Source organism: Sus scrofa, chromosome 1 (genome assembly GCF_054392235.1).
Source record: "Sus scrofa isolate SSC_HxYL_T2T_F1_AM1 chromosome 1, Sscrofa_HxYL_maternal_Yorkshire_Landrace_v2.0, whole genome shotgun sequence".
NCBI classification, from domain to species: domain Eukaryota; kingdom Metazoa; phylum Chordata; class Mammalia; order Artiodactyla; family Suidae; genus Sus; species Sus scrofa.
The window spans coordinates 212,085,511-212,157,599 of NC_139383.1; the positions used below are offsets into that span (position 1 = coordinate 212,085,511).

General features: G+C 40.1%; 5 protein-coding genes and 1 pseudogene across 5 annotated transcripts; all 6 read right to left on the bottom strand.

Annotated features, from left to right (window-relative positions):
* Positions 1-22,547: 22,547 nt before the first annotated feature.
* Positions 22,548-23,120, bottom strand: IFN-OMEGA-7 (interferon omega 7). Its single transcript, NM_001130232.1, is given in 1 exon segment — positions 22,548-23,120. A coding segment is annotated over 1 exon segment (573 nt).
* Positions 23,121-27,463: 4,343 nt separating this feature from the next.
* On the bottom strand, positions 27,464-28,009 carry IFN-ALPHA-17 (interferon-alpha-17). Its single transcript, NM_001195375.1, has one exon. It carries the CDS (start codon positions 28,007-28,009, stop codon positions 27,464-27,466), a length of 546 nt encoding a protein of 181 aa, NP_001182304.1.
* A 3,905-nt stretch (positions 28,010-31,914) lies between these two features.
* Positions 31,915-32,417, bottom strand: LOC110255444 (interferon omega-2-like; annotated as a pseudogene).
* A 7,508-nt stretch (positions 32,418-39,925) lies between these two features.
* IFN-OMEGA-4 (interferon omega 4) lies at positions 39,926-40,498 on the bottom strand. Its single transcript, NM_001164852.1, has one exon. It carries the CDS (start codon positions 40,496-40,498, stop codon positions 39,926-39,928), a length of 573 nt encoding a protein of 190 aa, NP_001158324.1.
* A 7,850-nt stretch (positions 40,499-48,348) lies between these two features.
* Positions 48,349-48,903, bottom strand: IFN-DELTA-6 (interferon-delta-6). The gene is given in 1 exon segment (NM_001166312.1): positions 48,349-48,903. A coding segment is annotated over 1 exon segment (555 nt).
* A 10,535-nt stretch (positions 48,904-59,438) lies between these two features.
* Positions 59,439-59,984, bottom strand: IFN-ALPHA-10 (interferon-alpha-10). The gene is given in 1 exon segment (NM_001166310.1): positions 59,439-59,984. A coding segment is annotated over 1 exon segment (546 nt).
* Between the last annotated feature and the right edge of the window lie 12,105 nt (positions 59,985-72,089).

Genomic DNA, 72,089 nt, shown 5'->3' on the forward strand with positions numbered 1-72,089 from the left:
GGGCTGAGTGTGAACTCTGCCATGTGTTATATTAATATAAAAGCTGCTGTCATTCACTGCGTTGAGATTCTCAGCCTGTACTTTGCAACTCTAATTTTACTTCAGCTTTACAAATCCCTGAGTGACCACTAGTTCAGTTGTTTCAGTTTTTTAGAAAGGAAATGAAAATCTGATGTCAATTGAGGTCAGAGGCCACAGATTTGGTGAGAGTGGAGCTTTCTGCTTCTCCCAGTCCCTCCTCTTCATCAGTGCTGAGTACTGGCCCTCATCTGTACTGAGCATGTGCTGCTTCCTTCCTCCTAATCCTGCCTCTGATGTCTGTCTTCCCTGCTCCCTGAAGGGCAGTCCCCATCCCTGCCTTACTTCCCTGGAATCCACACTGCCAAACACATTGTCATGTAGGTGTGCAATCAACACATTTTGGTGAGAAAAAGAAGAGAATGGTTTGAATTAACCCTCCCCGCTTTGGGGGTGGGGGGTGGGAAAGAACAGCTGCCCTAAAAGTGGAAAGTTCCTAGGCCAGGAGTCAAATCAGAGCTGCATCTGCCAGCCTACAAGACAGGCAGAGCAACTGAGGATCTGAGCAGCATCTGCAGCCTACACCACAGCTCGCAGCAATGCTGGATCCTTAACCCTCTGAGTGAGGCCAGGGATCCAACCCACATCCTCAGGAATAGTAGTCTGGTTTGTTTCCACTGAGCCATAACGGGAATTCCTGAATTAACCCTTGATGTTAACGGTTGTGCCACAATTGTCCATAGGCTATATCCGGATATATGATCTATGTTGCCTGAAAGTCATGTGGAAGAATTTAAATGTAATGTCTTAGCCACTTAAAAAGCACATGGAGACAGACCAGGCTTGTTGTATTTTGATGTATTACGAAGTGTGGCAATGGAGTAAAATCTCAGATATGTAAGTATTTTATTAGAATTAAAGAAGACATTGATTGAGACTCAGATTTTTATTTCAAGCTTGGGTCTCATTTATATGAACACATCCTACTGGATTGATCCTCTGTCAAGTTCCATGAGTGTGTTTAATTTCCAGTGTAGTAAACAAATGAAGCATTGGAGTTATCAGGTTATTTGGAAGAGCTTGAGAAAAACATGGAAACAACATTGAGATAAGTAGAGAAATGACAATCCTGGCCTATTTAAGACTCTCCTTTGCAGGCAGGTGTTCAGAGCAGCTGAAGAACGTCTCCTGTGGTCAGACATCTGCATCACCAAGCTCACTGGGGACCTGCCAGGCTCTTCACTGGTGACATGGAGGATGATGGTCTCTAGCCCCATCTGCAGACTTAGCTGTGACCTGGCCCAGATCCATGGCCTGCCAAAGCAGGAGACCCCCACAATTCTGCACCTAATGGGGAGAGTCTTCCTTGTTTTCCTGCCTGAAGGACAGGAATGCTTTTGGGTTCCCAAGAAGCTGAACCCAAAAACCTCATGCCACCTCTTTCTCCATGAGATGATCCAGCCGAGCTTTAGCTTCTTCAGCACAGACAGTTGAAATTCCTCACTGGGCTTGATCAACAGGAGGAGGATCTGGAGACCAGTTTGGTGCAGGAGCCTGGGGAAGAAAAGACCTTCCTGGAAAGGAAGACTCCAACCTGACTTTGAAGAAGTCCTTTTGAAGGACCAGGCTACACCTGAAAAGAAAGTACATTGCTGCTGTGTGTGGGACTTCATCAGACTGGAAGTTAAGATGTGAAAGTAGGCTGTGCTTTCCCTGTAGCATCAACCTCAGAGAAAACCCAGAAGTGGGCAAGGAGACTTGAAGCCAGTCATCCACAATTGAGTTTTGCCTATTTATAGGTGCCACAAGTTCAATGTTTCCTCAGTTCAAAGCCATTTTTGCTTCAGTTGTAAATGCACTGAGTCATCTCAGCACATTGATTTTAGTCGTAATTGGAAATAATACTTTTGAATCCAGAGAAACTATATTTTTAAATTTGTAATAATTAGAATTTATCTATTATGATTGCTGCATTTACAAAATTTGTACTTATGATTTGGTCAGTTTTTCTTTGGGGGTATACAAGGTATATTTTAACTGTTAGCTTTTACTTATAAACTGTAAAGAATCAAAAGTGTTGGGGCATTCCCACTGTGACACAGTAAAGAATCAAAGTGTCCTTAAACCTTAAATCTGACTTAAAATCAAAAAGGAATATAATTAGTTTTATTTATTTCATTGATTCTTAACATATTTTTATGCTACAGTAGTTTACTTGTGTTTGTGAATATATTGGTAAATAAAACAAAGATACTGCTTCCTCCGAAGATTTTCTGTTGGAGAGGATGGGGCTTAAAATGTCATAAGGAGAGAACTCTTGTTGGACCGGGAAGGAGAAACATAAGGCACTGGGACAGGTTATCGCAGCAGGAGCTCTTCCCTTTTTTAATTTTTAAATTTATTTTTTTTAATTACATTAGAGTGTGGTTGACTTACAATGGAGTACAGTTTCAGGTGTACAACAAAGTGAATCAGTTATACATGTACATATATCCATTCTTCCTCAGATTCTTTTCCCAGGTGGGTAATTACAGAACATCGAGTAGATTTCCCTGTGCTATACAGTAGTCCTTGTTAGTTATTGGAGATGTTCCTTTAATTTGTACATTCTTGAGAAAGCATGTCTGGTGGTTGTTGATTCTATTTCAGCAGTTGCATGATCAAGAAGCTGTGTGAAATACATTTTAGAATCATGGAATTTAAACTTCAGCAAATAGGTAGTGAGTATGCCTTCTATTTGTTGCCACTGTGCTGGGTGCCAGATACAATGACCAGAGCAGACACCTTGGTATTGTCACAGAGCTCCAGTCTGGTGGGGATATGGTTTGCCAAGCATTCAACTAAAGGCATGTTGATACTGTGACAGGGAAAGTGCAGGACACTGGGAGCATGTGGGATCCCACGGATCAGAGAAAGCTTCTGGAAGAAGCAGCTGGTAAGCTGGCATCTCAAGGGTCTGCAGGGTTAGCCAGGTAATTGCATGATGGCCAGTGGTGGACATGTTGTGTGGAGATCGTGTAGGGTAGCAGGGAGATAAAGGGTTTGGAGAGGAACAAGTGTTTTGAGATGTGGCTCTGGGTAAAGTCATGCATATGGAAGTTGTAATCTCAGAGATGACATTTGGAACCATTTGGGAGATTGAGACTCTGTGCAGAGAGGATGAAGTGTGATGCTAGTGTGGAATTTTGAGGAAAACCGAAGGTCCCTAAGATGAGAGGGAGGAGTCAGCAAAAGCAGATGAGGAGGAGCAGAAAATCAGGGTATGATGGTGACATAGAAACCAGCTGAAGGTCCAACTTTAAAATGGTCAATGTGGGAACAAGTGTTTGATGCTTCTAAAATGTCAGCTGGGGCTGCCTGGCAGTGAACTGTGGCCTCAGTAAGATGTAGTTTGTTATACACCTTGCCTGAGCAGTTTCAAGAAAACAGAGAGATGGGCACCAGATTATAGCAATTGGAGAAATGAGCTTTATATCAAGAAATAAGGACTCATATTGCAGAGACATTCTAGAAGTTTGGATCTGAACAGAGTAAGAGAATACATACGGGTAGTTGTAAGAAATGGTCATATTCCAGATGTAGAAGATGGAAATTATGTGCATTTAATGTTGATCAAAACTAGCCAGTCCAAAGGAAGATGTGGATACAGCGGAGAGAGGAGCTGACTGATAAAGCATAAGCATCTCTCTGAAGCCTTTTCTACTTTGTAGCAAGGGAATCTCTCCCCAAAGCTACATCTTCTGAAACTGACACTCCATGAGGATTTGCACCCTGGAACAGCCATGGTGAGTCTTGGGATTTGCAAGGGAGAATTTCTTTTATAAAATGATATAAAGGTCTGAATGAGAGAATGGAGGTGGGAATGGGGAATGGCCAAATGTCCATCTCTCTTTTTAGGCATATCAGTTCTATGCAAGCATATGTATCAGTGTTGACCATGTTTAAAAAACTGCTTAATGAAATATTTAAGTAATTTGAACTTTTAAAAAATATTACAAATGGATTATCTTCTGAATTATTTATTTATTTATTATTCTACTGTACAGCATGGTGTCCCAGTTACACTTACATGTATACATTCTTTTTTCTCACATTATCAGGCTCCATCATAAGTGACTAGAAGAGTTCCCAGTGCTAAACAGCAGGATCCTATTGCTAATCCATCCCAAAGGCCACCTTCTGCATCTGTTTACCCCAAGCTCCCAGTCCCTCCCAATCCCTCCCCTTTCCCCTTGGCAACCACAAATCTATTCTGCAAGTCCATGATTTTCTTTTCTGTGGAAAGGTTCCTTTGTGCCACATATTAGATTCCAGATATAAGTGATATCATATGGTATTTGTCTTTCTCACTTACCTCACTCAGGATGAGAGTCTCTGGTTCCATCCATGTTGCTGCAAATGGCATAATTTTGTTCTTTTTTATGCCTGTGTAGTATCCCATCGTGTATATATATATACCACATCTTCCTAATCCAATCATTTGTCGATGGACATTTGGGTTGTTTCCATGTCTTGGCTATTGTGAATAGTGCTGCAATGAACATGCGGGTGCATGTGTCTTTTTAAGGAGAGTTTTGTCTGGATATATGCCCAAGAGTAGGATTGCTGGGTTGTATAATAGTTCTATGTGTAGATTTCTAAGGTACCTCCATACTGTTCTCCATAGTGGTTGTACCAGCTTACATTCCTGCCAACAGTGCAGGATAGTTCCCTTTTCTCCATCACCCCCTCCAGCATTTGTTATTTGTGGACTTATTAATAATGGCCATTCTGACTGGTGTGAGGTGGTGTCTCATGGTAGTTTTGATTTGCATTTCTCTAATAATCAGGGATGTTGAGCATTGTTTCAAGTGCTTGTTGGCCATCTGTACATCTTCCTTGGAAAAATGTCTATTCAGGTCTTTTGCCCATTTTTCAATTGGGTTGTTGGCTTTTTTGTTGAGTTGTATTAAGTTGTTTGCATATTTTAGAGATTAGGCCCTTGTCAGTTGCATCATTTGAAAGTATTTTCTCCCATTCTGTAAGTTGTCTTTTTGTTTTCTTTTTGGTTTCCTCTACTGCGCAAAGGTTGTCAGTTTGAGTAGGTCCCATTGGTTTATTTTTGCTTTTATTTCTGTTGCGTTGGGAGACTGACCTAAGAAAACATTTGTAAGGTTGATGTCAGTGAATGTTTTGCCTATGTTCTTTTCCAGGAGTTTGATGGTGTCTTGTCTTATATTTAAGCCTTTCAGGCATTTTGAGTTTATTTTTGTACATGATGTGAGGGTGTGTTCCAGTTTCACTGATTTGCATGTAGCTGTCCAGGTTTCCCAGCAATACTTGCTGAAAAGACTTTCTTTTTCCCATTTTATATTCTTGTCTCCTTTGTCAAAGATTAATTGACCATAGGTGGCTGGGTTTATTTCTGGGTTCTCTGTTCCGTTCCATTGGTCTGTATGTTTGTTTTGGTACCAGTACCACACTGTCTTGATTACTGTGGCTCTGTAATATTATCTGAAGTCTGGGAGAGTTCTGCCTCCTGCTTGGTTTTTGTTCTTCAGAATTGCTGAATAATTAAAATACAATTTTTGACTTAGGAAAAATGGAGTTTTCCTAGTCATGTCAGCAAGAAATTTTGCCTGAAGTTTCCATCATGGTGCAGTGGTTAACGAATCCAGCTAGGAACCATGAGGCTGCAGGTTTGATCCCTGGCCTTGCTCAGTGGGTTAAGGATCTGGCGTTGCCGTGAGCTGTGGTATAGGTTGCAGATGCGGCTTGGATCCCATGTTGTTGTGGCTCTGGCGTTGGTGTGACTACAGCTTTGATTAGACCCCTAACCTGGGAACCTCCATATGCCATGGGAAGCAGCCCTAGAAAAGGCAAAAAGATTAAAAAAAAAAAAAAAAAAAAAAGAAAAGAAAAAGAAAAAAAAACAAAATTTTGCCTAATTTTTTACTAGAATTTAATATTAGCACAATGAAATAATAAACTCAGACAACAAGTTGAAAGATACTTTTTCTTTGATACCTTTCACAAGCACATATTGATTAAATCTTCATATGGCTAAATATTTCTAGTAATTTTAAACAGATACGGAAATATAATGTGCTAATAAACTGGTCTTTAGATCAAAATATTGCAAAGTATAAAATAAATATTGTTGAATGTTTAATAAGTCTGGATTTATTAACAAATCCTTTTTTATGAGCCCCATCACAGAAATATTACTCACACCTACCTTTATATAAAGTATATGTAGATTTACTTAGAAACCAGGCAAAATGACCTCCTGCCTTAAGGAATTTGTCTCTGAGCAGATTAAAATGAATAAAAACATACCTTCATTCTAGCCTCTTTGAGGATAGTAAGAACATAAAATGAAAATAATTTAGAACTTAGAATTGTTGAAGATCTTTATTAAGTTCAAAACTCAGGAATTTAAAAAAATATTTTGACTATCAAAATACTGAACTTCACTGCCTCTCACTGGTACATGCTTATAAATGGCAGAAATGTATTTGTCACAGTTCTGAGGGCTGGAAGCTTGAGATCTGTGGCAGCATGGTTGAGTTCTGGTGAGAGCCAGCTTTCTTTTTGTATCCTTACATGCTGGAGAGCAGAGAGAGGAAGCAAGCTGTCTTGTGAGCCTCATGAAGGCACTAATCCCATCCCTGAGAGCTCCACCCTCATAAACTCACCAAATCCCAGTGACCTCCCAAACACTCCACCTCCTAATCCATCACATTGGGGGTAGGGTTTCCATATATGGATTTGGGGCACACACATTACATCCATAATATGGTGATAGGATCCCAAGGTCTTGTGTTTATGGCAAGAGGTCATTAGAATATATTTCATTCTTGACATTTATTTGAGGCAAAAAAACACATTGATTGATGCTGGCTTCATTTTCTTAATGGCACATTAAACCTGAATTGATTACTAATGAAATGTTACAGTTCTACTGGGAACAAGATCACCAAGCATCTACCAGATAAATTCTAGTCTTAATCAAAAATGAGGGTGATAGGAAGTATAAATTCCTTTGACTTTTCTAAGGGACTCATTTAATACACCTCAACCAATCTAATAAGTAAGTGGCAAATCTAGGTTTCAAAATCTAGTAAGTCTGATTCCACAGTCTGCCTCCCTGTCCACCACATCAGATGCCTGTGCCAAATACATGTGTTGAACAATCAAATATTTCTGGAAAACCCTATACTTCTAACAGATGGTTATTGTTTGTGTTTACATATCTCACTGTTACAAATTTTCTGTATTTTCATTATCATCTATTTCCTGGTTTGTTAACCAAATATCAATGTATTCTTATTATTGTATATCATAAGAAATATAAAATTATCAACTGGCAGTTATTTCTGAGAGCCTTAAATATGAGCAACAAAATTAATACTCCCGATAATTATAAAATAACCATATTTAATTATCCCAGATGGTTCATATAGATTGCTCAATTAATTTTCCCTACAAAGTTATGAGAGTCATAATAAAGAAGACCCTTGAGAGTTATAGCCCCTGTATCAAAGAGTGATTGAATCACAAACATTTTAGCGAGTCCTCTGTAGAAAAGAGCAAGTTGATGGCTTTTGTGGATTCAAGGTAACAAATACTTATGCTACCAAATTACATGAATATGGGAAATGATTGGAAAAATATAAAATGACATATACTAAGGGGTAAAATGTGTGGGACACCCACTGCCATCAGCAGACAGACCAGTTCACCTGGCAATCTGAGAAACTTGGCTCCCCTTCCCTTCAGCAATGCACGCGAAGCTCTTGTCACTGCACCCAGCAGCCGAAAGGGGGCGCACGAACTCGCCGCTACGGGCTGGCGGGCCGCTCACCCAGCAGGGCAGGCCTCATGGTACCCCTCCAGGCAACTCTGGCTCAGCGTCCACGGGGAGCACCTGGGCGTCGCTGTCAGCAGGAGCCCTGGCCCGGGCAAGGCGCTGCCGTGGCCCAGGGAGTGTGTGGGACCGCGTGAGCAGTGAGTAAACTTTCTCCAGCCTGACTCCCCTGGGGAGCTCAGTTGCAGCTTTCACAGAGCCTTTCAATTTTCTGCCCCTGCCCCTGAGTTCATCCTTCCATTTCTGGTGGGAGATTTTAGCCAGGCCAGTTTACACCAGTGCCCATTTATGCAGGGATTGACAGCTCACAATCAGAGCATGTTGTAATATGTTTTCAGGTTAAGGATTGTTTCTGGGAGAAAGTCAAATTCAGGGAAAAGGGAAAGGCATTTAAAATCTGGACACCAATCTACTAGATATTGGGACTCTCCGGGGGAAAGCTTAGGAACATCTCTGGAACTTAAAGAAGCCCAGGTGGAAAGGAAAAATACATTCATATATATACCTTTTCCGTTTTTGGGGAGAACGCCTTGGGGGTGAGTTGGAGCGTGGCTACCACTAGGGCCAAGGACAGGGAAGCTGTGCCCCTAGCTGCTCTGACTTTATGGTGTCCTTCAAGGCTACAACATTAAAGTGGAGCAGAAAGAACTGAAGAACTGAAAAGTAGGAATGTTTAAAAACTCGTAGCATTTTACTTTTAATATTTTTAATTATTTTTATATATTAAAATTAATTTTAATCTAATTTTTATATATTTTACATTAAATATTTTAAACTTTTTTATAATGTAAAACAAAATTTTTTTTAAATAAATTAAAGCTCTCCAGTGGCCCCAGGAGGGCGTAGAATGTCTTTTTATCGAGTTAACGCTGACTTCTGAGTTTGCAGTTTCATCGCCTCTGGCAGAGTGAGAGAACATCATATAGCAATTTTGTGGTGATTGAATAGTGCGCGGAGCAGGGGAAGGCTTCTTTTTCACGGTGCTGAATGCTGAGGAGGGAGCCTTTCGGCGGCCTCCTCAGCGACATATTTTCCTGGTAGGGAGAATGGAACCTTGCGTTTTCTGAGCTTTCCTTTGTGTTTTGTGCGTTATTTTCACCCAGAAACTGGACCTTTTTAGTAAAGATTTCGTTTTCTGAAGGGTGTGAGGCTTGGAATCAGAGCTAGTTGTAGCCAGTTTCACAGATCCACACTTGTTCCTGGCGAGTTGCCAGAACAGCTCAGAGAAAGGGGGAAGCGGGGGCGACAGGACGACTGGGCCCTGATGGGGAACCCCTGGGGGTGAGTAGGGGAGCAGCCATGGTTGAGGCCAGAGGATGGGGAAGCTGTGCCCCTAGATGTTGCTCTGTGACTTCCCTGACGTCATCAAAGGCTACGACACGAAAGTGGAGGAGAAAATACTGAAGAACTAAAAAGTAAGAATGTTTAAAAACTCAACAGCATTTTATTTTTTATATATTAAAATGTAATTTCTTTTAAAATTAATTCTTATTTATTTTAAATTAAGGATTTAAAAATTTTTTTGTATTTGAAAAATAGTTTTATGGCAAGTTCCCTGGTGGCCTAGTGGTTAAGGATCCAGCATTGTCACTGCTGAGGTTCAGGGTTCCCTTCTGTGGTACTAGTTCAATCCCTGGCCTGGGAACATGCTGGGGCAGGGCCAAAAATAATAATAAAATCGTTTTCTGAAAATAATTTAAATATTAACGAAGTGACAGTATTTTATCAGACGTTATTTAAACTTTACTTTCTGTGTACTAAAAACATTATGTAATGTAATTTAATGTAATGTAATTCCTGGCTTTTTTTAATTTTTTTTTTTTTTTTTTTTTTTTTGGTCTTTTTAGAGCCACACCTTCAGCATATGGAGGTTCCCAGACTAGGGGTCTAATCGGAGCTGTTGCTGCTGGCCTGCACCACAGTCACAGCAATGCCAGATCTGAGCCTCATCTGCGACCTACATCACAGCTCATGGCAAGGCCAGAAACTTAACCCACTGAGTGAGGCCAGTAATCGAACCCGTAAACTCATGGTTCCTAGTTGGATTCGTTTCCACTGCACCACGACAGACCAGAACTCCTAATTCCTGGCTTTAATGGAATCAAACTCATTACTATTTTCCAAATTATTTCTTTATTTGTTTTTAATTGAGAGAATTATGTTTAATAATTTCTCCTGACTCTGTGATGGTATTAAATAACTTACTCAACTCAGGTTACTGAAATACCTTTCACAGGACCCACCTTGACTAGATTGTTAGAAAGAAGAGTTTGTGTTTTGTATAAGCGGTTGAGGACATTTACCAAGTCTGATCTTTTCATTTTATTTGGTAAGAAATGTCATAGAATAAATGGAGTCTGCCCAAATTTCATAGCAACTTGAAGTGCCCCTTTGTAAGATTCTCAGAGACTTGCAAGGGCACAGTCAGTTATTTAGAATTTTGATATTTTGTTCATCATGTATGTTTTTGAATTTTCATTTTTAAATACTGCATTAAAATATTATTTGTCAGCATTACATAGATATGGTGCCTCTCATTTGTTTTAAGCAGAGGTCTTCTATGAAGCATTCAGCTGTGTTTACACTCAGGTTTTTCATGGGAGAATTTTATTAACTTATTCAGAATGTCATCTCATCTGGATAAGATGCACAAAGATTCAAAATTTGTTTGCATTGGATGCTTTCACTTTCTGCATATTGTAGGTTTAAACTTAATATATCATTTTCTACTTAGTAAATAACCTAGGTGCCAGTGCACTGATTGCGTTTTATTTTGATGCCCTCCAGATATCCAGAGGTATTTTTAATGTAGTGTTTGATATAGCCATGAAAATATTTCATCTGCTAGAAGAATTTAAAAATTTTGTATTTATACTTTGTACAATAATAAAAGATATTATTCTATTTTAATTCTCAGAGGTAGAATTTTTCCATTGAAAAATCACAAGCTGATCAAGGCACACATGTGGCATGGTCTTTTGGGTAGATATGAAACGATGGCTTTTACACCTTTGTGTATACCTGTCACAGTAAAAGCTGTCATAGCTAGGCTTGATATGTCCATTATGCTTTATATAATCTATTCAAGAATGATCTCATACAGAGAATGTCACAGGAGATGGTGTATTGAATGGAATATAGAATTCTCGTTTTCCCTGTTTTAAAGCTGACCAAACCACCCTTTAGGAAAAAGAAAACAATCGCCCTAAATCATGCAGGCAGTTGAGAAAAGACTAAGGAGGTGCCCAGTTTAATTTACTGGTCACCTGAGAAGACAAGAATAACTCACAAGAGAAAATGCAGCCAGACTGTAGTTTGCAAACAGTTTTCCTGGCACAACTATTTTAAACTTACTACATTTATCATTTTTATTAACAATCCTGAAGATCAGTAATACCCCTAACATTGTGCAGGATACTGGGAGGGAGTAAGAAGTATAGAAATCTCCCTGCTCTGGGAAGTCAATTAATCACAGACCTTTAAGTTGTAAGGACCTCAGTTATAAGGCCCTGGGTGAGTACATGTGGGGAAGGATGGAATGAGAGGTCAAAAGTAAAGGGCAAGACCTTGTCCTTGAAAAGTGTAGGACCATAGGAAATTATTAGAATAATAAAAGTTAAAATGTCTTAAATGAGATGTATAAGCCTTGGTAGGACTGGCTGGCGGGGGGCTTCAATTTTAATTAATTAAGCCTCTCTGATTACTGTAAGGTTATTAACCCCATGTTCACATCTCAGAGAAACCTCAGTCCATGGTGATGAATAAATGATGTTCTGGGATTAGATGAGATGCTTTCACATATTTCAAAAGGTAAATATCAGGGTTTTGGCTTATATCCACATTTTGACATTTCATTTGTTATGTTTGATTTGTAAAGTTTTGGGGGGTCATCCATATGAGTATCCTGATAGGCAAAGGCAACAGAGGAACGCAGGCTGGATTTAAGGGTAAAATTTATGTAGATAACCTGAAAATGCATGTAGAAGAAAGAGTTTTCACAGGGCCTCCCACTCTTTCTTAAGGTGATTTTCACCATGTTGCTTTTAGAATAAACAGGCAAATTTTTCAGGGAAGGATCTTTTGTTTTCAGGTTTTCTGGAAGTATAGCTGATTTACAGTGTGTGATAATTTCTGCTGTACAGCAAAGTGATTTAGTTATACATGTACACATTTCCATTCTTTTTTCAGATTCTTTTCTTATATAGGACATCAGGAAATATTGGGTAGAGTGCCCTGTGCTATAGACCAGGTTACCACTGACTATCCATTCCATATACAGTAGTGGGCACATGCCGATCCCAAACCCCAATCCCTTCCTCCCTGCCCCCATCTGTCCCCTTTGGTAACTATAAGTTTGTTTTTGAAGTCTGTGAGTCTCTATTTTGTAAATAAGTTCATTTGTATCCTTTTTTAAAGATTCCACATGTAAATGATTTCATATGATGTTTGTCTTTGACTTACTTCACTTAGTATGATAATCTTTAGGTCTATCCATGTTACTGCAGATGGCATGATTTCATTCTTTTTTATTGCTGAGTAATAGTCCATCAAATATGTGCACTACATCTTCTTTATTCAGTCCTCTGTCACTGGACATTTAGGTTGTTTCCATTTCTTGGCTGTTGTAAATAGTGCTGCAATAAACATTGTGGTACATGTATCTTTTTGAATGATGCTTTTGTCATGTATATCCAGGAGTGGTATTGCTGGATCATATTATGGCAGTTCTATATTCAGTTTTTAAGGAACTTCCATAGTGTTTTCCATCATGGTTGCACCAATTTAAATTCTCATCAACAATGTAGGAGAGTTCCTTTTTTTCCACACCCTCTCTAGCATTTTTTGTTGGTAAACTTATTAATGATGGGCATTCTGACTTGTATGAGGTTATACCTCATAGTAGTTTTGATTTGCATTTCTCTAATAATTAGCAATGTGAGCATCTTTTCTTTTTTATTTGATGAATTTTATTATATTTATAGTTTTGAAACTATCATCACACCAAAATTTTACAAAATTTCTCTCCCAAACCACCAGCCCACCCCCCACTCTGTCTCCTTTGGTAACCACAAGTATTTCAAAGTCTGGGAGTCAGTTTCTATTCTGCAAATAAGTTCATTGTATCATTTTTTTTAGATTCCAGATATAAGTGCTAGTATATGATGTTTGTGTCTGTCTAACCTTACTTAGCATGATAGTTTTTAGGCCTATCCATGTTGCTGCAGAAACCATTATTTCATTCCTTTTTATGGCTGAGTAATATTTCATTATGTATATGTGTCACATCTTCTTTCTCCATGCCTCTGTTGATGGACATTTAGGTTGCTTCTATATCTTGGCTATTGTATAGAGTGCTGCAATGAATATTGGGGTACATGGTATCTTTTCGATTCATGGTTCTCTCTGGGTAGAAGCCCAGGCTTGGGATTGCTGGATCATGTGGTTACGCTATTTTTAGTTTTTTTGAGCAATCTCCATACTGTTTTCCATAGTGGTTGCACCAATTTAAATTCCGACCAATAGTCTAAGAAGGTTCCCTTTTCTCCACACCCTCTCCAGCATTTACTGTTTGTAGACTTTTGATGATGGCCATTCTGGCTGGAGTAAGGTGGTACCTTGTAATAATTTTGATTTGCATTTCTCAATAATTAGTGATGTTGAACATCTTTTCATGTGTTTTCTGGCCATCTGCATGTCTTCTTTGGAGAATTGCCTGTTTAGATCTTCTGCACATTTTTTGATGGGATTTCTTTTCTTTTTGTTTTTTTGGTATTGAGTGGCAAGAGGTTTTTATATATTTTGAAGATGAATCCCTTTTCGTTCAATTCATTTGCAAATATTTTGTCCCATTCTGTGTGTTGTCTTTTTGTTTTATTGAGGGTTTCCTTTGCTGTGCAAAAACTTTTAAGTTTAATTAGGTCCCATTTGTTTATTTTTGTTTTTATTGTCATTACTCTAGGGGTCTTCTCTAGGTGTATCTGAGAAGATATTATTGTGGTTTATGTCAGAGAATGTTTGGCCTATGTTTCCTATAAGAGTTTCATGGTATTCTGTCTTATGTTTAGGTGTTTAACCCATTTTGTGTTTACTTTGTTTATGGTATAAGGGAACGATGTATTTTCATTCTTTTACATGTAAGCTGTCCAGTTTTCCTAGCATCACTTATTTTTTTTTTTTTAGGAAAAATTTTCTTTTATTTAATTTAGTATGTGAGAATTACATACATTCTAACTCACATCTCCAGGTACATTTTAATATAAAGACCTCCACATTTTTCATGTAAATATCATTCCAGTCCTAATAAATTAGTCTTTGTAGATGACAATTCCTTCTAAAAACATACCTGACTTTTAATGTCTAAATTTGCACACGGAAGAAGAGCAGCAATGATTCATCATTATTATTTTTTTAAAACTGCAAGTATCTAGTTTAGCCCTCAATCTGAGAGCATTCTTTTTTCTTTTATTTTTATTACTCAAATGAATTTATCACATCTGTAGTTGTATAATGATCATCACAATCCAATTTCACAGGATTTCCATCCCATAACCCAAGCATATCCCCCCTTCCCCAAACTTTTCACTGACATGTGGAATCTGAAAAAAGGACAGACTGAAATCCTAGCATCACTTATTGAAGGGACTGTGTTTTCTCCATTATATTTTCTTGCCTCATTTGTCATAGATTAGTTGACTGTAGGTGCAGGGATTTAATCCTGGGCTTTCTAGCCTGTTCCACTGATATGTATTTCTGTTTTTATGCCAGCACCATACTGTTTGATGACTGTTGCTTTGTAGTATAGTCTGAAGTCAGGGATCCTGATTCCTCCAGCTCCATTTTTCTTTCTCAGGATGGCTTTGGCTATTCTGGATCTGTTGTGCTTCCAAACAAACTTTAAAATATTTTGTTCTAGTTCTGTGAAAAATGCCATTGGTACTTTGATAGGGATTGCATTGAATCTGTAGATTGCCTGGGGTAGTATAGTCATTTTGACAATATTGATTAATCCAAGAGCATGGTGTATCTCTCCATCTGTTTGTGTCATCTTTGATTTCGTTCATTGGCATGTTATAGTTTTCAGAGTATGGGATTATATCTCTTTAGGTAAATTTATTCCTAGTTATTTTTTTATTTTTTGCTTTTTGATGTGATGGTAAATGGAATTGTTTCCCTAATTTCTCCTTCTGACCTTTCATTATTAGTATATAGAAATGCAATCAATTTCTGTGTATTAATTTTGTATCCTGCAAATTTACCAAATTCATTGATGAGCTCTAACTGTTTTCTGGTAACATCTTTAGGATTTTCCAGGTGTAGTATCATGTCATCTGCAAACAGTGATAAATTTACTTCTTCCTTTCCAATTTGGATTCCTTTTACTTCTTTTTCTTCTCTGATTGCTGTGGCTAGGACTCCCAACACTGTGTTGAATAGTAGTGGCAAGAGTGGACATCCTTGACTTATTCCTGATTTTAGTGGAAATTTTTTCAGCTTCTCACCATTGAGAATGATGACTAGCTATGGGTTTGTCATATATGGCTTTTATTATGTTGAGGTAGGTTTCCTCTATGCCCACTTTCTGAAGGGTTTTTCTCAGAATTGGGTGTTGGATTTTGTCAAAGGCTTTTTCCGCATCTATTGAGAGGATCATATGCTTTTTATTCTTTGATTTGTTAATGTGGTATATCACACAGATTGATTTGAGGATATTAAAAAATCCTGAGGAGAGAGGACAAGATGGTGGAGGAGTAGGGGGACACGCTCGCCCTCTCCCACAAACACAACAAAAAAAGCACATCTACAGAAGAAATGACTCGCACAGAACAGCAACCAATTGCTGGCAGAAGAACCTAAACTCCAATAACGGCAAGAAGTTCGTGACATTACTGGGCAGAACGGGAGAAAAGGGGAGAGTGAGAGAAGGTGAATCCGAGCGGGACGGGTGCCCCCAAAAGGGAACTGCGGAGGAGAAAGGGATCCCGCACCTTGGAAAGTCACCTACACGGGGGAAAGATCAAACGAAGTGGAGCAATCTCCAGATGCAGAGAAGAGTGTAGTAGTAAGTTGGAGTACGGAAAAGCCGATCAAGAACCCAACGGACCGTCTGAACTACGGGCACAGTCACCAAAAATTGAGACGCCTGGGTGGGGGCTGGGCACTGAGACCTCGGCTCCAGAGGTTAGTCCCCGGGCTGGGGGTGCGGGGCAGAGCGGAAACTGCTTGGGAGGTCTAGAAACCATTTGACGGGCGGAGACTGCCTGGGAGACTAGAAAACAAAGCTGTTCCAGAGGAAGGGAGCAATACTCTAGGGGCTGGGAAGTGGAAAGCCGCATCAGAGGGAACCTGGGAGAAGAGCCTGGTCTGCGCCCGTGCTGGGGTGGGGAGAGAAGAAGGGGTGGGTCCCCATAGAATACCCCCCACACCACAGCAAGCTTACAGGCCCGCTAGCTAGCTGAAAGCAGTGCTTCCCAATGCATCCCCTCCCCCCACTCCCACCACCCCCTACGCTCTCGCTGAACCTGGGGCTGCCTGCCATCCAGGAGGGCTGGCCTCAACAATTGCCTGAAGCCTACCACCACAGGGGCTGTCCCTGCACAGGCCTGCTTGCCCTTTGGATGGGCTACACTTCTGCAGAGCAGCACCAAACACCACCAGCCCCCGAGAAAAGGCCTGCAGCCCAGAAAAGCTAGAACAAGCCTAGCCAGGCAGTGAATAGATCTGCCTAATTCTTGGACGGTTTTTCTGAGTCGGGCTGCCCCGGGGAGGAGCCTCTTGGGTTTCCAACGACCCTGCTACCCGCCCAAGCCCCCAGGGGGTGCCCTAGTGGATCAGCTGCATAGGACTGCCAGCTCCAGGCAGGACCCCCTGCAGCCCAGAAAAGCTGCAACAAGCCTGGCCGAGTCAGGAAAATATCTCAGCCGGTTCTTCTGAGTTGGGCTGCCCTGGAGAGGAGCCTCTTGGGTTTCCAGTGGCCCTGCTACCCTCCAAAGCCCCTAGGGGGTGCCCCACTCCCGTGAAATAACTGCTCAGCACCACCAGCCCCCTAGAAGAGCCCCTGCAGCCCAGAAAAGCTGCAACAAGCTTGGCCAGACTGTGAAAAGATCCGCCTACATTCGCAGGCCATCCTTCTGAGTTGGGCTGCCCTAGGAAAGAGCCTCTTAGGTTCTCAGTGACCCAGATAGCTTCTCCAGCCCCCAAGGGGTGCTACACTCCTGAGGAACAGTTGCCCAACACCGCCAAACCCCTGCAAGAACCCCACAGCCTAAAAACACCAGAGCAAGCTCTGCATGACCAAGTGAAATCTGCTACCATCGTGGTGTGGACCTCCCAGTCCTGTCTGCCCTCAGGAAGTCCTCCTTTGCTTCAAAGAAACACTGTTAGCCCCATCAACACTCCAAAAAAGCCACACTGCCTCAAAAAAGATTGACCAACAACGCCAGCCCTCAGGAAATATTCCATGGCAGTGACAAGGCAAACACTGCCTGATAACGGAGAGTACAACTCCCTCAGGAAAAAGGAAACAACAAGCAAGATGAAGAAGCTAAAAAATCCTTGCATCCCTGGGGTAAGTCCCACTTCATCATCTGTATGATCCTTTAATGTATTGCTGGATTCACTTTTAAAGTATTTTGTTGAGGATTTTTGCAACTATTTTCATCATTGATATAGGCTTGTAATTTTCTTTGTGTGTGTGTATGTGTGTGGTATATTTGGTTTTGGTATCAGGGTCATGGTGGCTTTGTAGAATGAGGTTGGGAATGTTCCTTCCTCTGAAATGTTTTGGAATAGTTTCAGAAGGATAGGTGTTAACTCTTCTCTAAATTTTTTATAGAATTCAACTGTGAAACTGTCTGTTCTCGGACTTTTCTTTGTTGGAATTTTTTAAATCAGTTTCAATTTCAGTACTTATGATTGGTCTGTTCATCCTTTCTATTTCATTTTGTCTTAGTCTTGGAAGATTGTACTTTTCTAAGAATTTGTCCATTTCTTCTAAGTTTTCCATTTTATCAACATATAATTGCTTGTAGTAGTCTATTATGATCCTTTGTATTTCTGAAGTGTCTGTTGTAACTTCTCCTTTTTCATTTCTAATTGTATTGATTTGAATTCTCTCTCTTTTTTTCTTGATGAGTCTGGCTAAGGGTTTATCAATTTTTTTGATGTCTTCAAAGAACCAGTTTTAGTTTCCTTGATCTTTTTATGGTTTTCTTCTATTCTGTTTTGTTGATATCTGTTCCAATCTTTATGATTTCTTTCCTTCTGCTAACTTTGGGTTTTGTCTGTTCTTCTCTCTCTAGTTGCTTTAGGTGTAAAGTTAGGTTGTTTATTTGAGATTTTCTTGTTTCCTGAGATAAACTTGTATTGGTATAGCCTTCCCTCTTAGAACCTCTTTTGCTGCAGTCCATGGGTTTTGGATTTTAGTGTCTTTGTTGTCATTTGCTTGTAAATGTTCAGTTTCCTCTTTAATTTCTCCTGTGGTCCATTGGTTGTTTAGTCTCTATGTGTTTGGGATTTTTGCATTTGTTTTCTTGTTGTTGCTTTGTAGTCTTATAGCATTGTGGTCAGAAAAGAGGCTTGATATGATTTCAATTTTCTTAAATTTACTGAGGCCTGATTTGTGGCCCCAAATGTGACCTATCCTCGAGAATGTGCCATGTGCACTTGAGAAGAATGTGTATTCTGCTGCTTTGGGGTGGAATATTATGTAAATATCTATTAACTCCATCTGGTCTAAAGAGTCATTTAAGGCCTGTATTTACTTGTTGATTTTCTGTCTGGATGATCTGCCCATTGCTGTAAGTTCCCTGCTGTCATTGTATTATTGTCCATTTCTCCTTTTAAGGTTGTTAGCCATTGCCTTATACATTGAGGTGATCCTATGTTGGGTTCATATATTTACAATTGTTATATCTTTTTCTTGGCTTTATCTTTGATCATTATGTAATATCCTTCTTTTTCTCTTAGAATATTCTTTATTTTAAGGTCTATTTTGTCTGATATGAGTATTGCTACTCCAGGTTTCTTTTGATTTCCATTTGCATGGAATATTTTTTTTTTATTTTCTCACTTTCAATTTATATGTCCCCCTAGAACTGAGGTGGGTCTCTTAAATCGTTTAAGAAGAGAAGTTCAGGTTTTTTAAAAAAAACTATGCATGCATAGAATGTAAAATATCAAGAGGCATGTTAATCATTAATAAATCATATGAATAGAATTTACTCAGTAATTCAAGGATACGTACAGCATGACTATTCTTAATATAACTCAGTAGATTATAGAAGTGTTGTGTGCAAATTGCAAGGCTTTACCAAGTTCTTGCAAGAGAACCCTCAGTGGTGTAAAACTTCGATTATTTTCGGGCTGGATGCAGGCTGTGACAGAGAGGAGTGGAGAATGATGTCATGTACTTTAACCTGAGAATCTGGAAATACAGAGTTGCCATTAACTGAATAGGGAACAGAGAGAAAGGACAGCTTCTTTTTGGTTGTTTTTATTTGGTTTTGTGGGGTTTTTTTAAAAAAGGATTTCATCTTGAATAACCTAAACTTGAGATGCCTAGTAGATACCAGCTGTCAGAGGCAGTTGAGGACCGATTTCCACAATTTAACTTTGAAATAATAATATTCTGAGATTTCCCATCAGATCTCTGTTCAGAAGCTTCTATTGAGTTATCAAAGAATTTATATTGAAATGAGTAATAAGCATCATTAGATTATTTAGAATATATTAGTCAGTTTTCATATACTTAGCTGAGAACTCAGCTCTCTTCCAGTAGCTGGATGGTGAGCTGAGTGCTACTAATGCTGATGGAGATTTATTTCCCAAGCCTCCTAAGGCTGTGCTCTTCTCCTCTCAGCTTTTCTATGACCTTATACCTGCTCTGCTGCACTTGGGCCTCCTCCTGTCCCTGCCTGTCAGCCATACGCATGGCCAGGAGTGCTGCATTCCTGCTGCTGCAAAGCCTGACCCCAGAGGAAAATAATGGGGGTAAGTGGTCAATGCACACTCTAATTAAGGCTAAAGGAAGACTTGGGGAACTGAGCTGCTCCATCCAGTGTGGATCAGCATGAAAGAGGGCCTCTGAATCAGATGAAAGGTCTTATCTAGCCACATATTTGAGGTCATGTGCATTGTTCCTTTCTTTTCTGAACTTGGGACCTCAAGACTGCCAAAGTTCAGTGCTCTTTGGGGCATATGTGAAGTTTCTTGTCTCTTTCTGCTTCTAGAGCCTGACTGAGATGTTTGGGGTTCTCTATACCCGTGTCACCTGAGCATCCAACCCATGGTTAAGATCTGTGTGATGATGGATCAGGGGAAGGATTGGGATGTGCTATCCTGAGCCTGTTCTCTGATGGATTTTCTCAATTTTTAAAACCTCTCAACATTTGTCAAGTTGTTAGACCTTTGTATTAGCTTTTGGAAGGGCTGTATTCAGCATGACAATAATTAAGGAGGTTGAGAGGGTAGTGGGTATGCAATACTACTGTCAGACTCCCTCCCTAACCTGCCTCCTGCTCCAACATCACAGTCAGCTCTCAGTCAGAGCTGGGTGAGCACCTTCTCTTCTCTAAGCCCACTCCTTGGGATACTCCATTCTTTACCTAAATGCAGCAGAGACAAAAGAAAACCCTCTTTTTTGAGAAGAAATAAATTTATGAAGAATGAATTTTGCTGTTTTTGAGAAACAGAGACCATCCTTTTCAGAAGATGCCTCAACCCAAGTCTTCCCTTCATATTCTGTTCCCCCTGGGACTCCCTCACTTCAGTCTCATGCTGGGCTGGGAGCCTAGGGTTCCACAGGGCAAGCTAGCAAGAGGGATGCCTGAGGTAAGGAAGAGATGAATCACCTTTCTGAAAAGAGGCTGGGGCTGGGGTCATATTAGCACCTTTCAGGTAAGCTCTGCAAACTGAAATAGGAGCCTGGGTGTGTCCAGAGAAAATGGGAGCCAAGAGGGAATGGAGGAGGTTGAGTAGAATGTTCCACTGGGAAGGGATTCTTTGAAAATTCATGCCCAGGAGCTAGGATTTGAGGTCAGAGTGTCAAGGACAATAACTATAATGTAAGGCCCAGTTATGAGTAGAGCTGTGTCTTTGTAAAGCACTTTCACACACATTCTCCTGGGCAGTCATCTCAACAACACCCTGAGGATCGTAGGCAGCTCCTGTTAGTTTCCTTCTGCCTCTGCACTGATGCTGAAGTACCAAAAAACAAGGAGATCATAAGCTCTTTCTTGCCCTTCCCATACTAAAGAAGCCACAAACATCATTACTGAATTATTTGTGTGACTTTCTGCATTGATTTGAGATTTCTCTTCTTTCCATATTATTTCTGTTTAAAGTGGATCAAGGAATTTTCTACTGTACCTTCTCTGTCGAGGAATTTTTGCTGATACCCAAGAATTATTTTGGAAGGGTAATACACAGTAATTGCAAGTATTTTCAGCATACAGCACAAAGAATTCAGACACCGAATTCACTGTCAAACCAGCACCCAAGTTAAAAAACAAAGTTTGCCCAGGAACTGCCGCCTTTCTTGTGTTGCCCTCCACTCCCTCCCTCAGACCAGTTCTCCTGTGTCCTCCCTGAGGGTACCCACTGCCTCTAACAATCCTGATTATTTCTGCCAGGCACACTTTTATGCCTCTTGTGTATGTTTAGTCACTGAATCCTGACAAGAATCATATGAGAAAATATATTATTATCCCCATATTAATGATGAGGAACAACTAGAGAGCATGGTGACTGTGTTATTTGTCAAGGTCACACTGCTGTTAAATAGCATGGCTGGGATCCCAAGGTTTTGATAATCCTAGAATTTCCTATTTTACTTGTGCTCTTTTCCTGTGGCTTCTACTCAAAAACCAACCTTGAGGTCAGAGGTTAGAAACTGGCACAGAAGCAGACACTTGTGTGGAAGGGGAGTCAGTTGGAGGGAGTGAGCTGCTGTATGAGGAGTGAGTGGTTCAAGAAAGCAGGACTGGGAAGAAGGTGTAAGGAAGGGTAGCAGGTGCCGGGTCAGTCCATCACCATTGTGTGTCACCAGTTTCCCTGGAGGAGATGACTCCTTCCCTCAGATATTTACACAGACATGCCTTTGCTGGCTAGATATAAATCAGATCCACTTATGACAGAAAGTCAAAGAGTTTCCCATAATTACTAGGACTCCTCTCTGTTCCACAGAGTTCCACATTTTGAAAAGCAGTTCCTGGAAAGTGGTAGGGCTGTTCCATAGGACAAAATAGACCAATATCATTCTGACATAGATTTATATAGAAAAAATAAGGGTTTAGGTTTGCAGAATTAAAAATACTCAAAAGCTTTTCTCTCATTAGAATTTAATAATAAAACATTATGCAACTTTAATGAAATACATGAACATATTTCTAAATTTTAATACAATGTAGGCATGAATTCCTTTTATATGAAATTTTAAATAAAATACAAGATTAATAAATATAAATATGTAAATTAATAAATAAATAACATCAGAGCAATCAGCTCTTAGGACCTGATTGTCTCGGGAGCTGAAATATTTTAACACATAATTGCTTACTACTACTGAAAAAGTATTAATGGAATTAATTCAGTAAGTTTTGTGATTAAAGCAAAAAGGAGTCTTTTCAAGTGACCAGCGTTGAATGTACAAAGTGAGTTGGCATCTTAGTGAATGAGAATCATGTCAGGATGACCCCAGGTCTACATTAGCAATTTGCAGCCTTTCTTGTAAGTAGGTGGATAAAGACAAGGGTCTTGTGATTTCCACTCTGACAGTCTCCCAGGCACAGTCGCTGTATATCTTCTCTTTCAGGTAAAGATGGATTCCCTCAAAGTACCTCTTCACAGCCATTCCCAGGGCAGATGTCTGCTCTTCCATCTCCTGCACCAAGCAGGGGTCCAGGTCTTCCAGCTGCTGATGGAGTCCAGAGCAGAGCTTGTCCAGGAGGGTGGAGTCCCAGGCAGCAGAGGAGCGCTCCGTGTGGAGGAGGAGGAAGGTCTGCTGGAGCATCTCATGGAGGACAGAGATGGCCTGGGTCTTCTGCAGCTGGCTGCCTTCCACCATCTCCTGGGGGAACCCGAAGTCTTTTCTGTCCTTCAGACAGAAGGAAGGGGAGAGTCTCCTCATCTGATGTAGAAGCACTAGGTTCTTCCTGCCGACATGCACGTGGTTCTGAGACAGGTCACAGCCCAGAGATGCCCCAGGGCCATAGCTGAACACCACCAGGGCCGTCAGTAGAGAGAACACAAAGGCCATGGGGAAATGAGGGCGCTGCTGGCCTGGCTGAGATGGGTGTCTGGGGGGACCTTGGGGGTAGGTTCTCTGATGCCATTCTCTCTAAGCAAGGCCATTAAACAGGGAACACAGTAATTTTCATTTTCTAAACATTTCTCTACTCTTTCACTTCTTTTTTAGTTTTCATTTATGTATTTTGCCTATGGTCCAAGACAACATCATCACTGTGAACCATTAATTTTGTCATAGAAGTTTAATTTCCCCCATAAACTTCAGATATGTCCATGCAAATGGATATTTATCAATCAAATAAGAAATGTCTTTGTCTGAAAGTCCCAAGTGATGTTGGTGTATAAACACATCCTCTCTGTGTGTGTGTCTCCATTTCATGCATTAATACTGCTCTTCTCTCTTCCAGGTACACATTTCTAGTGCTGATCTTAGGCTTGATTTTTCTGCCTTCTTTACACAGAAGGCTGGCTCCCTAGCTCTGTATGTTCTATATTTTTTATTAATTTTTCAGACCTCTGGCACTTAAACACTCTGAAATGTACAAGGTTTTTATTTAGTGTTTGTTTTACAGAAGTGGCTGATGATTATGAGTAAATGAGCTTCTCCAATGTTTCTCTTCTGTCGAGAACATGTTTGAGCAGGTCCAAGTGGTTCTGCTTCAAGGGACCAGGAAGTCAGTACTATTACAGACATCACCCTTTATTTTCACCATTTTCTTACTGCGGACCTATAGTCCTCCAAGCCTGGGCCAATATCCCTACCAGGTATCCTGGTTCTTTTCAGGAGAATATGGGTGTGGCGATTCTAACTCCAGGATAATTGTGTTTTCCCAGCAGCACCTCACTCACAAGGGAGATGTCACATCTAGTAACACCATATCCTCTAGAGGAACAGAGTCCCCATCCTAACCTCCTGGACCCACTCCCTGAGGCAGGCTCACCACATCCTGAGGACTTTAAAATCTCCTTGCTATGGAGGGGCTTGTTTATTTCTTGGCAAAATAATTCATCCTCCAGGACTCCCACCCTTGTCCCCAGAGTATTTGTGTGAAGGACCCTGGTCCTCAGTGGTGACCTCCTTCCCTCCTGACCTGTGTCCTCAGGTATCAAAGATGTCAGCAGCCCTCTGATGCTGAGAGAGCAAAGGTTTGTTCTGTCTTCAGAGGTAGAGGAATTACCCAATTGAAAACCTTTCACCTTCAGTAGACAAATAGTTTGTATTTTTCCCATTGCAAATTTTATTATTCATCTCTTTTATGAAAACAGTTGAACGCTTGTTCTTCTCAAAGTTTTGAAGCTGGGGACAGGAAATTCAGTGATGAAGTTGTCACAAAAGGAAGGCAAATATGCTACAATCTTTATCATTTTCAAGATGATAGATTTTTTTGTTTCTCATTGCAGCTTTCCTAGAAAGTAAAATTTGACAGTTGTTTTGTGGGCCAAAGGAAAACAAATGTAAATCTGAATGTCATGAATGTGAAAGAAGGGAAGTGGTTTTCCCCTGACATGATGACATGTTCTAAGTCAGGGAAGTTCAGAAGATCCACTCCTGGATCAGCTGACTATCTTCCGATTTTCAAGTCGAGCCACTTTTTTTTTTTTTTTTAATTTAGTCCTCATGTGATCAGTTTTGAAGAGAGAAGGGAGAAATGAGTTCACAAGAGACTGAACCCCGAACCCCAGTTGCTAGAAGGTTAAGTAACCCTCTCTGGCAGGATTATGGAGATTATCCTTGCTGAGCATCTGTCTAGTTGACAAATCCTTGATAAATCCACTTGGACAATAAAAAAGAGTTTATTGAGAAAAGTAAAGAGGAAGAAAATTAGATGGATAATAGTAACGAGGACAATAAAAAGTATTCTCATTCCCTGTTAAGAACACTCGTCTCTCTCTCTGAGGATGCGGGTTTGAGTCCTGACCTCTCTCAGTGATGAAGCATGCAGTGTTGATGCAAGCTGCAGCATAAGTCTCAGATGCGGCTCAGAGCAGTGTTACCCTGGCTGTGGTGTAAGCCTGCAGCTGCAGTGCCAATTCAACCCCTAGACCTGGAACTTACATACAATGCAGGTGTGGCCATAAAAAAAGGAAATAAAGATAGAAGTAATAACTTAATTTTATTATTTGCTTATCATGGACTAATCACTTTGTAAATTCTTTAAAATATTGAACTCAGTCCTCTCCTTAACCTTATTTGGATCACATTCACTTTCATGGCCAGAGAGGGATATAAATCTGGATATAAATCTTTCAAGTGTACCAAATACAGAAGGGCAAACCAGAGTGAGGGGCTTTATAATAATTTGTCTGGAAGAGTCCATTAAAGGAAGTGCAGAGTGAAAAATAACATGATCTTTGCAAACCGACAAAATAATTAGAGGGAAGAGTGTGAGATGACAAAAGATGCTTACTTCCACTTCAGATGCCAAAGTGTTGCTGTCTCTTGTTTTGTAGGGCAACAGGGAGTCGGTTTGATTTACATGAACTGCTGATAACTCTAAAAAAACTAGACAAAATCTCTACTAAATAGTAAGAAAACAGATTTTTTGCTAATTCATAAAGATAGAAGTCTAAGATTTTATGATTTCTTCAATGAAACATAGTAAAACAAATTTATTAACCCTATATCAGCATACTCCTGAAATTTATTTATTGTTAACACTTGATTTTTCTTGTGACTTTAAGAACAAAGAAAAAGCACCTAACAATTTCTAGCCATATGAGTGCTGGCATTTCTCCTTTAGGATGACAACTGAAATGTCCCTCTCCATCTGGTTCCACAGGAATGAAGTCACTGAACTTTAATACACCCTGAAAGGAGGTCAGGGTGGGGATCAGGAAGGAAACACTCTGTGCCCTGGGAAATGGACAGATCAGGCCTTCGGATAGTAGATCATTTCAGGAGAAAATTTTATGAACCCAATTTCATACCTCTTCTCACATCTACAAAAGCAGTAAAGTCACTAACAGAGACATCTGCTCCTCATGACTGGCAGCAACCTTCTACCCATATGTGTCCTTGATGGCAAGGAACTCCATTTCCAAAATCATATATATCTGACCTCCCCCTTAACTGCCTGGAGCAGATCCTTAGAGCTGTCTGAGAGGCTGTCCTCCAGGCTATAGTCCTCAGGAAATCCTCCCAAATACCTGAACTCCCAGCTCTCGTGTTGTCCATTGTTTGTTCAGTCTATAAGGACTGAGGGCATTGAGCCTTCTATGTAGATTCGTCTTTCAGACATGGTCTTCTCAGCCTTCGCTCTTGTCCTGTTAACATATGGCTCTTCACCTCTGTTTCCTTTGTGGCATCACATCCCTTTTAAGGTTAAGGTCACAGGACTCAACTCTAAGTCCTTTTCTTGTTCTGTACTCTTTCCCCAGTTGATCCCTTCTTTGCCACACCCTTTACAGTTTTGGAATTACTTGGAAATTTGCCAGTGCACATTTGTACTTAAATGTCTACCAGTTAACTCTAGAGTATATCAAATAGTTTTACTACTATATCCTCACCTATCTTGACCCATCTTCTGCTGATGGAATTCCATTTTTCTCCCTTCTTCTCATCATAGCATTAAACCTGATAGCAATTTGTATTACTAGTGTTATTTTTAAAATAATTAATATTTAGTTATGAATTAAGTGATTATTTTTTTTAGGTTACTGTCCTTAAAAAAGAATCAAAGATACCAATAAGGTTTAAATATCTATGTTCACTTCTGTGTCCTGAGGATAACACACAACCTGACTTAGAGGAGTGTTTTTTTGGTTTTTTTGGGGTTTTTTTTGCCACACCCACAGAAATTCCACAGCCTGCAGAAGTTCTGTAGCCAGGAATCAAACCTGCACCACAGCAGTGACAATGCTGGATACTCAACCCACTGAGCTACCAGGGAACCCCTGGAGGAAGTCTGTTTTTACTTCTGAGGTGAATGTAATTATATTGGCTAAATGAATTACAATAATAATTCTTGACTTTTACATTCAGACTTAGAGCTTCTTTTTTAAAGAGAAAATAAACACAAGATGTTTCCTGTAGTAAGTATTTAATAAATAAAAACTAATAAACTAAGTATAAAAATAATTTAAATTATAGGTTATTAAATAAATAAATATTTAAATATATAAATACATAGATCATCAGGGGCATCTGTAAGGACCCACTGCCTAAAGAGTAGAACAGGATTTTGCTTAATATTTCTGAAAACCTTTGACAGATTGATTAAGTTCATGGCAGGACAACAGCACGAATGAGGGGCTGTGACCTGGCAGCACAGGAGGAAGTGTGGGCTTGTTAGTCAGTGAGAAGCATTTCCATGATGAACCAGGTGTCTGTCACTCCTTCTTCCTGAATCTGTCTCACAGGTTTCTGGAGGAAGAGAAGGCTCTCATGACTTCTGCCCTGACGATCTCCCAGGCACAGGGGCTGTAGCTCTTCTCTTGCAGATAGAGGGTGAGTCTGTGGAAGTATTTCCTCACAGCCAGGATGGAGTCCTCCTCCAGCAGGGGGGTCCCTTCCAGCCCCACCTCCTGCATGACACAGGCTTCCAGGTCCCTGAGCTGCTGATCCAGTCCAGTGCAGAACTGGTGCAGGAGGCTCTCATCCCAGGCAGCAGCCGAGCCCTCTGTGCTGAAGAGCTGGAAGGTCTGCTGGAGCATCTCATGCACCAGAGCCATGGCTTGAGCCTTCTGGACCTGGTTGCCCCCCAAGGCCTCTTGGGGGAATCCAAAGTCCCTTCTGTGGTCCAGGCAGGAGAAGGGGGAGATTCTCCTCATTTGTGCCAGGAGCCTCAGGGCCCTGGTGTGCGCCAGGCTATGGGTCTGAGGCAGGTCACAGCCCAGAGAGCAGATGGCATTGCAGCTGAGTAGCACCAGGGCTGTGAAGAAGGCTGAGGTTGGGGCCATTGGGGACCTTGCAGATGCTGCTGTCCTGGCTGAGGTGGGTGACTCTGTGACCCTGCTCTCTAGGATGTCTGAAGACCTTCCCTCAGGCCTGTGTCTTAAATAGGAACACATTCATTTCCATTTTCTGAATGTTCCCTCTTACTTTCTAGTTCTGTTTCTGCTTTTCACTTTGTCCTCTACAAGTGAATTAGGGCAGCATTTTTCAACTTTTTATTTCATTACTGCCTCGCTTCCCTCTGCCCACAGACTGTTTTTAAATATTTTTTTCCTAATTACCCCCCGTGAAATTTAGATGACACTAATATACCGTGTATCTATGTGTTCCATAAATATCCTCTACTATATACATAGAGAAAGAAAGTGCAAAGCTTATGTTTTGTATTCAATGCAGAGTTAAGAAAAAGTATTAAGCTATGAATTAAATGTAAAACATACTGAATTGTAATTTAACTTTTTAACTTAGGAGGCAAAATGACTATGGATGTAATATATTTACTTTGATAGATAGGAATGTATCAAGTTACATATCCAAATACATATTTATATAAATACTTTACATAATACTACCAACTTAAACCTCATTCAAAACTGCTCAAAATCATTGCAAAACAAATTTTTCTTAAGGTCTATTTTGAGGCACCTAAGTTTTCATTTTATTTTATATCAGAAAATGATTTTTAATTTCTCCAGCTGCTAGATACTGTCCACATTTTCCTGTTTAGCACTCCCATAATTATTGTTGTGCTGATCAACTTTAGTAGATTTAAATAATGAAATATAACCTTTTATTTAATTTACAAATGTAATTTTCTATTTCTATATAATTACTCTAGCCTGAATCACACTGAGGCTCAAATCACACTGTCATCTGCAAGACAACCAGTAGCAGCTCATAAGTAAGTAGAGACCAATTCTCAGAATGTGACACTGAAATCAAGCCAATGATGCAGATAAAGTCCTCCAATATAGCACTGATTGTGCATACAGTTTATTTATGTTCCATAAAGTCTGTGTCAGTGCTTTTAAAATATACACAAGAAAACCCAAAGAGATAGATGAATACTAGTGAATAATAGGAAATAAGATTTTGTTGGATAGGACTGAGTTTGGAGTGGGACAAACCATGTTAATAACTGAGATTTGTTCATACCCCTAAAAACTACTGTTTGCACCCATATGAACAATATCATTCCCAATGAGAATGTGTCATTTAAGAATCATCATCACTTTACATCTTTCTCTGTATTTCTGCATTAAATTTCAAATTTCCCAATGGACTTTACTTTCTGGTATTTAAATAATAGGTATGTGATCATCTTGGCAAATCAGCTCAGTAATAACTGGACACTGTCCTATCTCTGTAGTGTCATTTGCACCAGTCCCAGTGTAATCACTCAGGCAGTAATTTTAACTAACATTTCTCAGATTTTTCTCCTCCTATGGGAAGGCATTTATGAATGACCAAGCTCTTTTTTCTTCTCATGGCCATATATGCTGGGATTAAAAAAGACAATGGCTAATATTTCCACAATACTCCTATTGGTATCAGTAATGCCGTCTGAGATTATTGCTCAAACCACCAGGATTCTCTTTCCTTTAAGTTGCATAAGGCTCTGCAGGTTCAAGTTGCAAGAAATCACAATTTTCTGCCTTTTCCTAGCACCATAATAAACTCAGGAGAATTGCTTTAGGTCTAACTTGCCCTCAGTTTGTAACAATACAAAATTACTAGTCAGGTGTCATATACAGAGCCACACATCTAGACTCAAACTCTCCCTGATTCACACAGCTCACAGCCACCAGATAATTTACCACATTATACTTTGGATCTTCTTTGATGGGGCAGTTACTGCCTTTATCAGGATATACTTTGGAGATGCCTCCCAAAGATGATAAATGACAGTTTACCTCCTATATCTTCATTCCATTCCATTGCAGTTTGATTTCCAAAATTGCATGTAATAGAGCATTACTATAGGTTGAAATTCAAGGGTTTGTGTTCTGAGTCCTTGGTATGCTCTTTTTGCCTGCCAACCTGCTCTTTTGTCTTTATTTATTCAGCATGACTGTGTTCTCTCTGCTACGTGCTAGCTTGAAGCCTTCAATGACCGTTATGCTCCGAAAGTTTGAATCCTCACAAAATTCCTATTTTTAAAGTCCAAACCCACAAAATGATGGTTTTAGTTGGTGAGCCTTTGGGAGCTAATTAGGGCATGAGGACGGAGGCCTCACGAGTGGAATCAGTGCCCTTATAAAAGAGGTCTGAGATTAACCCCTCACTCTTCTGCTCTGTGAGGTTACAGGAGACTCTGTGGTGTGAGACCTGAAGCAGGCTCTCAACCAGAACCCCACCACGCTGATACCTTGATCTTGGATTTCCAGACTGTGGAACTCTGAGAAATACATTTCTCTTTACAAACTACCCAGTCTTTGCTATTCTGTGGAAGAAGCAGGAATAGACTAAGACATGACCTGACCTATTGTATCCTCAGAATATCTCTGAGGAATCTGTAAAATACCTAAAAGGGAGAGAAACCATCTGACTTGACCTCATTTCCTAGACATCTAGTCCAGCCCATTATTTCAGGAGCTCAATCAATATTCATGAAAGAAACAACAATGGTAAAAATAGGAGAAGGAATAATACTGATGTATATTAAATATGACCTACAAGGACAAAATCCAAGATATTTTGTAAACTCTTTGTAGTTCTACAAGGAAAGTTATAATGGAATATTGTGTGAGGTGTTTTTTTGAAGATTATTTACAGGAGTATTTTCTTCAAGTTTGCATTTTCAGTATTTAGAAAATCAGGGCGAAAAATCACAGACCAGATTGGAAGACTCTCACTTTTAGTTCAGTGATCCTCAAGAACTTGCAAGGAGCTGCCTGATCATGCTTTTCTGGTCTCTCTCAGGTAATCAGGAAACAACTTTTAATGTCTCCACATGTGTGGGTATTTTCCCTGTTGGCCTATCCTGTGGGAATCAACTTGAATGCTCCTTTCATAGAGTCAGCAATGCTGTGAACTCTGAACTGAATCCATATTATCCTCTCCAAGCTGAAACTGTGGAATCAGACTTTGATTCAGACTGATGTTCTTAAAGTATGTGTAAACAAGCATATTGGTTGATTTTTTTCTGCATAGAATATCTTTGGAACAAATAGTGTAAAGTTAAGGGTGGTCTTATTCACTGAACTTCTCTTTGATCAGCCACCTAATAATTTTCCAACTTCTTTGCACTTAGATTCCCATGAGCATCAAGTTAGGACAACTATTGTGAGTGGAAGTGGTATCACCCTGTAGTGTCCTGTCCTTTGAAAATATCCCATGTGATCCACAATAAGTTTCCATTTACCACAGTCTGGAACAGACTGAACTACTACAGACAAATTCGAAGTCATCTGTTAAATATGCCAAAGCCACAAAAAAGTCCCTGAATCTGTTTGGAGGAGAGCCATCCAGAAGACATACCTGACCAGGAGTGCCTGCATTGTTCTGTAATGCAAAGGAAACATGAATTTCTGTAATGATTAGAATCCTGACATTTTTCTGTGTACCTGTTACAGCAGCTAGCATTGAGTTAACTGATATGGCTTTAACAACAGACTGCTAATAACTTTCCCATTAAAAAATAAACTTCACACAGAAGATCAGCAAATTCCCTCAGTAAAAATCAGCTTTAAGAAATTACTCTTTTAAAAATGTTTATTGAATGAAATAAATCATATTCTTCTCTCTAAACATATTTTTGTAAGCTCATGATTTTTGTTTCTAATAGTTTTCAGCACCTGTGGAAATATGAGTTAAGATTGCTTTAGGCAGCAGATCAAACACTAACGTGATTGATTAGGGATTGTCACAAGTGTGACTTTTTTCTCTGTCGACTTTTCTTTGAGGATTGTTACATAAGGGAAAGACACATTTCAGTTTCGACTCTGACAACTTCCCAGGCACAGGGGCTATATTTGTTTTCTTTCGATAGCAGTGAATTCTTTGGAAATACTTCCAGACAACAATTCGCAAAGAGGGGAAAGGTAGTTTGTCTTCTTCCCTTTGCTTCCCTAGTTGTTCCAGGCTGCGAACAAGCCTGGAGAGTCGCTTATGGAGGAGGATGTTGTTCCATGCAGCATGACAGTCCTCTGTGTTGAAGAAGTTGACGATCTGTTGGAGCATCAGATGGGGGTAATGGGACCTTGAGATGTCTGGGTTTGGGTGTTATTTTCTCTTTTCCAAGGAAAATTGAAGTCAGTCCTGTTTTTTACGTGTAACTCAGAGGGGATCCTTTTCATCTGTATCGAAAGTCTAAAGAGATCCCTCTTCTCTGGGCTAACAAGTTCTGCCAAGAGAGCAAGCCAGGATGGAGCAGAGCATCACTCCTGCCACTAGCAAATAGATGTGGGCCATTAAGTATTTCAGTGAATCTCCAGAAGGCAGCCTGGGAGCTTGCCGGTATCTCTAACAGCACAGCGTTTCCTTCTCTGGGTCCAGGGACAGCGTGCTTCTCTAGGCGGTCGCAAGAGGGCGGGGATGTCTCTTTATCGGGTTTGTTGGGCAAAAGCTAACTTTTGCGTTTGTAGATTTGAGTATCCAGCAGAGTGAGAGAAAAAAGCGGCTCATTTTCACGGAGCGATTTTGTGTTGCTTTAATAGTGCGAAAGAAACCTTCGGTTTCGTGGTGGTGAGTTCTGAGGAGCAAGCATTGTCCCAGCCCCGCCAGTGACGTTTTTGTCCGGTAGGGAGAATGAAACCTTGTGTTTTCTGGACTTTCCCCTGAGTTGTGTAAGTTGTTTTTTTGTTTTTTGTTTGTTTGTTTGTTTGTTTGCTTACGCCCACCAACTTTAGTAGGGCATTATTTGGAAAAAAAAAATTCCGTATACAGAGTGGTGCGAACCTCGGAATCTGAGTTGTAGCCGATTTTACAGGTCTGGGCTTATTTTTAGTGCGTGCGGGGACAACTCAGAGAAAGGGGGACGTGGTGAAGATGGGACCACTGGGTAGTGTTGGAGATGCCCTGGAGGTAAGGGGGTGAATTGGGGCGCTGCCACCTCAGGAGCCAAGGTCGGGGGAGCTGTGCCCTTGGATGCTCCATGACTTTCCTGAAGTCTTTCAAAGCTGCAACATTAAAGCGCTGAAAATGAGGAATGTTTAGAAACTCCTTGGATTTTATGTTTTATATATTAAAATTAAATTTATTTTTAACTTAACATATTTATTTTACATTAAATATCTTAAACTTTTTTTGTATGTTTATATATCATTTAATGACAAGTTCCCCACTGGCCTAGTGTTTAAACATCCCGCATTGTCACTGTTGCAGCTCCAGGTGGCTGCTCTGGCACAGATCAGTACCTGGCCTGGGAGATTACACATGCTGTGGGCCCAACCAAAATAATAAAAAGGGAAAAATAGTTTTCTGAAAATAATTTAAATATTAAACAAAGAAAATATAAGTATTTTATCAAATGGTATGTAAACTTTACTTTTTGTATTCTAAAAGCATACATTAATATAATTTTACCTTCCTGGCTTCAATGGAAGCAAACTCATTACTGTTTTCAATATTGTTTGTTTGCTTTTAATTGTGAGAATGATCATGTTTGATCATTTCTCGTGACTGTGCAAGAAATAAATAATAATTTAAAAGTAAATAATTTTTACTCATCTCATGTTACTGAAATGCCTTTCACAGGACCTCACCTTGACTAGATTGTTAGAAAGAAGAGTTAGTGTCCAGTACAAGCATTGAGGACACTTCTGTATACTAACAATGAAATATTAGAAAAGGAATATAAAAATACAGTACCTTTTAAAACCACACCCCCAAAAAGTAAATACCTAGGAATAAACCTGATCAAGGAGGTTGAAGACTTATATGCTGAGAACTATAAAACATTAATCAAGGAAATTAAATAGGATTCAAAGAAATGGAAAGACACTCCATGATCCTGGGTTGGAAGAATTAACATTGTAAAAAAATAGTATTTTTAATGGCATGTTTGATACAGCTATTAGAATACTTCATTTGCTTGAAGAATTTAAAAATGTTGTATATGTGCTTTGTACAATACTAAAAATGCTGTCCTAATTTAATTCTCAGAGGTAGAATTTTTCCATTAAAAAAATCACAGTCTGAACAAGGCACAGATATGGAATAATCATCTTTTGGTGGACATGAATTAATGGCTTTACAGTTTTGTGTACAGTTGTCACAGTAACAACTGTCATAGGTAGGCTTAATATGTCCCTGATGCTTTCTATAATCTGCTCACTGATATAACTTTATGAGTGGTTATATCCTTATTATACAGAAAATATAACATGAAATGGTATATTGAATCGAATATAGTATTCTCATTTTCCCTATTTGAAAGGTGAGCAAACTGTACCATGGGAAAAGAAAATAATTGCACTAAATCATGCAGGACGTTGAGGGAAGACTAAGGAGATGCCCAATTAACAAAGTTACTGGTCACCCGAGAAGACAGGAGTCACCCACAGAGAAAATGCAGCCAGACTGTAGTTTTCAAACAGTTTTCCTGGCACAATTTTTTAAGTTTGTAACATTTATTGCTTTTATTAACAAACCCAAAGACCAATAGTATTCCTAATACTGTGCAGGATACTGGGTGGGAATAAGAAATGTAGAAGTGCCACTGCTCTGGACAGTCAATTAATCAAGCATTTATGTGATTCTAAGTTATAAGGCCCTGAGAGAGAAAATGTGGGGAAGGCTGGGGTGAGAGAGTTTAAAAAGAAAGGGCAGGATGTTGTCCTTGAAAAGGCAGAACTATAGGAAATTATTAGAAGAATAAAAGTTGAAATGTCTTAAATGAAACATATAAAGCTTGGTAGAATTTTGGGTGGTCAATTTTAATTCCTTAAGCCTGGATGATTACTGCAGGTTATTAACCCCATGTTCACATCTCAGCCAAACCTCAGTCCATGGTGATGAATAAATGATGTGCTGAGATTAGATGAGATGCTTCTACATATTTCAAATAGTCAAATATCAGGCTTTTGGCTTATGTCCACATATTGACATTTTATTTGTTATGTTTCACTTGTAAAGTTTTTTTAGAGGCATCCATATGAATATTTTTATAGGCAAAGGAGACAGAGGAATATAGGCCGGATTTAAGGATAAAATTTACATAGATAAATAACCTGAAAATGCTTGTAGAAGAAAGAGTTTTCACAATAATTAAGGGCCTTCCCACTCTTTCCTAGGATCACTTTCAGCCTATAGCTTTTAGAATGGACTTGCAAATTCTTCAGGGAAGTATCTTTTTTTTTTTCCAAGTTTCTCTGAAGTATAATTGATTTACAGTGTTGTGATAATTTCTGTTAAACACATACACATCTCCATTCTTTTTCAAATCCTCTCTCATATAGATTATCCTGGAATTTGGTTAGAGTTTGCTGTGCTATACAGCAGGTCCCCATTGACCATCCATTCCATACACAATAGTGTGCATGTGCCAATTCTAAACCCCCAGTCTATCCCTCCCCCATCCTGTTTCCTTTGTTGACCATAACTTAGTTTTTAAAGTCTGTAAGTCCGTTTCTGTTTCTAAACAAGTCCATTAGTATCCTTTTTTTTTTTTGATATTCCACATATAAGTGATATCAGATGATGTTTTTCTCTGTGTGATTTCCTTCACTTTTACCATGATAATCTCTAGGTCCATCCGTCTTGCTGCACACAGCATGATTTCACTCTTTTTTATGGCTAATATTCCATTGTAAATATGTTCCACACCTTCTTTATTCATTCCTCTCTCTGTGGACATTTAGGTTGTTCCCACAACTTGCCTATTGTAAATAGTGCTACAAGGAACATTGGGATGCAGTTATCTTTATGAATTATGCTTTTCCTGGATATGTGCTCAAGAGTGGGATTGCTGTATCATATGGAAGAATTATATTTAGTTTTTTGAGAATCTCTATATTGTTTTCCATTGTAGTTGTACCAATTTACATTCCAACCAACAGTGTAGGAGAGTTCCCTTTTCTCTGCACCCTTTGTAGTCTGCATAGTTTGTTGACTCTTTGACAAAGGCTGTTCTACTCGTTTGTTGGCTTTTTGAGGAAGGCCGTGATACCTCATTGTAGTTTTGATTTGCATTTCTCTAGAAATTAGTGAAGTTGAACATCTTTTCGTATGTTTCTTGGCCATCTTTATGTCTTCTTTGGAGAAATGCCCATCATTTAGGTCTTCTACTCATTTTTTGATTAGTTTGCTATTATTGAGCTTCAAGAGTTTGTATGTTTCGGAAATTAATCCCTTGTCAATTCCTTAATTTGCAAATATTGTCACATCATTTTGTTTACGGTTTCCTTTGTTATGGAAAAGCCTTTTCTTTTTTCTATTTATGACTCCACCTGCAGGATATACAGTTCCCAGGACTAGGGATCAAATGAGAGCTGAAGCCACAGCAACAGGAACAACGGATCTGAGCCTCATCTGCAACCTACTCTAAAGTTTGTGACAATGCCAGATTCTTAATCCACTGAGTGAGTCAGGGATCTAAACCATGAAGCCACGATGGGAACTTGCTATGCAAAAGCTTTTAAGTTTAATTTGGTCCCATTTGTTTATTTTTGTTTTTATTTTCATTACTCTAGGAAGTGGATCTGAAAAGATATTGCTGTGATTTATGTCAAAGAGTGTTATTTATGTTTTGTTCTAGGAGGTCTACAATATCTGGCCTAACACTTAAATCTTTAATCCATTTTGATTTTATTTTTGTGTATGGTGTTAGAAAGTGTCCTGATTTCATTCATTACATGAAGCTATCCAGTTTCCCCAGCACTACCTCTTGAAGAGACTATCTTTTTTCCCTGTATATTCTTGTCACCTTTGTCATTTATAAGTAGACTATAGGTGTGTGGGCTAATTTCGGGCAATCTATCCTATCCCATTGATCTGTGTTTCTGTTTTTATACCAATGACATACTGTTTTGGTGATTGTAGCTTTGTAGTATAGTGTGAAGTCAGGAAACCCGATTCTTCCGCTCCACTTTTCTTTCTCAAGATTGTTTTGTCTCTTGGGGGTCTTTTGTGTTTCCATACAAATTAAAAATTATTGTGTTCTAGAATTATCTTAAAGAACTAGTGAAAAGGACATAGATAAGAAAATACCAGCAAATATGTTAAAATTATTTTTAGCCCCTTGTGAGAAAAAGTGAAATATCATCCACATTCTTTTCTGAGAATAAAAAAATTCTGGTTCAAGTATATTAAATAGGTCAAATAAGAAAATATTTTCAGGGATTATCAAAAAAACTATGCATGCGAAGCAAGAAAAATATAACTACAATAATTAGTAGGCATGTTAATGATTAATAAATCCTAAGTATATTTACCTAATAATTCAAGGATGCTTTCAGCATAGCTATTAACATGATTTGGTAGATTATAGAAGCCTGATGCACATAATGCAAAGATTTAAAAATTATTGCATGAAAACCCTCAGTGATGTAAAACTTTGATTACGTCGAGACTGGATGCAGGACGTGAGAGAGAGAAGTGGAGAATGATGTCAGGCACTTTACCCTGAGAACCTGGACATACAGAGTTACCATTAACTGACTAAGGAACAGAGATAAAGGACAGGTTCTGCTGATTGATTATGTTTGCTTTTGTGTGTTTTTAAGGAGATTTTAATTGTTAATTACCTAAATTTGAGATGCTTACTAGATACCAACTGTCAAATAAGCATTTGAGTATATGATTCCAGAATTCATCTTTGAAATATACTGGCATCAAGAGTGTTTTTAAATCCCTGAAAACTAGACTAGGACAAAACACAAACTAGTTCATGAGTTTGAACTGAAAAGAGTTCTGGGCCCGGAACACAGGAAAACCACATTTTATGTCACAAATGAAACTCAGAATGGGCACCAGGGAGGTTGGAGGGACACAGTGTGAGTGTGGGATCTGAGATCTAGTTGAGGACCTAAAGACTATGTGTCCTCTACCTGGACAACACGGATTTCGTATAAAAAATGGTAATGAAATCTTTGCGTTTTTTCCATATCTGCAACATACAGAATTTCCCAGCCCTGGGATCAGACCCGCACCCTCGCAGTGACAACACCAGATCCTAAATCCACTGAGACCACCAGAGAACTCCAATAGTCAAGTTCTATAAATAAGTGAGAAAGTGACAATGCAAAGCAGTAGCAGCATTTGTTGTGGAGAGGAAATTCAGAGAAGAAACCTGAATTTCCAGTGGATGTGATGGGAAAGGCTGTCTCCTGTCCTCATGTGCTGGTCTTGAAGCTAAAGTGTCGCTCCACATCTGATCTCAGCTCTGCTCTGTGATGCTGGGGCTCCAATGCCATCCACCCCATTTCTACTTTGCCAGCAGGTTTATTTTCTTTTAGAGTGCTTCCATGCAAGTCCCAAGAGATGGGCTAGAAGACTTGAGGAAATTTTCTGTTTTCCTGACTGGGCTGTGACTGAAAACAGTGACCATCAATAGGAAAAGGACAACTAATGGATCTTCTAGATGCTATTTGTCACCTATCAGGTTGGCAGAAACTAAAAAGGAATGATAAGATCCTGTTTTGGCCAATGCGTGGAAACATATATAAACATATATGCTCTCAAATATGATTAATATCATCATTTTTATCGTGGACAGTTTGCAGTATTTTGACCAAGTATTTTGACCAAGTATTTTGCAGTATTTTGACCAAGAAATTTTGCTTCATGACACCTTCTTCAGAGAAAGACTCTCCCTTGGATATAAGACACCTGCATGATAATTGTAGCAACTTATTTTTTAAACTTAGAAGGAGCTAAGAAAATGTCAACTAGACAGTGTAGGCAAATGAGAGAAAGAGAAAGGAAAACAGAGCAAGAAGCAGACCAGTGAAAGGCTTTCTTGTTGCACCCACCTCATGTGGGGCAGATCTCTTGGCCCCTTTTTGTGTGTGTGCATATTTTGTCTGATTGCCTCACCCCATGTGTGTCTCTGGAGAAAAGATCAGATCTGGAAACCAGATGTGACTTGTTATGTGACCCAAGTCAGGACATTCTTCTCTTCTCAGCCACCAGCTCCCTTTGGGTGAGCGTCGTTGGCCACAGGAGCGTAAGGACGGTCCCTGTCCTGAAGGTCACCTCCTCTGGGTTCTCTAGTCCTGGATTTGCATCTATTTGGTTACTCATCTTCTCTTAACTTCACGGTGAGAATCTCGAATGAAAAGATGACTGTACATCTTATGTATTAATTTTGCAATGAAAAGCAACCAGGTCCCCCATCACACCACATGTCACCAGCTTCCCAGGACGAGGTGAGTCTTTCCATCAGATATTTACATGGGCCACTCTTTGCTGACTGAATATAAATCAGGTCCACCCATGACAGAAGGACTGACAGTTTTCCATAATTTGCAGAACTTCTCTCAATCCCATGGAGTTCCACCTTTTGACAAGCATTTTCTGGAAAATGGTAGGACTATTCCATAGGACAAAATGGACAAATATCATTCTGAGATTTATATGAAAAATAAGGATTTTGGATTTCAGAATTAAAAAAAACACAAGAAGTTTTCTTCATAATTAATAAGATAAAATGAAAATTTAATGATATTTATTTATAGCATATTTTATAAATTTAAATACAATGTAAGCTTAAATATTTTTATATGAAAATATAAAGATGATAACAGAATAAATAAGTAAATAAACAATATATAAATGAGTAACATCAGGACAGTCATTGCTAAGGGACGGATTCCACTGTAGTTGAATAATTTTGAAACATTAATTCTTATTACTACTGAAAAGGAATAACCTGAATTAATTCAATGCATTTTGTGGGTAGATCCAAAATAAGAGGTTCTCAAAATGACAAAAGATGAATGTGCTAGGATGAAATGGCATCTTAGTCAATGAGAATCATGTCAGGATGACCCCAGGTCTACATTAGCAATTTGCAGCCTTTCTTGCAAGTTAGTAGTTGAAGACAAGGCTCTCACGATTTCCACTCTGACAGTCTCCCAGGCACAGTCGCTGTATTTCTTCTCTTTCAGGTAGAGATGGATTCCCTCAAAGTACCTCTTCACAGCCATTCCCAGGGCAAATGTCTGCTCTTCCATCTCCTGCACCAAGCAGGGGTCCAGGTCTTCCAGCTGCTGATGGAGTCCAGAGCAGAGCTTGTCCAGGAGGGTGGAGTCCCAGGCAGCAGAGGAGCGCTCCGTGTGGAAGAGGAGGAAGGTCTGCTGGAGCATCTCGTGGAGGACAGAGATGGCCTGGGTCTTCTGCAGCTGGCTGCCTTCCACCATCTCCTGGGGGAACCCGAAGTCTTTTCTGTCCTTCAGACAGAAGGAAGGGGAGAGTCTCCTCATCTGATGCAGAAGCACCAGGTTCTTCCTGCTGACGTGCACGTGGTTCTGAGACAGGTCACAGCCCAGAGATGCCCCAGGGCCATAGCTGAACACCACCAGGGCCGTCAGTAGAGAGAACACAAAGGCCATGGGGAAATGAGGGCGCTGCTGGCCTGGCTGAGATGGGTGTCTAGGGGGACCTTGGGGGTAGGTTCTCTGATGCCATTCTCTCTAAGCAAGGCCATTAAACAGGGAACACAGTAATTTTCATTTTCTAAACATTTCTCTACACTTTCACGTCTTTTTTGGTTTTCATTTATGTATTCTCGATATTGTCCAAGACAACATCATCACTGTGAACCATTAATTTTGTCGTAGAAGTTTAATTTCCCCCAGAAACTTCAGATATGTCCATGCAAATGGATATTTATCAATCAAATAAGAAATGTCTGTCTCAGAGTCAGAAGTGATGTTGGTGTATAAACACATCCTCTTTGTGTGTGTGAATCCCTTTCCTTCATAATACTGCTCTTCTCCATTGTAGGAGCAAATTTCTACCTCTGATCTTAGGCTCCATTTTTCCCACCTTCTTTACTTAGGAGACCAAATCTCTCAGCTCTATGGTGTCTGTCTGTATTCACTTAGGGATTTACGAGACCACCTTTGGAAATTAACGGCTTTGAAATGGAAGAGGGGTTTTATTTACTATTTGATTAACAGAAGAGGCCAGTGACTATGAGTGAATGATATTCTTTTATGTTTCTCTTGCTTCTAGAACAGATCCATGCAGATCCATGTGGTTCTGCTTCAGGGGACCAGGAGGTCAGGACAATTACAGACGTTGTCCTTTCTTTCCACCATGTTCTTCCTGGGGACTTATAGTCCTCCACAGCCTGGGCCAATATCCCTGACAGGAATCCTGGTTCTTTTCAGGAGAATATGGGTGTGGAGATTCTAATTCCAAGATGATTGTGTTTTCCCAGCATCACCTCCCTCACAAGGGGGGTGTCACATTTAGTAACACCCTGTCCTCTAGAGGGACAGAGCGCCCTTCCTAACCTCCTGGACCCTCTCTGAGGCAGACTCACTACATCCTGAGGACTTTAAAATCTCCTCACTGTGGAGGGGCCTATTTATTTATTGGGAATGTAATTCATCCTCCCGGACTCCTGCCTTTGCCCCTAGAGAGTTTGCATGAAGGACCCTAGTCCTCAGTGGTGACCTCCTCCTCTCCTGACCTGTGTCCTCAGGTATCAAAGCTGAGCAGCCCTCAGATGCTGAGAGCAAATGTTTGTTCTGTATCCAGCTGTGAGGACTTATTCAACTGAAATCATTTCAGTTTGAGTAGACAAATAATTTGTGTTTGTCAATACAAATTTTGTTAGTCAGGTCTTTTCTTTAAACAAATGAACGCTTGTTATCCTCAAAGTTTCTCAGCTGAAGGTGGGAGATTCAGTGATGAATCTGTCTCTCATGAGAAGCTTATGTCACAGAAACTAGTGGTCTTCCATTGTTCATTCATCAGTGGATCCGGCTGGTTTTCTCTCTTCCTTTGTCTCTTTCTATCTCTGAGAATGCAGGGCAGTGTGGCCTGGGCTATTGCCAAGGGAGAAATTGTCTTCTTTTCTTTATTTGTATATGATTATTCACTTAAATTTTTTAGAAATTATATTCCCTTTCGGGGGCTTATAGGGCAAGTTCAAATTCATGATGAGGTAAGAAAAATATAGGAAGTAAAGGAAGGCAAATGGGCTGCAATTGCTATCATTTTCAAGACTTTAGATATTTTGTTTCTCATTGCAACTTTCCTGAAAGTAAAATTTGACAGTTGCTTTATGGAAAAGAAAAGCAGTGTAAGTCTGAATGTCTTGAATGTGAAATATGGAAGTGGTTTTCCACTGACACAATGACATATTCTAAGTTAGCAAACTTCAGTGCTGCACAGATGGGGACAAGGCAATGCAGAGGGGAAGGGCGAGGTTCATATGAACAACGGGAAGGGACGAACATGGCTGCTTCATGGATGATCTTGAGGTACCAATGAAATACCTGGAGGAGAGTGAGATGACAAAAGATTCTTAATTCCACTTCCGATGCCAAAAGTGTTGCTGTCTGATGTTTTATAGGGCACCACAGGGTATGGTCTGAGTCAACTAAAGTGACTTTTAAGTTCTAATGAAAAATTGACAAAATCCCTATTAAGTAGCTAGAAGAGGGTAGATGTTTCTGCCAATTGAGACAAAAAAAAAGAACTCAAGATTTTATCAGTGATTTCTTCAATTGAATATAGTAGAATAACTTTATTAACCCCCCAACAGCAGGCACCTGGAATATATATATTTTTTTAAGTCTTGATTTTTCTTGTGATTTTAAGAACAACAAAAACAAAGCACCAAACATTTTTTGTCCACATGAGCTCTGACAATCCTCCTTCAGGATGACAGCTAAGAAGTCCCTTTCCATCTGGTTCCACAGGAATGAAGCCACTGAACTTTAATACACCCTGAAAGGAGGTTAGGGTGGGGATCAGGAAGGCGGCACTCTCTGCTCTGGAAAAGTGACAGTGCAGACCTTCAGATCATTTTAGGAGAAAATCTTATGAAAGCAATTTCTTGCCTCTTCTCACACCTAGCAATGCAGTAAAATCATTAACAGTTGCTCCTTGTGAGGAGTGACAGCCTTCTACCCAGATGTGTCCTTGATGGTAGGTTCCCCATTTGCCGAAATCATTTATGTACTGACCTCACCCCCATCTGCCTGGAACAGATCCCTAGAGTTGTCTGAGAGGCTGTTCTCCAGGCTACAGTCTTTAGGAAGTCCTCCCAAATAAGTGACTCCCAGCTCTCATGTTGTCCATTGTTTGTTCAGTGGACAAGTACCTCACTGGTTTCCCAGGAGTCCTCTTCATGTCAGCCTGCTGTTCACATTCCCAAAGACAACAAGTTTGTGTCTCATGTCCAGCCCAGACTGGACCTTCTGTTGTCTACTGAGACCCTAGTGAAGAGTCTCTTCTCTTTATTGTTCTATCTAACGGTTAAGATATAGGTTCTGAAGAGGACTTTGTATGACCAAGGTAGAAGAGCATATGCGATTCCCAGACAGAAGCAGTAAAGGTTTTTAAAGGGCTCCTTAGCTTGAAGAGTCTTGTTTGACCTCAATAGTCAGCCACACTGCTTAGAATAGTTGTCTTGATTTATGTTTCTAGCCACAACCTATAAAGCAACATAAAACAGTACTGTAAGATTGAAATAAAAATATTACTTAAAACAACATTCATTAATAAGATGATATTTTTTGAAGTAATGTAGGACTGGTTTTTGCCTGTTCTTTGGACCCTAATTCTCAGGAAGGTTTCCAGACATCTAAATGTATTTGAAAGGTCCCTCTGACTTAAATATTCCTACTCAGTGCAGTATACACCAACTGCAAAGAGAAGAAAGATGATTGATCCATCAATGTTCTCTTTCCAAATTGCCAAAAATAAATAAATGAATTTCCACAAAGATATCTGATACTTGAGATGTTGTCATCTTCCAGTGTGCACATTGCTTATGTAAGTCCTGCTGGGAAGGCTCTACTCCACTGGTTCCTAAATGTATTATAATTCCTGCCTGTGTGCCTTCTGTTCAGCATTGTTTTATTTTGTTCATCTTTCAAAGTAGCTCCATCATGATGGAATGTAAGAAATTCCTTGGGTTTCATTGTCCCCAGGAATATCCTTCGCTGCTTTGTGATAGTTTGCTGGGTTCTAAGGAGGAAACAGGTTTGCACTTGGCACTGGAGGACCCTCATTCCTCCTGATGCTCTGCAGGCTGCTGTCATATCCATGTCACCCATGCTGGAAACACTGTTAGTGTCCATACATTTGTGTGATAATTCGCTGCTCTCAGCATCCACTTCAGTCTTCTCATTCTATGAAAAGGAATGTTCTAGAGAAACAGCCGCCTCAGTGCAACTCATCCATGTATTTCCATGTTCTGAGGACCTGCCCCCTGTTCCAGTGAAAACTTTAAACACCTCTGTTCTCATTCCAAGTTCTCCAGCTGCTGCTGACTTCCACCTCCATGTTTCCTGAACTTTGGGCTTTGGGTTTTTTTGAGCCACTGAGAGTCCTGAGCTGGGGGAGCCCCTCCGGATGCCATTAGCACGTGGAAGCACCCAACAGAGACAGAGCTGAATTCCTGGGTTCCCCTACATTCAGTGTTGGGCAGAGTTCCCTCTATTTCCTATGTTTCTTGGAAGCTGAACAGTCTGGATCTGCAGTGCTTGACAGGCAGAGAGCATGAAGTCATCTAAGAGTTTTCTCACAAACCTAGATCTTTCACTCAACTTCTGCTTGGAGTTGGTGACTTTCTTGTCTTAAGGGGAAATTGACAGCCAGAAACCATAATGGGAAAGAAAACAGTTGTGTGAGTGGGCAGTAAATCTTAATGTAGAGTTGATGAGGATTTCTATACTGGGAAGAAGGAAAGGACTGTCATGTTGCAGTGAAAGAATGGGATCCAGGAAAGCTGTGAGGATGGAGGATGTGTACAGGTATCAGAATCACCAGATAGACATATAGTATATTATATGTAGTATATTTTGTAGTATATATTTATATTCATGTGTACCATATATGCGTATGTATTATATAAGTACATACAATTGAGAAGACATGGTTTCCCAATTGTCTTTTGCAGTGTTTTACAGTCAGTTACAGAGAAAGTTAGGATAATTCATTATTTACATTTGTATTCGTATGCAAACAAAAACAATAGCCTCTACCTGTTTAGCCATCAATCTATGGATCATACTCTGCTAAGATTTCATAAATATTCTACACTGTCCACTACTTACCACTCTAGGAATAGTGTCACTTATATTTTATATGAAGAAACTGAGGCTCAGAGAAGTCAGGTGATTCCCAAAATCACTCATGGGTCCAGGAAGGATCTTGATTCAGTGTAGAATCCTATATCACATATAAATAATTCTTTAAGTTTCATCTTATGCAATTCTCCATCCTTTTGCTTTTTTCTTTTTCTTTTTTGGCCACACCTGCAGCATATGGACATTCCCGGATGAGGGGTCAAATTGGATCTGCATCTGCTGCCCATGCCACAGGCATGACACAAGCCACATCTATGACATATACTGCAGCTCGTGACAATGCTGGAACTTAACCCACTGAGTGAGGGCAGGGATCAGACCCACATCCTCACAGAGACCAATTTCAGGTCCTTAATCTGCTTAACCATAACAGAAACTCCCATTCCTTTATTTTCTTCTTTGCTTCTATCTGAAAGTTGTTCTTCCCTGGTTGACTCCTAACTACTCCATCTCTGTGCACTTTGCAGGCTCGCCTTCTCTGTCTCAGAGACAAATTCATTGTCATAAGCTTCAAGTCATCTTCTCATTCTACACTCTACTCATAAGGAACAGCATCAGTTACCATATCCAGATTTCCACATATGCAGCAAATAATTGCAACTTAATATCTCCAGGATGTACACTGTTGCAGATTCCAGATGGACATATGTGTCTACCAATGAGATATCTGTCTTCAGATGTTTCTTGGGCACTTTCTAGAGCACATCTTCTTTCTTCCCTTCTTGAGTTGCCTCCTTCAAGATTCTGGTGAGAGAATCCCTTTGCCTCTCTCTCTTTCACTGTATCAGGAAACTTAATTGAAGTGATTTAGCATCATTATTGCTTTTATATCTCTTTATTTTCTAAAGTGAGTGCTCCTAAAGAAGAGGTTTAGCATTTGCTTTATTCACCTCTGTGACCATATTAAATGCCCAAGGATGGCTTCATCTCTAATTTGCCCTCTACTATGTCATAATAGAAAATAAATAGCTTGGTGTCAGATAAAGCCATGTATCTAAACTCAGACTCGCCATGATTCACACAGCTCACAGCAACCAGACATTTACCCAGTTACTCTTGGTGGTTCTATAAATGAGGCTGTTACTACCTTTATCCTGAAATTCTTTGGAGACTCCTCACAAAAAAGATGAAAAATCATTTGCCTCCTATATTTTCATCCTCTTCCATGGGATGGTGGACTCCATTTCAGGTTGATACACAAAATCTGCAACATAATAATGGGAGCATTAGTTCAGGTCAAAAATCAAGAGTTTGGATTCTGAGTCCTTGGTCTTCCCTTTTTCCTGCCACCCTGCTCATTCTTCTTTTTGACTCACCAACACTCTACTCTTAATTCCAGATGCCAGGCTTGCAGCTTTAAAGACTTTAGGTTTTGAATGTTTGAGGATCTACAAAATTCGAATTATGCAGTCCTAAACTCCAGTGATGCTATTATATGGTGGGTCCTTGGGAGCTGATTAGGGAGGATGGAGACCTCACAGGTGGAATTAGGGCCCTAATAAAAGATGTCTGAGATAAACCCCTCACTGTTCTGCCCTGTCAGGTTACAGGAGACTCTGCAGTGTGAGACCTGAAGCAGGATCTTGCCAGAACCCGACCACACTGACACCCTGATCTTGGATTTCCTGACTCCAGTACTGTGAGAAAAACATTTCTTCTCTTTACAGGAGTAGACTAAGACATTACCTGAACTATTTTCTCCTCAGAATATTTCCCCGGAATCTAGAAAATACCTAAAGGGAGAGAAACTATCTGATGTCTGTCATCAAGTCAAGATGTCTGTCTTGATTCCTAGACATCTAGTCCAGCCCCTATCATTTCAGGAGCTCAGTCAGTATTCATGAAGGGAACAATCATGGTATAATATGAGGGGTAATAATACCGACATATGTTATATAGATGTGATGTGAGAGGACAATAAAGATACTTTATAAACTCTTCATGGTTCTACAAGGGAAGTTATAATGGAATATCATACGAGGAATTTTTTGGAAGATTATTTGCCAGAGTATTTTCTTCAAGTTTGCATTTTTAGTATTCAGAAGATCAGGATAAAAATCAGGCCAGGATTTAAAGGGAATACTCACTCGCTCTCACTTTTAGTTCAGTGATCCTCAGTGACTTGCAAGGAGCTGCCTGATCATAGTTTTCTTGTCTCCCTCAGGGAAAAAGGAAACCAGTTGTAATGGGTCTACAGGTGGGGATATTTTCCTCATTAGCCTATGCCTTAGGGAATCAACCTGAATCCTTCTCTCAGAATCGGTCATGCTAGAACTCTAATGAGTGGCAGCCAAATCAATATACCTAAGTTGATATTAAGGAATCATACCTTGGCTGAGATTGTTTTTTAAAACCTGTGTTCATACAAAAACATTGGTTGTTTTTTTCCCACCCAGAATGTCATTATTGTAAACAGTGTAAAATGAAAGGTGATTTCATTCAGTGAACTTTTCTCAACTAACATTAGTCACAGAATCATTTCCAAACTTCTCTGGATTGGATTCCTAAGAGCATCAGTTCAGGCCAACTAATGTGAGCAGAAATGACATTGCCCTGTACTGACCTGACCTTTGAAAACATCCATGCTATAACCATATTTATTCCATTTATTGTTGACTAGAAAAATAACCTGAACTAGTACAGAGAATTTGAAGTCACGTGTTGAATATACCAAAGCCACAAAAGAGCCAGTACTTAGGAAACTGAATCACTGTTTAGAGGAGAAAAAAATAAGAAGATTCATCTGATCAGGAGTGCCTGTGTGGTGCTCTGATACAAAGGAAAGTTAAATTTCTCTTAGGATCAGATTGCTGACAGTTTGCTGTTCACTTGTTGCAGCAGCTAGCATTAAGTCAACTGACCAATGTCTGCAACAACAGACTATCCTGAAAACCTTTCCATTAAAAATAAACTTCCCACGTAGGAACAGCAAATGGCCCCCAATAACTTCATCAAATTTAAGAAATTACTCTATAAAACATTTATTCAGTGAAATAATCATAGTCTCTCTAAACATATTTTTGATACTTCATGATTTTCATTTCAAATATTTTTCAGCATGTGTGGAAATGTGAGGTGAGATTGCTTTGGGGGTCAAATCAAACAATAATGTTACTGATTAAGATGTGTCACAAGTGTGCCTTTTTTCTCTCTTGACTCTTCGTTGACGATTGTTGCATAAGGGAAAGGCACGCTTCAGTTTCTACTCTTACAACCTCCCAGGCACAGGAACTACATTCCTCCTTTTTGAGATAGCGATGGATTCTTTGGAAATATTTCCAGACAACACTTCCCAAATAGGCACAAGCCAGATTGTTATCTTCCATCTGCTCTAGTCGTTCCAGGCCGTGATCAAGGCGAGAGAGCAGTTGATCGAGGAGGGTGTCGTTCCAAGCAGCACGGCTGGTCTCTGTGTTGAAGAGGTTGATGATTTGCTGGAGCATCAGAGGGTGGTAACAGGTGCCTTGAGATGTCTGTGTTCTGGTGGTTTTGCCTCCTTTCCAAGGAAATTGGAAGTCAGTTCTGTCCTTTAGGCATGCCTGAGAGGAGATCCTTTTCATCTGTCTTAAAAGCATGAAGATTTCTCTATTCTTTAGCCTATGGATCCCAGAGAATTGGCCAAGAGTGCCAGCAGCAGTGGAGGAGAGTATCACTCTTGCCAGGAGCAAATGGATGTGGGCCATTGAGAATTTCAGTCGATTCAGGAGAGGGCCGCCAGGGGGCGCGCGCGGGCACCGCTAAACTGTAAGCGAGAACGTTCCTTCCCCGAACCCAGGGCAGAGTGCTTCTCTAGGCGGTGTTTTGGAAACACTGACTTTCAGAGGCTGTAGTTTCCGCGGGGCTGGCAGCGCGAGAGAAAGAGCTGATCGTCTGCACGGAGCAAGTTGGTGCTGCTTTAATAGTGCACGAAAAACCTCCCGAGTCCCTGACTGCTGAAGAGCGAGGCTAGTCCCGGCTTCACCAGCGATATTATTGTCTGGTAGGGATCTGGGAACCTTGCATTTTCCGAGCTTTCGCCTGAGTTTTCTGCGGTATTTTCGTACAGAAACTTTAGCGAGGTCATTTTTTAACGGAAGAATCTGTTTCTGATTGAGAGCCAGTTGTAGCCAGTTTTACAGATTGGGGCTTTTTAGGAGCGATGCAGGGGCAGCGCAGAGAAAGGGGGATGTGGAGTTCCCATTGTGGCACAACGGAAATGAATCTGACTAGGAACCAGGAGTTTGCAGGTTCGTCCCCTGGCCTTACTTAGTGGGTTAAAGATCCGAGGTGGCCGTGAGCTGTGGTGTAGGTTGCAGACGCGGCTCGGATCCTGGGTTGACGTGGCGCTGGTTGTGGGTGGTATTGGCCGGCAGCTGTAGCTCTGATTCGACCCCTAGCCTGGGAATCTCCATATGCCGCTAATGCGGCCCTAAAAAGCTTAAAAAACAAAACAAAACAAAACAAAACAAAAAAACAAAAGAGAGAGAGAGAGACAGAGAGAGAGAGGGAGAAAGGGGGGACAGGGCGGCCGCGGGAGGACTGGGAGGTGTTAGGGACGCCCAGGTGGTGATTTGGCGCGTGTCCTCCTCATGCCAGAGGACGGGAAAGCTGTGCCCCAAGAGTCTCTGTGACTTTCCTGGTGTCATTCAAGGCTACAGAGTTAAATTATTGAAGAATTGGAAAGAAGGAATGTTTAAAAACTTGAAGCATTTTACCTTTTATATTTTTAAATTAAATTTATTTTAATTGATATCCGTTTAATTTAAATTACTTTTAAATTATTTTTATATTTTAATAATTTATTGAACTATTTTAAAATATAAAAAATTAAATATTAAAATATATATGATTGAAACACAGCACTATATCAAACTTTATGTGAACTTTTTTTTTTTTTTTTTTTTGGCCAAGCTCATGGCAAAGGGAATTTTCCAGGCCAGGGCCAGGAATGGAACCTCAGCCATAGCTATGATGCAACCCAGTGACAACGCCAAGATCTTTAAGCTACTACCCCACAAAGGAACTCCAAAACCTTGCTTATTTTAAAGCAAAAGCAATCATTTAATATAATTTCATTTTTACCTTATAGGTTTTAATGGAAGTGTTAAATTAATTTTTTTCAAGATTAATTTTTTTACGTGTTATTAATTGAAAGAATTTCCATATTTGACAAGTTCTCCTGGCTCTGTACCAGTTTTTAATAATACTTAAGTCAGGTTTACTGAAACACTCTTTCTAGGACTCGACCTTGACTCTATGGTTTAAAAGAGTTCATTTCCTATACAAGCTGTTGGGACATTTAGTAGGTCAGACCATTTTAAAACTTTTTTAGTAAGAATTTATAGACAATAGAATTTTCCATGATGTCACTGGCAAACTAGAAAGCTCCCTTTGAAAGATTCTCAGGGAGTTGCAAGTGCAGGGTCAATATTGTCTTTATTTAAAATTTTGATATTTTGTTCATTGTGTAGGTTTAGAATTTTCTTTTTTTAAATATTGCATTCAAATGTTCTTTATCTTGGAAGTTCCCATCGTGGATCAGTGGTTACTGAAACAGAGTAGGATCCATGAGGATGTGAGTTCAATCCCTGGCCTCCCTCAGCGGATTAAAGAACTGGCATTGCTGTGAGCTATGGTATAAGTTGCAGATGTGGCTCGGATCTGTCATTGCTTTGGCTGTGCCTGGAAGCTGGCAGCTGTAGCTCTGGTTCCACCCCTAGCCCGGGAACTTCCATGTTTTTTTAGGGCCTCAAGTTTGGCCCTAAAAAAGAAAAAAAAAAATTCTTATCTTGATTTATAATTCATACTTGTGGAAAGTATTTCCTTACTTTACCCTAATACTCCCCCAGGAAATAGTTAGAATTAGTGTGGTGATCTTCCACAGCTGAAAATATAGGAATGTCCTCTAGCTTACCATCCTCACCCAGATTCGTATTTTTAACCCAAGTCCTGGTCTGTACAACTTTTTAAAAAAATCTGTGTCTTTATATCACCAGAGATGGTCTGAGCCTAACTAAGGACGAGGGAAGGACTATTCATCTTGTTTCTGTGATTCACAGAACAACTATATTTTTTCAGACAACTTTCCTAAATGCAAAACACTTCAAGTGCTATAGGATTTCTCTCCAAATTGCCCCAGGCACCACTCTAAGGGTGGAAGCTTGTGCTGTGCTCCCTCACAGTCCTGTAGGCCATGCCTCTCCTAGAGTTTGTGTTTGCATTTGGGGCCTCTCTACAGAGGTGCTTGTTTATTTGTTGGGAATATAATTCATCCTCCTGGACTCCCACTCCCCTTGCCCCCAGAGTGTTTTCCTGAAGGCCCCTAGTCCTCAGTGGTAACCTCCTCCTCTCCTGACCTGTGTCCTCTCTCAGGTATCAAATGCGTCAGCAGCCCTCAGATGCTGAGAGCAAATGTTTGTTGTGTCTAAGGAGGTGGAGGAATTATCCAATTGCAAACACTTTACCTTGAATAGACACATAATTTGTATTTTGCCAAATACAAGTTTTATTGTTCCGTTTGTTACTTAGACTACTGAACACTTGTTAAGCTCAGAGTGTTAAAGCTGAGGCGGGGGATTCAATGATGATCTTGTCTCTCTTGAGAAGCTCATGGCACAGAATCCAGTGACCTTCGGTTGTTCAGTTGGTCAGTGGAAACCACTGGGCTTCTCACGTCGTCTGTGTCTGGGAGAAGTTGCCTTCTTTCCTTTGCGTGTGTGTGACTCTTCACTTAAAGTTTTTATAAACTATGTTGACTGAGGGGCTGATTGGGCAAGATTAGTCCTGCTGCTGCTACAGTAGTTTGGATTCATGATGAGGTAAGAGCAATAAAGGGAAGTAAAAGAAAGGCAAAGGGACTACAGTCTCTTTCATTTTCCAGACTTTAGTTTTTTGTTTCTCTTTGCACCTTTCCTAGAAAGTAAAATCTGCATTGTTTTGTGGGCAAAGAGAAAACAAGTATTAAGTCTGAACGTCATGACTATGAAAGAAGGGAAGTGGTTTTCCCCTGACCCAATGACATATTCTAAGTTGGCAAACTTCAGTGCAGCACAGATGGGGACAAGGCTATGCAGGGGGGAAGGGTGAGGCCAGTATGTACAACAGGAAGGCAGGCATGTGGCTGCTTCTGCCAGAGGCTCAAAGAAGACACACTTCTTGGGTCACGTGACTGCCTTCAGACTTGTAGAATGAGCCACGTGAATTTTTTTTAAAATTTAATCCTCATGCGATCCGTTTTGAAGAGAGAAGGAAGAAGTCAGCTTACAATAAGCTGGAAACCAGAACCCCAGTTGGTAGAAGGCTAACCCTCTCTGGCAGGATCTTGGAGATCAGCCTTGCTGAGCATCTGTCTAATTGAAAGATCCACTCAGGCAATGAAAAGAGTACTTAGGGAAAACTAGAATTACAAGGAAGGGATTTAGATGATTCCAGTAGATCATGATCTTAATTGGGATAAGAGTGGTCATGATATTAAAAAGTAATAACTGAATTTTATATCTTGGACTAAGCACTTTGGTTTTTGTTTTTTGGTTTTTTTTTTTTTTTTTTGTCTTTTGTCTTTTTAGGGCAGCACCCTTGGCATATGGAGGTTCCCAGGCTATTGGTGGAATTGGAGCTACTGCCACCAGCCTACACCACAGCCACAGCAATGCCAGATCCAAGCAACATCTGTAACCTATACCACAGCTCATGGAAATGCCAGATCCTTAACCCACTGAGCAAGGCCAGGGATCGAACCCACAACCTCATGGTTCCTAGTCAGATTTATTTCCACTGTGCCACAACAGGAACTCCTATTTTTTTTTTTTATTTTATCGGAGTATAGTTGACTTACAAAGTTGTATTAGTTTCAGTTGTACAGCAGAGTAAATCAGTCATATATAGAAATATACCCATTTTTCTGTATACTTTATTACAAACTTTTGAGCAGATTTTCCTGTGCCATTCAATATATTCTTGCCAATCATCTACCTATACAGTAGTGTGTGTATATGTTATTCCCAGCCTCCCAATTCTTCCCTACCTCCAATGGTTTCACCTGTTTTATCTGCTTTTAAAATCCATCAATTTGTTTTGGTTTTATAAATAGGCCTTTTTTTAACACTGATATTTCTTATGACTTTAAAAATAAAGAAAATGCAACTAACAGTTTTTGTCCATATGAGCACTGACATTTCTCCTTCAGTCCCTCTCCATCTGGTTCCAAAGGAAAGAAGTCACTGAACTTTAATATACCCTGTAAGGAGGTCAGGGTGGGGGATGAGGAAGGAAGCACTCTGTGCTCTGGGAAAACTGACAGATCAAGCCTTTAGGTAGTAGATCATTTCAGGAGAAAATTTTATGAATGTAATTTCTTACATCTTCTTGCACTTAGAAAAGCAGTAAAGTCATGAACAGAGACATCTGCTTCTCCTGACAAGAAGCAACCTTTTACCATGATGTGTCCTTGATGGCAAGGAACTCCATTTCCAAAATCATATATATACTGAGCCCCTCTAACTCCCTGGAGTAGATCCTTAGAGCTGTCTGAGAGGCTGTCCTCCAGGCTATAGTCCTCAGGAAATCCTCCCAAATACCTGAACTCCCAGCTTGCATGATGCCCATTGTTCGTTCAGTCCACAAGGACCTTGCTGGTTTCCCAGGAGTCCTCTTCAGGTCAGCCTGCTGTTCTCATTCCCAAAGACAAGTCTGCCTCTCACTCCAGCCCAGACTGGACCTTCTGCTGTCTACTGAGAGCCCAATGAAGAGTCTCTTCTCTTTATTGTTCCAACTAATACTTAAGATGTGGATCCTGATGAGGGTTTTGAATGACGAAGGTGAAAGAGTATGTGCGATTCCTAGACAGAAGCAGTGGAGGTTTTTAAGGGTACTTAGGATTTCCCGCTGTGATACAATTGGATCAGCCAGGACACAGGTTCTATCCCCTGCCCTGCATCTGCAGCTTAGGTGGAATGGCAGCTTGGATCTTATCCCTAGCCCGGGGAACACCGTATACCCCAGAGCAGCCAAAAAGGAAAAAAAGAAAAGAAAAAAGAAAAATAAGGGGCTGCTAAGCAGGGAGAGTCTGGCTTGAACTTAACAGCCAGAAAAACTTCTTAGAATAGTTGTCTTAACTCATGTTTATAGTCTCCACCTATTAAAGCATCACAAAATAATATTGTAGGAATTGAAATATCATTTAAATAGCATTCATTGATAAGATGACATTTTTTGCAGTAATTTAGGACTTTTTTTTTTTAATTATTGTTTGGATGCTAATGTGCAGGAAGGATTCCAAACTTCTAAAAGACTTGAAATGTTCCTTTGACTTTAAATGTCCCTACTCAGTGCAGTATGCAAAGCAAAGAGACTGATCCATTATTGCCCACTTTTCAAATTGCCTAAATTACTTAATATGTTTCCAGAAAAGTCTTCGCTGCTTTGAAAAGTTGTCGTCTTCCAGTGTGCACATTGCTGAGCACAGCATGTCCTCCTGGGAAGGCTCTACCCCACCGGTTCCTAAGTGTATCAAAATCCCTGCCTGTGTGCCTTCTGTTCAAGCACTGTTTTATTTTGTTCATCTTTCAAAGAGGCCACATCATGATGCAAAGTAAGAAATTCCTTAGATGGCATTGTCCCCTGGAATATCCTTCCCTGCTCTGTGATAACTTGCTGGGTCCTAAGGAGGAAACAGGTTTTCAGCTGGCACTGGAGGAACCCTCATCCCTTCTGATGCTCTGCAAGCTGCTGTGATATCAGTGTCCCCCACGCTGGGGACACTGCTAGTGGCCATGTATTTGTGTGCTCCCTGTGCTCTCAGCATCCACTTCAGTCTTCTCATTCTCAGAAAAGGAATGTTCTGGAGATAGTGTTGCCTCAGTGCAGCTCATGCATGTTGTTCCTTGTCCTGAGGATCTGCTGCTGTTCCAGTGAAAGCTTAAAACATCTCTGTTCTTGTTCCAAGTTCTCCAGCTCTGCTGACTTTCACCTCCATGTCTCCTGGGCTTCGGGTTTTTTGAGCCAATGAGAGTGCTGAGCCAGGGGAGACCCTCCTGATGCCATCAGCATGTGGAAGCACCCAATAGAGGCACAACTGAGCTCCTGGTTTTCGCCATAGTTCAGTGTTGGGCAGGGCTCCCTCTATTCCCTGTGTTTCTTGGAGGCTGGACAGTCTGGACCTGCAGTGTTTGGCAGGCAGACAGCCTGGAGTCACGCTCTAGTGAAACCTTGCACTTTCCCTTCTTTGGCTTGCACTTGGTGACTTTCTTGTCTTTAGACGAAATTGATATCTAGAAACCCTAATGAGAAAGAAGACAGCTGTGTGAATAGTAAGCTTAATGCAGCCTGTGAATGAGGATTTCTATACTGGGAAGAAGGAAAGTATTGTGATGTTGCAGTGCAAAAGTGGGATCCAGGAAAGCAGAGAGGAAGAGGAAAGTGTTCCAGGAATGAGCGTCTGCAGATAGATATGTGGTATACTTTATGTAGTTTATTTTATGATGTCTATGTTTTATGTATGTGTACCACATATGTATATGTATCATATTATCATGTGTATAATTCTATATGATTGATGAGACACTATTTCCCAATTCTGTTTTGCAGACTGTCAGTGCTGTGCAGTCAGTTACAGAGAGAGAGGGGTAGGAGAATTACACATTTCTATTTATGTGATAAGAAAATAGTCACTACCTGTTTAACCTTCACTCAGGGGATGATAAGCTGCTAAGTACTCTTGAATGTTTCATATTTTCTGCTCCTCACAACAGCTCTAGGAATAGTTTCACTTTACATTTGAGGAAACTGAGGCTCAGGGAAGTAACGTGGTCACCCAGAATCACCTGTATGTCCTGGCAGCATCTAGATTCAATACAGAATCCACTATCCCCATTAAATAATTATTAAAGTTTCATCTTGTGCAGTTCTCCTTTGTTTTCTTCTTCAGTGCTTTCTGAAGGTTCTGCCCTGGCTGACTCCTAACTACACTGGCTACTCCATCTCTGCACCCTTTGCTGTGTCTCCTTCTTTGTGTCAGGCTTAAAAGTTCAAGGTCCTCATAAGCTTTAGGTCATCTTTTCATTCTACAGCCTGCTGATAAGGAAGGATATTCCTTACCATGTCCTGATTTCTAAACATACCAAAGTTGCAAATTAATATCTCCAGGATATTCATTGTTGCAGATTCCAGACCCACATACCTGTCTACCAATGGGAAATCTGTCTTGTTTTTTTGGTGCACTTTCTAGAGCACATCTGCTTTCTCCCCTTCTTGAGAGGCCTCATTTGAGATTATGACAAGAGAATCCCTTTGCCTCTCTCATTCTCATTGAAACAGGCAAATTAATTGAAATAATTTAACATAATTATTGTTTTTATGTCTTTCTCTGCCAAACTGAAATTCCCAAAGAGGAGATGTGATATTTACTTTATTCACCTCTGTGTTCTTACAGCAGATATGTGAACTATCACGTGTTGTAAGAATGTGAAGTTTTAAAAATATAATTAACTGAAAGAATTGAGTAGAATACAATCATCCAATGTTTAGTGTAGATTGCAATTTTAAGCTATTTCTTTTTGTAAGAGTGAACAATTCCAAGATGTCTTCTAGGGAAGAATTTCACAAATTAACCAAAAAATAATTTGATAAAATATAAAGGTAAGCCTGTTTGTTAGATTTGAATACATTATAAAGTTGAACATGATGTTATATGTACAAAAGGATTTTTTTTTTTTTTTTTTTGTCTTTTTGTCTTTTTGCCTCTTTTTGTCTGTTGTTGTTGCTATTTCTTGGGCCGCTCCTGGGGCATATGGAGGTTCCCAGGCTAGGGGCTGAATCGGAGCTGTAGCCACCGGCCTACGCCAGAGCCACAGCAACGCAGGATCCGAGCCGCGTCTGCGACCTACACCACAGCTCACGGCAACGCCGGATCATTAACCCACTGAGCAAGGGCAGGGACCGAACCCGCGACCTCATGGTTCCTAGTCGGATTCGTTAACCACTGCGCCACGACGGGAACTCCACAAAAGGATTTTAAATAGCATACAAGATCTGACTGAGATGAAGTGGATGAATAAATAGATGGGTACTTTAGAGCCCTTTGCACAAAAAGCACTGTTATTTTAAACTCCTGGTCTGATAATTCCTAACTCTATACTCTCTCTGGTTCTAGTTCTGATACTTGCTCTGTCTCTTCAAACTGTGTTTTTTACCTTTCGGTGTGGTAAGCTTCTGTTGAAAGTTGAACATGGTATATGGGGTAAAAGGAAGTATGGTAAATGGGCCTTTAGGGTGAGGATTTGCTAGGAATTTGACCTTGTTTCCCTCTGGTCATTGGCTCTGATTCTGTCCTCTTCATGAAATGCGGATGAGGCAGGTCAGCCAAGCTGCGTCATCCTTCTGGAGTGGTCTTCTTGAATATGGCTTTATTAGACCTTTTTTCAAGAAGCCAATATAGGAGAAAGAGCTATATCTTATTCACCATTGTATCATGAGCATAGAGTTCATAATAATTAGTCAAAATTACGGTTAACAAAGGATATTCATAGATTTTTTCTGTCAGACCTCACACCACAAGCTTCTATTAACCTCCCATCTGAACCTTATGTTAAAGTAATGAATAGTCATTAGATCAGTGAGTACATTTCTACGGAGCCTCTCGATTCATGATTCTCCATGTCACAGTCAAGGTGCAGGGCAGGGAAGACGTAAGGCACATGATGCTAGAAAACAGTAGCCTTCTTTTCACTGCTGATTCCAGAGTCTTAACTTTATATATGTTCTCTTTTAGTTGCTATTTCTCTGCAGGGTTGTCTTGCAGCTTCTGAATTATTTCTGTTTCATCTTGAAACAGAAAACAAAATAGAGAGGTAAAAGGGGAAACATAAAACAGTCCATACCATTAGTTTCCATAATTTTCACTATGTCATAGTTTTCTTTCTTCCCTCAACTTTCTTAGAAAGCTCTCATTGCCTTTGGATGCACTGAAGTCAAAGCAAAACAAAAGCAAATCTGACCATCAGGAAAGTGAAAGTAGTAAAACGACTCCCCAGGTGAAAAAAAGGGGGAGTTCTCTTCTCTCCTCACCCTTCCAGGTTCTCCAGGATGGTTTCTGCTGATGAATCCCACCCAGTCAGCTCTCACTAAGGTGGCCAGTGCCATCTATTTTCTCAAGGAGGGGCAGTTCCCATCTTCATTTTAAATGAACATATTGCATCTTCTAAGCAGTGTCAGTCTTTTACACACAGTCTTCTCACCCTTCTGTCTTGTCCTATTATCCTAGGATCATTCCACCTCATTTTCCTTTGCAGGTCTTCCCTCCTTCTTAAGGGCATACAATTCAACTTCAAGTCCTTTTCTCATTCTGTGCCCTCTTCCAATTGGATCACTTCTGTTCCCATGCTTTACAGTTCAGGAATTGCTTGGAAATCGTTAGCTCCAGTACCCAGTGGACATTAGCAGTTACATTGCCTACCAATCAATGTAGAGAATTAAGTTCTCTTTTTGCTTTTGAATCCTCACATGGCTTGATCCACCTTCTGCTGACAGAATGTCATTTTTTTCTCCTGTCTTCTCCTTATAGCATTGAAACCAACCCGATATTACATTCTAACATTAATCAGTATTGTTGTAAACATAATTGGTATTTAATTTTCACTTAACTGATTATTGTTTTCAGGTTACTTTCCCTACAAAAATCAAAGATATAAGAAAGCCAGATTGAATTTCTTATGTTCAGCTCTCTATCCTAAGGGCAACATACAACCTGGCTTTGAGAAAGTTTATATTCACTTCTAACTTGAATGTCACAATGACTGCATCATACATTATTTAATCAGATTGCACATTCAGGCTTGGTATTTCTTTTTTTAAACAAACAAATACAAGATGTTTCCTATAGTAAAATTTTAATAAATAAAGATAATAAATGGACCAAATACAATGATGTTTTATAAGGTGCATGTAATATTAAATATACAAAAATAATTTAAATCTTATAGATAGATAAATAAATAAATATTAAAATGGATAAATAAATAGATTAGCAAGAACATCTGTAATGAACCAGTTCCTGTAGAGTAGAATAGGATTTTTCTTAATATTTCTGAAAATCTTTGACAGATTGATTAAGTTCATGGCAGGACAACAGCACAAATGAGGGGCTGTGACATGGCAGCACAGGAGGAAGTGTGGGCTTGTTAGTCAGTGAGAAGCATTTCCGAGATGAACCAGGTGTCTGTCACTCCTTCCTCCTGAATCTGTCTCACAGGTTTCTGGAGGAAGAGAAGGATCTCATGACTTCTGCCCTGACGATCTCCCAGGCACAGGGGCTGTAGCTCTTCTCTTGCAGATAGAGGGTGAGTCTGTGGAAGTATTTCCTCACAGCCAGGATGGAGTCCTCCTCCAGCAGGGGGGTCCCTTCCAGCCCCGCCTCCTGCATGACACAGGCTTCCAGGTCCCTGAGCTGCTGATCCAGTCCAGTGCAGAACTGGTGCAGGAGGCTCTCATTCCAGGCAGCAGCCGAGCCCTCTGTGCTGAAGAGCTGGAAGGTCTGCTGGAGCATCTCATGCACCAGAGCCATGGCTTGAGCCTTCTGGACCTGGTTGCCCCCCAAGGCCTCTTGGGGGAATCCAAAGTCCTTTCTGTGGTCCAGGCAGGAGAAGGGAGAGATTCTCCTCATTTGTGCCAGGAGCCTCAGGGCCCTGGTGTGAGCCAGGCTGTGGGTCTGAGGCAGGTTGCAGCCCAGAGAGCAGATGGCATTGCAGCTGAGCAGCACCAGGGCCGTGAGGAAGGCTGAGGTTGGGGCCATTGGGGACCTTGCAGGTGCTTCTGTCCTGGCTGAGGTGGGTGACTCTGTGACCCTGCTCTCTAGGATGTCTGAAGACCTTCCCTCAGGCCTGTGTCTTAAATAGGAACAAATTCATTTCCATTTTCTGAAATGTTTTCTCTTACTTTCTAGTTCTGTTTCTGCTTTTCACTTTGCACTCTCCAAATGGGTTAGGGCAACATTTCTCAACCATTTCTTTTTCATTATTGCCTTCCCTTCCTCTCTCTACAGAGCCTTTTTAGATTTTTTTTCCCTTATTGTTCCCCCATGAAATTATGTAAACACAGGCATACTGTGTATCTATTTATGTAATCCATGGATATCTCTATCTTATCCATAGAAAAAGAATGTGAAAGGTTACTCTTTGTATTCAATGCATGTTAAGAAGGACAAAAAATTTTAAGCTATAAATGAAATGTAAAAACTATTGAATCTTATTTACGTTTATAACTAAGTCTTGTAAACTAAGTTGGCAGAGTGACTTTTAGTCTAATATATTGACTTACTAAAATAAGAATGTATTAAATTACATACTCAAATAATATTTATATAGATGATTTATAATGATATCAAAGTATTATTTAAAAAACATTCAAGGAGTTCCCGTCGTGGCGCAGTGGTTAACGAATCCGACCAGGAACCATGAGGTTGCGGGTTCGGTCCCTGCCCTTGCTCAGTGGGTTAACGATCCGGCGTTGCCGTGAGCTGTGGTGTAGGTTGCAGACGCGGCTCGGATCCCGCGTTGCTGTGGCTCTGGCGTAGGCCGGTGGCTACAGCTCTGATTCAACCCCTAGCCTGGGAACCTCCATAGGCCGTGGGAGCGGCCCAAGAAATAGCAACAACAACAACAACAACAACAAAACAACAACAAAAAAAAAGACAAAAAGACAAAAAATAAAAAATAAAAAAAAAATAAAAAACATTCAAGACTAGTCAAAATCATTGAAAGACAAATTATTTTCTTAATATTTGTTTTTACTACTTTAGTTTTGCTTCATATTAGAATATGTTTTTTTAACTTCACTGGCTAATATATAGATATTTTCAAAATTTTTCTATTTAGCACATGACATATTTATTGATATGCATCTTCTTTAGAGGAATTAAATAATGAAATATAACCATTTTTGTTTTTAATGTACAAATACAATTTAATGTTTGTATTTAACTCCCATAGCCTCAATCACACTAAGACTCAAACATCAGCCACATCTACAAGACAGCCAATAGAAGCTGATAAGTAAAAGCTACCCCTCATTGATTTTACGTACAATTTGTTTATATTCAGTGAATTCAGTGTCAGTACTGCTCTTCTGATACAGCAGACAACCCAAGGAGAAAAATGAATACTGAGGAATAAGATTTTGTTGGATAGGGTTGAATTTGTAGTGCCACACAGCATTCTAATAACACAATTATTTCATATCCCTAAAAGCTAATGTTTGCACCTCTTAGGGCACAGAGAATGCATAATTTAGAAGTCATCATCCCTTTGAATCTTCCTCTATATTTTTGCACTACATTTCAGAGTTATCAAAGGACTTTCAGAGGTTCCAATCCAAGTAAATTCTTGTCAAACAAAAGGAAGCCACCAATTTAGTTAATTGAGAACTGAAAACATGTTGAATATTATTGTGGAATGAATTAACTTTCAGCTCCATTCTTGAGTGCCGTTGATTTTGCTGTGGATTTTGTCTTTCCTCAGCTATCAACATTCCAATCTTTAAACAGTAGATATGTGATCATCCTTGGCAAATCTGCTGTGTAGTAACTGGACTCTGTCTTATTCTTTGTGGTATGCTCAGCACTCAGGCCCAGTGTAATCACCCAACAGTTAACTGATTCACACAGCTCACAGCAACCAGATATTTACCCACCTACTCTTGGTGGTTCTATTGATGGGGCCATTACTACCTTTATCCTGAGATTCTTTAGAGACTCCTCACAAAGAGGATGAATGCTCATTTGCCCTCTGTATTTTCATTCCATTGCTTGGGATGATGGGCTCCATTTCAAGCTTTTGTTCAAAATCTGTCATATAATAATTAGAGCATTACTTCAGGTCAAAACTCAAGAGTTTCTGTTCTGAGTCCTTGCTCTTCTTATTTTGTCTGCAACCCTGTTCGTTCTTCTTTTTTACTCAACATGACTATAAGCTTACTTTTAGATGCCAGGTGTATAGTCTATAAAGATCTCTATGTTTTGAATGTTTGAGACCCTGCAAAATTCCTATTTTGAACTCCAAACCCCCAATGTGATGGTATTAAGTGATTGGCCCTTTGGGAACTGATTAGGGCATGAGGATGGAGGCCCCACAAGGGGAATTAGTGCCCTTACAAAAGAGGTCTGAGGAAAAGCCCTCACTCTTCTGCCCTGTGACCTTACAGGAGACTCTGCAACGTGAGATCTGAAGCAGGCTCTCGCCAGAATCCCACCATGCTGACACCCTCATCTTGGATTTCCTGGCTCTAGACCGGTGAGCCATACATTTCTGCTCTTTACAAACTACCCAGTCTTTGCTCTTCTGGGGACGAAGCAAGAATAGACCAAGACATGACCTGAACTATTTTCTCCTCAGAATACTACTCAGGAGTGTGTAAAATACCTAAATGGAGAGAAACCATGTGGCCCAACCTCATTTCCTAGGTATGTAGGACAGCAGCTTTTGTGTCAAGAGCTCAATCAATAGTCAAGCAGGGAACCATCATGGCAATAATAGAAGGAATAATACCAACATATATTATATAGATGTGGTGTGAGAGGACGACAATGCAAAGACCCTTTATGAATTATTCATGGTTCTACAAGGGATGTTTTAAGGGAATATTGTGTGAGGCTTTTTTGAGGATTATCTGCAGGATTATTTTCTTCAAGTTTTCATTTTCAGTATGCAGAAGATGAGGATGAGGATCACAGGCCTGGATGTAACTTGAAGTCTCAGTCTCACTTTTAGTTCAGAGGTCCTCAAGAGGTTGCAAGGAGCTGCCTGATCATACTTTTTCTTTACTCCTCAGGGAAAAAAGAAACAGTTTATAATGTGTCTACATATGTGGATATTTCCCTCCTTAGCCTATGCCTTTGGGAATCAGCATGAATCATTCTTTCAGAATCAGTGCAGCTAGAGCTCTTAATGAGAAGCAGCCAGGTAAACATACCTAACTTGAAATTATGGAATAATTATTCCATAATTGACTCACATTGTTTTTTATTTTATTTATATTTATATTTTTTATTTTTTATTTTTGTCCTTTTGCTATTTCTTGGGCTGCTCCCGCGGCATATGGAGGTTCCCAGGCTAGGGGTCGAACTGGAGCTGCAGCCACCAGCCTACGCCAGAGCCACAGCAACGCGGGATCCGAGCCGCATCTGCAACCTACACCACAGCTCACGGCAACGCCAGATTGTCAACCCACTGAGCAAGGGCAGGGACCGAACCTGCAACCTCATGGTTCCTGGTCGGATTCGTTAACCACTGTGCCACGACGGGAACTCCTCACATTGTTTTGTAAAAACTGTGTGCAGACAAGAACACAAGAATATTGGTTGTTTTTTTCCCACGCAGAATGTCATCAGTACAAATAATGTACAAATGAAGGGTGTTCTTATTCACTACAATTTTCCCCTCTTCCTTTAGTCATGGAATCATTTCCCAATTTCTCTGCACTTAGATTCCTATGAGCATCAACTCAGGCCAACTAATGTGAGTAGAAGTGACATTGCCCTGTACTGACCTGGCCTTTGAAAACATCCCATGCTATCCCCATACTTACTCCCTTTCCTGAAACTAGGAAAAAAAAAAAAAAAAAAAAACCTGAACACTATTGAGAAATTTGAAGTCATACATAGAATATGCCAAGGCCACACAATAGCAGGTTCCCATGTCATCAAATCATTGTTTGGAGCAGAGCGAATCAGAAAATTCATCTGATCAGGAGTGCCTGTGTGGTGCTCTGATACAAAGGAAAGTTAAATTTCTCTTAGGATCAGATTGCTGACAGTTTGCTGTTCACTTGTTGCAGCAGCTAGCATTAAGTCAACTGACCGATGTCTGCAACAACAGACTGTCCTGAAAACCTTTCCATTAAAAATAAACTTCCCACGTAGGAACAGCAAATGGCCCCCAATAACTTCATCAAATTTAAGAAATTACTCTATAAAACATTTATTCAGTGAAATAATCATAGTCTCTCTAAACATATTTTTGATACTTCATGATTTTCATTTCAAATATTTTTCAGCATGTGTGGAAATGTGAGGTGAGATTGCTTTGGGGGTCAAATCAAACAATAATGTTACTGATTAGGATGTATCACGTGTGCCTTTTTTCTCTCTTGACGCTTCATTGATGATTGTTGCATGAGTGTACAACAAAGTGAATCAATTATACAGGTACATGTATCCATTCTTCCTCAGATCCTTTTCCTTAGTGGGTTATTACAGAATATTGAGTAACTTTCCCTGTGCTATTCAGTAAGTCCTTGTTACTTATTGGAGCTGTTCCCTTAATTTGTTGAAAAAGTATGTCTGATGGTTGTCGATTCCATTTCAGCAGTTTCATGATGAAGAAACTGTCTGAAATATATTTTAGAATCATGGAATTTAAACTTCAACAAATAGGTAGTGAGTATGCCTTCTATTTGTTGCCACTGTGCTGGGTGCCAGATACAATGAACAGAGCAGACACCTTGGTATTGTCACAGAGCTTCCAGTCTAGTGGGGATATGGGTTGGTGAGCATTCAACTAAAGGCATGTTGATACTGTGACAGGGAAAGTGCAGGACACTGGGAGCATGTGGAATCCCACGGATCAGAGAAAGCTTCTGGAAGAAGCAGCTGGTGAGCTGGCATCTCAAGGGTCTGCAGGGTTAGCCAGGTAATTGCATGATGGCCAGTGGTGGACATGTTGTGTGGAGATCGTGTAGGGTAGCAGGGAGATAAAGGGTTTGGAGAGGAACAAGTGTTTTGAGATGTGGCTCTGGGTAAAGTCATGCATATGGAAGTTGTAATCTCAGAGATGACATTTGGAACCATTTGGGAGATTGAGACTCTGTGCAGAGAGGACAAAGTGTGATGCCTAGTGTGGAATTTTGAGGAAAACCGAAGGTCCCTAAGATGAGAGGGAGGAGTCAGCAAAGGAAGAAGAGGAGAAGCAGAAAAGCAGAGGATGGTGGTGACATGGAAACCAGCTGAAGGTCCAACTTTAAAATGGTCAATGTGGGAACAAGTGTTTGATGCTTCTGAAATGTCAGCTGGGGCTGCCTGACGGTGAACTGTGGCCTCAGTAAGATGTAGTTTGTTACGCACCTTGGCTGAGCAGTTTCAAGAAAACAAGGAGACAGGCACCAGATTCTAGTAATTGGAGAAATGGGCTGCATGTGAAGAGATAGGGACTCATATTGCAGAGACGTTCTATAAGTTTTGGTATGAAGAGAATAAGATCATACCTACAAGTGGTTGTAATGCTAAGGAATAGTCATATTCCGGATGTCGATGATGAAAATTAAGCACTTTTAATGTTGATCAAAACCCAGCCTGTCCAAAGGAAGATGCGGATACAGCAGAGAGAGGAGCTCACTGATAAAGCATAAGCATCTTGCTAAAGCCTTTTCCACTTTGCAGCAAGGGAATCTCTCCCCAAAGCTATATCTTCTGAAACTGGCCCTCCGTGAGGACTTGCACCCTGGAACAGCCGTGATGAGTCTTGGGATGTCTAAGAGAGACTTTCTTTTATAAAATGATATAAAGTCTGAATGTTAGAATGGAGGTGGGAATGGGGATGGGCCAAAGGTCCATCTCTCTTCTCAGGCAGATCAGTTCTGTGCAAGCATGTGTACCAGTGTTGACCATGTTAAAAATCTCCTAAATGAAGTATTTAAATAATTTGAACTTTTTAAAAAACATTAAAATGTTTTACCTTCTGAGTAATTAAAAATACAATTTTCTTGACATAGGTAAAGTGGAATTTTCCTAGTTATATCAGTAAGAAATTTTGTGTAATTTCTGATTTAACATTAGCACAATGAAATAATAAAATCAGACAACAAATGGAGATATACTTTTTCTTTGATACCTGTCACAATCACAAAGTGATTAAATTGACATATGGCTAAACATTTCTAGTAATTTTAAACAGGTACAGAAATATAATGTACTAAGAAAACAGATCTTCAGATCAAAATATTGCAAAGTATTAAATAAATAATGTTGAATAGTTAATAAATCTGAATTTATTAATTATCCTTTCTTATCAGCCCCTGTCACAGAGATATTACACATACCAACTTTTATATTAATTTATATGTAGATTTACTTAGAAACTAGGCAAAATGACCCCCTGCCTTAAGGAGATTTGTCCCTGAGCAGATTAAAATGAATAAAAACCTAACTTCATTCTATCTATTTGAGGATATTATGAAAATAAAATGAAAATAATTCAGAACTCAGAATCAAGGAAGCTCTTTATTAACAAGGTAAAAGGAAAACTCAGAAATTAAAGAAATATTTTGACTCTCAAAACTCTGAACTTCACTGTCCCCCTTTCTGACTGGTTACTGATTAAAGTAATGATTGATGCCAAATTTTAAGCAAGCCGTGATTAGGGAAAAATTCTTTAAATGACCTCCAAAGTGTTTTCAAAACTATATTAGAATAAGAGTTTATTTTATTTCATTTCATTTCATTTCATTTTCTTGGCCAAGCTGTGGCATGTGGAAATTCCTGGGCCAGGGACTGAACCTGTGCCACAGCAGTGTCCAAGCCACAGCAGTGACAAGGCTGGATCCCTAACCTTATGCAACACCAGGGAACTCCCGAATAAGAGTTCTTTTAGAAATTTCTTGGAATTATTTCTTGGGAGGAACCAAACACCATTGTTTTCTTTCTTATACTTTCATCCTATTTCTTGCTGTTTCCTTTATCATTAATACTCATGTTTTTTAGCTGGACTGTCAATTCTCTCACTGATTCATTGTCTTTAGGTTTCACCTGTGAGCACAGATATCCATTCTTCTTTTCAGGAAAAGGATGGAGAATGATTGTATGTGACAATTTCATCTCTGTCAGGTATGATTTGAACTTGAAATATTAAGGCACTATCTTAACTAATGTGTCATAGGAGCTAAATGAATGATGCCCTGTGTCTTAATTCAAGCTACTCTAACAAGGTACCTGAGACTGGGTGGCTTGTATGTTTTTGTCACAGTTCTGGGTGGCAGAAATGTATTTGTCACAATTCTGAGGACTGGAAGCTTGCAATCTGGTGGCATCATGGTTGAGTTCTGGTGAGAGCCCTCTTCTGGGTTGCAGCCTGCCAGCTTCTCTTTGTATCCTGACATGCTGGAGAGCAAGAGAGGAAGCAAGCTGTCTGGTGAGCCTCATGAAGGCACTAATCCCATTCCTGAGAGCTCCACCCTCATAACCTCACCAAATCCAAATGACCTCCCAAACACTCCACCTCCTAATCCATCACATTGGGGGTAGGGTTTCCATATATGGATTTGGGGCACACACACATTACATCTGTAACATGGTGATAGGATCCCAAGGTCTTGTGTTTATGGCAAGAGGTCATTAGGATATATTTCATTCTTGACTTTTATTCGATACAAAAAACACATTGATTGATGCTGGCTTCATTTTCTTAATGGCACATTAAACCTGAATTGATTACTAATGAAATGTTACAATTCTACTGGGAACAAGATCACCAAGCATCTACCAGATAAATTCTAGTCTTAATCAAAAATGATGGTGATAGGAAGTATAGATTCCTTTGACTTTTCTAAGGGACTCATTTAATACTTCCGCACCTCAACCCATCTAATAAGTAAATGGCCAATCCAGGTTTCAAAACCTGGTATGTCAGATTCCACAGTCCACCTCCCTGTACATGACATCAGATGCCTGTGCCAACTGCATATATTGAACCATCACTTATTTTCTGGAAAGCTGTATACTTCTAACCGACTGATATTGTGTTTCTAAATATCTCACTGTTACAAATTCTCTATATTTTCATTAATTTTCATTTACCTACAGATTTGTTGATCAGTTGACCAAATAGTAATGTATTCTGATTACTGTATGTCACAAGAAATATAAAATTATCAACTGGCAACTATTTCTGAGGGCCTTAAATATGAGCAACAAAATTAATACTCCTAAGAATGATAAAATAACCATACTTAATTATCCCTGGTGGTTCATATAGATTGCTTAATTACAGTACACCATAAAGTTATGAGATGCATAATATGCAAGACCCTTGAGAATTATGGCCCCTGCACCAAAGAGGGAAGAAATCACAAACATTTCAGTGAGTCCTCTGTAGAAAACACTAAGCTGATGGCTCTAGTGGATTCAAGGTAACAAATACTTATGCTGCCAAATTACATGAATATGGGAAGTGATTGGAAAAATATTAGATGACATATACTAAGGGGTAAAATGTGAGGGACGGAGCAGATCATCCCCATTGCCATCAGCAGTCAGACCATTAGTCTAGAAATTCATCATAGAAACTTGACTCCCTCCTGGCCCTCAGAGAAACTTGACTCCCTCCTTCACAGAGCTCTCTTCACTGCACCCTGGTGGCTGAGAGGGCGCGCTCGAACTCACCGAAACAGGCTGGCCTGCCTTGCCCACCCAGCAGGACACGCCTCAGGGTCCACAGGGCAAACTCCCCTTCAGCATCCACAAGGAGAACCCAGGAGACCTGGTCAGCAGGACTCTTGGAGGCGCTTCTGGCGAGGCGCTGCTGGCGGCCCAGGGAGTGTGTGGGGCCACGAGAGCTGTGAGTCAACTTCCTTCTCCAGCCTGACTGGCTGGGAAGCTCTGCCTCTGCTTAGCTCAGAGCCTTTCATTTTCTGCACCTGCCCCTGCGTCCGTCCTTCCCTTTCTGGTGGGAGATTTTAGCCAGTTGACACCAGTGCCCACTTTCGCAGAAACTGATGGCTCAAAGTCAGAGCATGCTGTGTTGTGTTTTCAGATTCAGGATTGTTTCTGCAAAGAAAGTCAAATTCAGGGAAAAGAGAAAGGCATTTAAAATCTGGACATCAATCTAGTAGATATTGGGACCCTCCAGGGAGAAGATTTAGGAACGTGTCTGGGATTTAAAGAAGGCCAGCAGAAAGGAAAAACTGTATACCTTTTCCGTTTTCTTGGGGACATCCCGTGTTGGGGACGCCCTGGGGGTGAGTTGGAGCTTGGCCACCACCAGGGCCAAGGACAGAGAAGCTGAGTCCCTAGCTGCTCTGTGACTTTATGGTGTCTTTCAAGGCTGCAACATTAAAGCGGAGGAGAAAGAACTGAAGAACTGGAAAGTAGGAATGTTTAAAAACTCACAGCATTTTATATATTAAAATTAATTTTAATTTTAATCTAATTTTTGTGTATTTGTTTTACCTTAAATATTCTTAAATTTTTTATTAAAGTTTTTATAAACTCACATTCTCTAGGATGTTGCAGGAGGTCACAGGATGTCTTTTTATTGAGTTTAGGAAAGGCTGACTTCTGAGTTTGCAGTTTCAGCATCTCTGACAGAGTGAGGGAAAGCTTCAGGTCCTCACAGAGTGATTTTGTGGTGTTTGAATAGTGTGGGAAAAAACCTTCCATTTTTCTCAGTGCTGAGTGCTGAGGATGGAGTCTTGTGATGGCCTCGCCAGTGACATTTTTCTCTGATGGGTAGAATGGAATCTTGCATTTTCTGAGCTTTCCCCCGAGTTTTGTACATTATTTTCTCCCAGAAACTTTAGCTGGGCCTTTTTACTAAAGATTTTGTTTTCGGATAGGTGTGAGGCTCAGAATCAGAGCGAGTCATGGCCAATTTTACAGATTTGGGCTTGTTCCTGGTATGTTGCATGGAGAGCTCAGAGACAGGGGAAGCAGGGGTGATGGGAGGGCTTGGTCGCATTGGGGATGCCCTGGGCATGAGTAGGGGAGAAGCCACTGCTGAGGCCAGAGGATGGGAAAGCTGTTCCCCCAGATGCTCTGTGATTTTCATTCAAGGCTACAAAGTGAAAGTGGAGGAGAAATTACTGGAGAGCTAAAAAGTAGGAATGTTTACAAACTCACAGCATTTTATTTTTTATATATTTAAGTTAAATTTATTTTTAAACCAGCTTATATGTATTTTAAATTAAGTAACTTAAAATCATATATTTTAAAAATAGTTTTATGGAAAGTTCCCTGAGGGCCTAGTGGTTAAGGATACAGCTTTTTTTTCTTTCTTTATTTCTTTTTTTCTTTTTTTTCTTTTTTAGGGCTGTGCCTGTGGGATATGGAAGTTCCCAGGCTAAGACTAGAATTGGAGCTTCAGCTACCAGCCTATACCACAGCCACAGCAACGGTGGATCCTCAACCCATTGAAATAGGCCAGGCATCAAACTCACATCCTCATGGAGACTAGTCAGTTTCATAACCTACTGAGCCACAACAAGAACTCCCAAGGATCCAGCATTGTTACCAGTGAGGTTCAGAGTCACTATTGTGGCATTGATTGGTTCAGTCCCTGGCCTGAGAACTTAGACATGCCCAGGGCGGGGCCAAAAATAATAAGAAAAAAATAGTATCCATCTTTCAGGTAGATACGAAATGGTGGCTTTTACACCTTTGTGTACACCTGTCACAGTAACACCTGTCATATCTAGGCTTACTATGTCCCTGATGCTTTGTATAGTCTACTCAAGGATGATGTAATTATACAGAGAATATAACAGAGATGGTGTATTGAATGAAATACAGTCTTCTAATTTTCTCAGTTTTAAAGTTCAGCAAACCATCCTGCAAGTAAAACAAAACAATTTCCCTAAATCAAACAGGGGGTAGAGAAAAAACTAAGAGGTATCCAGTTAGCTGCAGGTGTGGCACTAGAAAAAACAAAAAGACAACAATAAAAAAGGAGGTACCCAGTTAAATTTACTCACCTGAGAAGTCAGCAGTAACCCACAGAAGAAAATGCAGCCAGGCTGTAGTTTGCAAACAGTTTTTCTGGCACAGCTACTTTAAGCTTATTACATTAATCACTTTTACTAACAACTGTCAAGGCAAGTGATACCCCTAACATTGTGCAGGATACTGGGTGGGAGTAAGAAATGTAGAAGTGCCCTTGCTCTGGGCAGTCAATTAATCACAAACATTTAAATGACCCTCAGTTATAAGGCCCTGGGTGAGTACATGTGGGGAAGGGCAAAATGTTGACTTTTTGATGATGGCCATTCTACTGATGTGAGGTGATGCCTCATTGTACTTGTCATTTACATTTCTCTGATAACTAGTGAAGTTGAGCATCTTTTCATATGTTTTTTTTGGCTGGCTTTATACCTTCTTTGAAGAAATATCCACAATTAGGTTCTCTGCTCATTTTTTGATTGGTTTGTTTGCTCTTTAATACTGAGTTTCATGAGTTTGCATGTTCCCTTGCTGGTCACTTAATTTGCAAATCTTGTCTCCCAGTGTGTGGGCTGGCTTTTCATTTTGTTTATGGTTTCCTTTGTTGTGGAAAAGCTTTCCTGTTTTTTATTTATGGCTGCACCTAAGGCATATAGAGTTCCTTGGGCTAGGGGTCAAATCAGAGCTGCAGCCACTGCAACAGCAAAAACAAATCTGAGCCTTTTCTGTGACCTACTGTGAAGCTTGTGGCACCTGCAGATCCTTAATCCACTGGGTGAGTCAGGGATCTAAACCACGAGGCCACAATGGAAATTCCTTGTGCAAAAGCTTTTAAATTTAATTCAGTCCCATTTATTTATTTTTGATTTTATGTTCATTACTCGAGGAAGTGGATCTGAAAAGATATTGCTGCAATTGATGTCAAAGAGTGTTCTGTAGGTTTTGTTCTAGGAGTTTTACAGTATCTAGTCTAACACTTAGGTCTCTAATTCATTTTGAGTTTATTTTTGTGTATGATGTTAGTGTTTTGATTTCATTTGTTTATGTGTAGCTGTCCAGTTTTCCCATCACCACGTCTTGAAGAGGCTGTCTTTTCTTGATTTTATAGTCTTGCCACCTTCATTGTATATTAACAGACCGTAGGAATGTGGGCTAATTTCTGGCCAATCTATCCTATTCCATTGATCTATATTTCTGTTT

What these genes read in the sequence shown, in the direction of transcription:
- IFN-OMEGA-4 (NM_001164852.1), bottom strand. Translation starts at nt 40,498, where the DNA reads ATGGCCTTTGTGTTCTCTCTACTGACGGCCCTGGTGGTGTTCAGCTAT.
- IFN-ALPHA-17 (NM_001195375.1), bottom strand. Translation starts at nt 28,009, where the DNA reads ATGGCCCCAACCTCAGCCTTCTTCACAGCCCTGGTGCTACTCAGCTGC.